At 37.7% G+C, this 72,089-nt stretch overlaps 3 protein-coding genes and 1 long non-coding RNA gene across 6 annotated transcripts in view; 2 read left to right on the top strand and 2 right to left on the bottom strand.

The window, feature by feature from the left end:
• The window catches only part of LOC135767121 (uncharacterized), a 53,487-nt gene extending 39,767 nt beyond the window's left edge, over positions 1-13,720 (bottom strand). Inside the window, exons 1-13 of the mRNA XM_065276754.2 lie at positions 12,596-13,720; positions 8,859-8,982; positions 7,302-7,865; positions 5,401-5,566; positions 3,795-4,020; positions 2,821-2,994; positions 2,650-2,727; positions 2,390-2,401; positions 2,206-2,289; positions 918-971; positions 783-836; positions 640-693; positions 172-225 (exon numbers count right to left, since the gene is read on the bottom strand). Of these exons, the coding sequence (XP_065132826.1) occupies positions 172-225; positions 640-693; positions 783-836; positions 918-971; positions 2,206-2,289; positions 2,390-2,401; positions 2,650-2,727; positions 2,821-2,994; positions 3,795-4,020; positions 5,401-5,566; positions 7,302-7,865; positions 8,859-8,943 (1,605 nt within the window). The 5' untranslated portion in view covers positions 8,944-8,982; positions 12,596-13,720. The remainder of the gene's footprint in view (positions 1-171; positions 226-639; positions 694-782; positions 837-917; positions 972-2,205; positions 2,290-2,389; positions 2,402-2,649; positions 2,728-2,820; positions 2,995-3,794; positions 4,021-5,400; positions 5,567-7,301; positions 7,866-8,858; positions 8,983-12,595) is intronic.
• Positions 13,721-19,425: 5,705 nt separating this feature from the next.
• Positions 19,426-22,842, top strand: LOC141282335 (uncharacterized). The gene is made up of 2 exons (XR_012336935.1): positions 19,426-19,627; positions 21,892-22,842. It is a non-coding gene; the product is annotated as an uncharacterized lncRNA (long non-coding RNA).
• Positions 22,843-25,153: 2,311 nt separating this feature from the next.
• zcchc2 (zinc finger, CCHC domain containing 2) lies at positions 25,154-64,652 on the top strand. Of its 3 annotated transcripts, none has more exons than XR_010541894.2 (15): positions 25,154-25,961; positions 32,182-32,290; positions 32,382-32,452; positions 45,921-45,992; positions 46,533-46,633; positions 48,325-48,419; positions 51,539-51,622; positions 51,707-51,743; positions 51,825-51,909; positions 52,060-52,127; positions 54,335-54,376; positions 54,464-54,555; positions 54,645-54,737; positions 54,816-55,880; positions 63,227-64,652. XR_010541894.2 is itself a non-coding variant. In XM_065276698.2 (15 exons), exons 1-15 carry the CDS (start codon positions 25,386-25,388, stop codon positions 63,286-63,288), a joined length of 2,571 nt encoding a protein of 856 aa, XP_065132770.1. In that variant the 5' UTR covers positions 25,156-25,385; the 3' UTR covers positions 63,289-64,652. The 3 variants fall into 3 exon arrangements, 2 of the variants coding, with proteins under 2 accessions (XP_065132770.1, XP_065132771.1); XM_065276698.2 differs by having other exon boundaries at positions 25,156-25,961; positions 54,816-55,799; XM_065276699.2 differs by lacking the exon at positions 54,335-54,376 and having other exon boundaries at positions 25,158-25,961; positions 54,816-55,799.
• A 6,582-nt stretch (positions 64,653-71,234) lies between these two features.
• The window catches only part of exoc3 (exocyst complex component 3), a 27,203-nt gene continuing 26,348 nt past the window's right edge, over positions 71,235-72,089 (bottom strand). Inside the window, exon 13 of the mRNA XM_065276702.2 lies at positions 71,235-72,056. Coding sequence (XP_065132774.1) covers positions 71,852-72,056 — 205 coding nt within the window. The 3' untranslated portion in view covers positions 71,235-71,851. The remainder of the gene's footprint in view (positions 72,057-72,089) is intronic.

The raw sequence follows: 72,089 nt of genomic DNA, 5'->3' as shown, positions 1-72,089 counted from the left end.
ATTTGATTTTATGTAATGAAGTCCATGTTTTAGTGCATTTTACAACGCTAAAGAAAATATGATTTTTTTCTCTCTTGATCTCACTACTATATACTGTATAAGTCTATAAGTTATTAAAATAAATGAGAACTAAGGTTTTGCTCATGAAAATCTGATCTTATTGAGACTTACAGTGGGCTCTGATGGACCCATTGGCCCCGGTGGACCTGGCAGCCCCATTTCTCCCTGAAAAAAGATGAGAACAAAGTACATATTATATAGATCACCACTATAATGGAAAACAACCTTCAGGTTTGCACTAAGAACATTTATGACTTTGCATTCAAGATATATTTCTCACTATATGTATTTCCAAATCAACCCCATGCTGTGTGTAACGCCATGTCTTTCAGTTTAAGCTACACTCTAAAAAATGATGGGTTTTTTTTCTAACCCTATGCTGGCTTGTTTTAACCCATTATTGGGTCAAATATAAAAAATTTCTGGGTTAATTGAATCCAACTGATGTTTTTTGATCCAACGCTGGGTTGAAAATAACCCAGCATTTATAGAAAATTTCATGGGTTTCAGTAATGCACTTACATACATTTTCATAAACAAACCTACTTATTTCAATCATTTTCGACATTTGGGACTTACTCTGGCTCCATCCAGCCCCCGTTCCCCCTTTTGTCCCGGTTCTCCGGCTTCACCCTATAGTTGAAATGGGAAGAAAGTGGAGCAATGAATTTGGAACATAAAACTTTGAGGACATTAGATTACGCACTTGACGTTTTACTTACTTTTTGTCCATCTTGACCAGGCTGTCCAGATGCCCCCTTCTCCCCTGGCTTACCCTGGTAAACATTTAAAAAAGCATCAAAACCTTCATATCTCAGATGAAATCTTATATGTAAACACAATTCTGTAGTACTTACAGGTTTACCGTCAGGACCAGGCGGTCCTTCTCTGCCTTTCTCTCCTCTGAAGCCCTGAATTTATAAATAAGAAGGTGTTTACAATTTTTAAAGTAAAACAAATGCTCAGTTAGCAAAGCCTATGCAGAAAATTGTAGTTAGCATTGCATGAAGAAAAAAAATTAAATGTACATAGGACATCACTGTCAAAAAGATCACCCTTAGCATGTATCCGGGAAACCAACTAAAATTCTATATTAGGCAGTAGATGGCGCTCTTACTTTGTAAGGGGGCGTGCACACCAATGCATTTTACGTCGTCAAATAAAGCTGCCTGTCAGCTTCCGCCGGGTGTTTTCAGCCGCGTAAAAAAGCTTTGGTGGGCATGCCCCCTAAAGGCTCAGCGCCGTTCTAAAAAAATTGAACACATTGTTTTCTATGAGTGTATGCACACCGGCGGCGACAGGTGGTGCCTTTCCGCGGCGCCCAGCTATGACTCAGGAAGTTGCTTAAATCCCTGTTTTGCCACAGAGCACCACTCACATAGTTTAACATTAAATAACATCATATTTGTCCCAAATCATTAACAATTAACATTAGCTGCTAACGTATATTTTGCATTTTAAAGTATACGCTATCTGAATAAGCTCACGCTATTTAATGTGCACGATACCTCCGAGTTGTCCTAGACGCGAAGTGGCGCTGAGCTGCGCGTCCGGTGTGTGACCCCCTTAAGTGGGCTAAGGGAACACTACTATGCACCTATGTGCATACGCATTCTTCAAGTAGTGATAAATACAAACAATCAAGATGGATGATAAGGTAAGTTTATTACTACAAGTGACCCTGGACTATAAAGCGGCATAATTTTGTACATTTTGAAGCGTTAATAAACGTAGTAACATAAGCAGCACAAACACAGTCATATAGGCCGCCATTGTTGTTTCGATTATACTCGCGTATACCTACACATAAGCATGTCTTCACCACTATTAACAGGTTCAAATTTTTCGGAGTTCACATAGAAACAAAAAAATGTGCACTTTGAAAACCATCTACAAAAGTTTGCTTTTACAGGACCCCAAAACGCTATTGTTACAGTATGTAAACGAATACTGAACCATGCTTGTACAAGAGAAGTTAGTGTGTAGCCCAGGAGATGCACTGCATTTTGTGCAGTGCACATGTGTTGAACATCTGTCGAGTCAAAAAAAATTTGCTTCGCAAGGCTGTGCGTTTGACCATGTGCGTACGTTCACGTACATGTAAAAAAACAACAACCACACTTCAGCCTTTAGTCTGACTCTCACCATAGGTCCTGGTAATCCGGGCAAGCCTGGTTTACCACCAGGACAATCACATCCCTCTACAGAGAGAGAGCGATCCAAAGGACACTGGAGATAAAACACATCATGCATCAAAACACCAGATCCAGACAACAATCTCCACCAAAATAAATGAAACTGATAAAAACAGAAATAAATGGCAACTCACCCTGTCATCATCCTGTGACAAACAGAGAAAGAAACATCAACGTGAAAAACAATTAACAATTAATACCATATGTAATACCAAACAAGACATTTGATCAGCATCGTTGATGAACCCGGGGAAACATTCATATCAACAAATGATCATTTTGATTTTATTTGGGACAGGATTAAGGTTATAATATCTCCCATGGTTGCTGGATATGAATGTTGTCCCGGGATGTCCAACTTGGCTAAATCACATTATTTGAGTCAAAGTCTCACCACAGAAAAAATTTCACAAGCCGTCTCCCGTTCACTTTGCATTGGGTCACAGTAAACTCTTAACTTCTGGAGCACAATCTGAAAAAGACAGCACAAATTCCAACTGTTAGTCCTCTACAGTAAATTTATTTTACTGCTTGGTCATTTGAATTATTGCAGGTTAATACTCACAGGGACTGTTGTCTCTATATTGACTTTCTTGGCCACCTGAGTCTTCCCGTTAATATAGATGGGCACCACCGTATCCAGCAGCTGTTCCTCCACATATGCGCCGTCGATGAAGCACGTGATGCGTCTGGGTCTTACCAGGAACTTCAGCTGGTGCCAATTTGTGTCAAAGAGCCTCTATGGAGACGTAGAGCAAATTGTATATAGACGTGAAAGGTCATATGTGACCCTGCCTGTGAAAACCCAGATTAACAGTTTTCTACATAAAATCATCATACCGTAAAGAACATTTTGCAAAAATATAACCTTGATATTTTTAAAGGTGCCGTAGAATGGAAAACTGTATTAACCTAGGTGCACGTAAACCTCGTGCATGCAAAAGACAGCTGGTAAACAGGCCAATCTTAACATAACACCAACTGTGACATTACAGTCAAGATTTACTCCTCAACCTCTAAATTTTGTACAATGTTGTTATGTTACAATACTAAAAACAAAGTTGTTAGCGGTACATGCTAATTAGTGCTATAGCTAGCATTTAGGCTGAAGTTCTACTGTTGGCGTTACAGTTATGTTTGCAGGTCTATACTGAAAAAAAACCCCATTCAAACACAGAGCTACTGAAGGAGCTGCTTTGAGAAACAGCCAATCAGAGCAGAGCTCAACATTATTATTTATGACCCTTTCAAATAAGGTAATAATAGACCATTTCATTCTAAAGGCAAATCCTAGGGTTGTAAATGGACATGTAAAACTGACTCTGGATCATTTTTGCACTTAATAAAGTCACAAACCTTCTATGTAGATATCAGAGAACAATGTAACATATTATGTTACTGCATTCGTTGGCACCTTTAATATTGACTGGGCAAAGCCTGGATTTCACAGACGGGGTCACAAATATGGATAAGACAAATTGGGCTAGTACAGCCGATGTTTTTCTTTAAGATGAATAAAAAAAATGTGATTTTATGAACCTTTATCCCTCGGTCATTAAATACAGCAGTCTGCTCTTTGTTAAGGGTGCTGGTGCAGGTAAATGTGACTGATTTGTCCGCTCCATTCACAGTCACAGCCATCTGTTTGACTCCGTCCTGAGATAACACCCTCACGAGATCAAACTTCAGCCGGTGAGCTGGGCTCTTCAAGCGCAATGTGGCTACAAACACATAGGCCGGTGGGAGGCCTTTTGGAAATATCTTTCTGTAGAAAATATCAGTTTGTAAAAGTTAGTCACCATACGCTCAACTAACCATAGCAATTCAAAGCAACTCTTAGTTTACACCATACTTACATTAAAGGGGACATATCATGACAATCTGATTTTTTTCATGTTTAAGTGCTATAACTAATCAACCCAGTAACTAAATTTGGTAAATTATTCTATGCAAGCATGTGAAAAAATATGTCAAATTTGGCCTTGTGATGTCAGAAGGGGATAATACCGCCCCTTAATCTGCACTATCTATCCATGGCACTGCCATTTAGTGCAGATATCAACTCATTTGCATTTAAAAGGTCACAAAAAAACGGGCACACAACTTTTGCTCACACCTACAAAGTAGCAATTTTATCGATTTATTTGACATCTTAAAGAATTGTGAAATGTCCTCTTTAAAGGAATAGCTTACCAATAAATGGAAATTCAGTCTTCGCTGTTGTATCAAATGTTTGAATTTGCACACAAAAGATCAAAATGTAAAGCAAATTGGTTTAAATGTTGTCAAGCTCCAAAAAAACGCTTAGCATAATTACAATACATACAATACTAGATGCTATACTACATTACATTAGCTATGATAATTATGTTAGCACCATTAGCTACGTTAGGCTATATGTGAAAAGATCTGTTTTATGGTGACATTAAAAGTGATTATATAAATAAGCGTATGTTATTCATTATTATTACACGGCTCTCTGGAATGCTTGATTCTGATTGGTCAGTTGAGACATTTGCAGGTTCGTTCTTTTCAAATAATAACCGCTCCAAAATAATAACGCATAGCCGGACTACTTGCACGAGTAAAATCGCTCCGCGCCAATAAAGATCAATAAAGATTACTGTCTGTTTGGCGCCATCTTGTGACAAACACTCAACAACCAAGACAAGACACAGAGAGCTTACTGAGACTGAACTTGACAAAATAGAGCATGACAGCTATGAAGCCAACACACAAAAAAATACAGAATGGGCATTAAAACTTCTCAAAGACTGGCTAAAACAGAAAAAATGGAGACAGACAAGTATGAAGCAGAGGATCTTAATAAGGTATTACGATCATTTTATGCATCTGTGCAAAGTTTCGCGGAAGGATAAAAATGTTAATTTAAAACAAATATGCCAATAAAATGTTTCAAATTCATATTCATGTCCAGTTTTTTTTCTTATGTGGCAAGCAGCCGTGTAATAAGCGGGATAATGTAGAGGCAGCCGGTAGTTATCGGGAAATAAGCCCCTTCAGTGTGATACAAGACCCTCCGCTTCGTGTCGGGTCCTGATCACACTGTCGGGGCTTATTTCCCAATAACTACCGGCTGCCTCTACATTATCCCTTACATATCATCATGCTGTACTGAGATCACCTGGTGTCGTAAGTGATGTCCATACGAGTGCTGAGCATTGACGCCTTCTCCGATATCAGAGAACCCTGAACCGTCTGTGACATCAGCTCTATGTTCATCAGATTCATCAGATCAAAACCCCTCTGATCATTCACCGTCCCAGAGATTCGACTCGAACACACAGACTCTGATCAAGACAGATTCCACAGATATAAGACATCAAATCAGTTAGCCTAAATTAGCATGAAAATTTTCTTAAAGGTCCAGTGTGGGGTTTTTAGCGGCATCTAGCTGTGAGATTGCGAATTGCAACCAACCTCAATTTCGAAACGCAAAGAAAAGCTACAGTAGCTGACACAGGACAAACATGTCGTCGTCTGAGACAATGTAGTGACGAAATGCGCTCTGCAAAACAGTTTGTCCATTTAGGGCTACTGTAGAAACATGACGGCAACTTCCATGTGAGGGAACCCGCGGTTTATGTAGATAAAAACGGCTTATACTAAGGTAATGAAAACAACACAATTTATTAAGTAAGGTCTTTATACACCACTAATAATATAGTTATGTAGATTACATTGCATTTCTGTCAAGAGATCCTTCTAAAAGTCCCACATTGCACCTTTAAGGTTTCAAAAAAGAAAATGTAAATGAAATTTCTTTTTATATGTCAATGCATTCGTTCTAGACATCAATAAGATTAAATAGAGAACAAATTAAGAAGTCTCCTGCTTCTATTAAAAAAAAAAAGGATCCCAATGATCTCCAATATGTGTCTGCTCTCTATAGTTTCAAAAGAAATCTTAAAAAGTCCCCAGATTACTAAAAATATTGAAGTCTTAAAAAAGAAACAAAGGTCAGAAATCTCAAAATTAAAGGGATAGTTCACAAAAAAATGCAAATTCTGTCATCATTTACTTACCTTTGTTCTACTGATCTACAGAGGTAGATATTTTGAAAAATGATTGTAACCTAGCAGATCTGGGGCACCATGGACTTCCACAGTAGGAGAAGATAATGCTATGGATGTTAATGGTGGCCCAGAACTGCTTGGTTATTAACATTTTCAAAATATATTTTTTTATAAATTAATGCAGGTTTGGAACAACTTGAGTGTGAGGAAATGATTTAAATATTTTGGTGAACTATCCCTTATGACAAGGCCAAGCTTTCTAGTCTACAATATACACTGTAAAACCTAACAGTTAATTTAACTCAAACCATTTAAGTAAACTGATTGCATTAGACCATTTAAGTTTAAAAAAAACACATAAATTTAAGTACTGTGAACTTGAGTCATGTGCAATTATGAACTTATATTTAAGTAGTGTGAACTTAAATATAAGTGCATAACTGCATATGACTCAATTTGTTTAAGTTCACAGTACTCAAATGTATGTGTTTTAAAACTAATGCAACTGGTTTACTTAAATGGTTTGGTTTGAGTTGAGTTAACTTTTAGGTTTTACAGTGATATTCACAATAAAGGTTTTATCTCTTTTAATTATTAAATTTTAATTATCAATTCTGTAGCAAACATACAGTTTATAGACAGTTTCAGCAGTCACAACATAAACAAGGGGCTTTCGTGGTCAACACGTAACTTCCGATAAACTCAGCTAAGAATAAATAACAAAGTACTTTAAACGTAGTTTATTTATATAACAAGCAAAATAAACAACACATAGATTACCTAGGAAACCAAAACGTGTTATTTTCGACGAGGTTCAGTTTAGCAACTAGTCAAACCATTAAAAAAACTGAAACCGGAAGTAAAGTTCGAACCAGACGCGTATTGCGTCACCGCACGTGCGTTCGATGAAACGGTCTATACATATGGCCACAAAAATGCATAAAACAAATGCCGGCGTGACCCCAACATGCAACCCACAAATTTACTGTTCAAGTCAAGCGTGACTCACCCTCGCAGATTTTCTGCTCCATCAGGTCCCATATGCTTGAGATGGAGTTGTAGTCCTCCACATGCAGCACATAGGTAGAGGACGGCTTGTTAGCCATGGACACCAGCTCAGTGTTGGTGATTTCATTTCCCACGCCAACTGCAAACAAAACTATGTTCTGAGCTCTGGCCTCCATGGCAGCATCCTCAACATCATCCTGTGAACGCCCATCTGTGAGAACCACGGCAATGCGGTTTCTGGCAAACGGGGAGGTGTGGTTAGGCATCCCGAAGACGTGGTCCGTGGCGAACCTGATGGCGCGACCCGTCCGCGTGTTGCCCCCCAGGTACGAGATGGAGGAGATGGCCTGAATGAGTTCCTGGTTGTTCTGATGCTTTCCCAGAGGAATCTCCAGACGAGGCGTGTCGCTGTACTGGACGACCGCCACCTGAGTGTGCATGCTGCTCACGTCAAAGCCGCTGGTGATGTTGATGAGCCAATGTTTGGCCGTTTCAAAATTGGGGACCCCCAAGCTCGAGGAGCCATCGATGATGTACGCAAGGTCATTTGGTGTTGTGCTACAACCTGGAAAGCCAGAAAGATGCTTGTCAGAAATGGTCTTTGCCTGGTTGTATACAGAACCTTACCATCTACAGAACCTTACTTCTTTTCTGCATTAAAGGTTCAGTGGAAAAAAGAAAGAAATGGGAAAAAATGGCTATTTTGAGAACCTTTAACTTGGTTTTTATAGCATTGCTGTGAAAAAAAAAATGTTTTTAAGAGTGAAGTCAACAAGTGTGATTAAAGATGCAGTGTGTGCAATCTAATGAAAGAAATGCAATATAATAAACATAACTATATTATTAGTGGTGTATAAAGACCTTACATAATAAACTATTATGTGTTTATTACCTCAAAATGAGCTATTTTTATCTACATACACTGTGGGTCCCCTTACATGGAAGTCGGCATTTTGCGCCGCCATGTTTCTACAGTAGCCCTAAAAGGACAAACTGCTCTACAGGGCTAAAATCTACACACTGCACCTTTAAGTTTAATTACCTTAAAGGGATAGTTCAAAAATGAAAATTGTAACATCATTTGCTTACTGTCAAGTTGTTACAAACGTGAATAGATTTCGTGTTCTGCTGAACGCAATGGACGATTTTGACTTCCACAGTGGGAAAAAATACGATGAAAGTCAATGGTGCTCAAAAACAGTTCTTAAAAATATCCTCCTTTGTGTTCAGAAGAACAAAGACATTTATACAGGTTTATAACAACAATTTTTTTTTCCTTTGATGCCTCAAGTCAAAATCTATGAATATGAATAAGCAGTGGTTATCTGATTAAAATGAGAGATAGTATAAAAGAATGTTAAAGGCGGGGTGCATGATTTCTGAAAAACACTTTGGAAAATGTCTGGAATGTTGAGAGTTGGGATCTATCAAAAGAAGGTCCAGATTCTATTGGGGTAGGGGCGTGTTTGTTTAGGTGATTTCAAATATCAACACTGGCTTTCAGAGATCATGCACCCCGCCTTTAATAAATATAAAAGGATGGTAAAACATAACAAACCGGCTTGATTTTCCTCTTGCTGGAATCCCCGGATGTGCAGCAGGAAAACACAAGCCATCAGTAATCCACACCTCCATGTCTTCATGGTAACAGCACACCAAGGCAAGCAGCGAGTGCAAAAATCCTGCAAGAAATGATACAAACAGCATATCATGATCAGACACTGTAAAAAGTGAAAGCTGCTATACTTAAAAAGATTAATTCAATTGATACCACTTAAAATTACAGAGCCTATTGGAGTAAAAAAATAAAAAGTTTAGTTTCATGTGCAGAATTTTTTTTAAAGTTTAGATTTTCGTGCTCACATGAAACTATCGTGTGCTCATGTGAAATGTGCGCACGCGATAGTTTCACGTGAGCACATGATAGTTTCACGTGTGCATGCGAAACTAAACTTTATAAAATTTTTGTCCATGTCCCCTTAGGGGCTCCGTATAAAATATTGAAACATTTTCACATAAAGTGAGAAAAAAAACGTATGGCGTTAGTTGTAGTATTTTTTTTTTTTTTTTAAGTTAATTGAACTTTTACTTTTTACCATTTAGTGTGAGAGGCAACAACCTGATCAATTCTACAGGACTGACTGATATGAATGTCTGAATGTCTAAATATCATATTTTACACTGTATTTAATCAATGTAGTGTTGATAATGGTAAAAACAGTTGTCTCAAAAACTATTTAGACAATCAGACGACACTTAAAAATACATACATGTTATCATATCAAATGTTAAAACAAAATGGCATTCATTCATATTTAAAGGGGACATATCATGAAAATCTGACTTTTTCATGTTTAAGTGCTATAAATGGGTCCCCAGTGCTTCTATCAACCTAGAAAATGTGAAAAAAATCAACCCAGTAACTTTGTTTCAGTAAACCATTCTCTGCAAGCATGTGAAAAAATAGGTCATTAAAATTCGGCTCCCCTTGTGATGTCAGAAGGGTATAATACCGCCCCTTAATCTGCACTATCCAACCACAGCACTGGAATTTAGCGCAGAGATCAGCTCATTTGCATTTTTAGGACACACCCAAAAACTGCAAATTTTTGCTCACACCAACAAAGTGTTACATTTAACATCCTATAATAAATTATCTAAATGAGATTTTGAGCTAAAACTTCACATATGTACTCTGGGGACACCAAAGATTTATTTAACAACTTAAAAAAGTCTTGTGAAATGTCCTATTTCAAGAGGAGGAACAGTGAGTATACACTGTCATGGTCAAAAAATGATCCCTAGCACACCAAGAAGTTCATATTAGTACATCTGAGGTAGATATTAGTACCAAATATATACAAGTGTGGACAAAAATATTGGCACCTTTTGTTAATATGAGCAAAGAAATCTATCAAAATAAATCTACAGTGTTTCTCCTTTTGAGCTTTAATTAAAAAAAAAATCACAAAATTGAATGTTTTATTAAAGTAAATTGAAATTGGGGAAATTTACATTAATAAATAAATGTTTTTCTCTACACATTGGACACAACTATTGGCACCCTTTGAAATTTTTTATGAGTTAAATATCTTTAAAGCCCTATTTGGACGGGATTAGTTTTACAGGGGGATCTCTGAAAAAATCTTGCTTTTTAGAGGTCCTCTATGTTTTTAATCCCGTACGAATCGTACATTAACAGGGTACTCTGCGTGGTCTTTCTCCACACAGAAAGATCACCTGACCTAGCCGGAGTAAATCCATGCTGACTTACCCGGAGTAAACTCATGCTGACACAGGGATGTTCTCCCTGTGTGAACATCCCTGTGTCAGTGTTGGTTTACTCTGGGTACTCTGGTTTCTTCCCACAACCCAAAAACATGCTAGTTAGGCAAATTGGAGAATGGAGATGCCAAATTGTCCTTCCCCCAACATGTGTCTGGATTAACTTGTCTGAATAAAACTTGTGTATGAATTAACCGGTTCTTGACATAAATATATATATATATATATATATATATATATATATATATATATATATATATATATATATATATATATATATATATGTAATAGTGTAAAGAATAAAGAAAGAAAGAAAGAAAGAAAAAGAAATACTAAAGTTCTGATGTGCAGCAAAAGATTAAAAAGCAGAAAATGGCATTATGGAAATAGTTAATACATAGAAACATCAATTTCCACAATCAGGGCAATAAAGAAGACGTTTAAATCGACTGCTAATCTGCCTGAAAGAGGAAATGTGTCTATATAATCTTAATGCTCAGAAAGGAGAATAATTGGATGAAGACTTTTCAAGATCACAGATGGAGATCTTCAGAAATCAGCTGAATCTTTGGGTCAGAAAGCTTTAAAAAAAAAATCAGGAAAGTTGTTTGGGGCACAGTTTAAGAAACAAATCCTCTGCTCTCATGCAAAACAAACTCCAGCATATTCAACAGGACTGAGTTCTGTGGTCATATGAAACAAAAAAGTTTTTTGGCAGCAGAAACACAAGATGACTTTTGTGCACACAGGAATTAAAAAGTGCTCCATGTCCAAAGTTAAATATACCTCCAGATCTTGTTGTGAACATAATTTTATACCAGAGGTCCTGGACATCTTATTCACATACATGGCTTCATGGATTATATCAAATATCAACAGATTAAAAGTCAAAACCTGACTCGCTCTGCTAGAAATCTTATAATGGGTCGTGGTTAAATCTTTCCTCAAGACATTGGTTCAAAACAAACATTAAGGTTCTGCCAAAGCCATCCCAGTTCCCTGACCTGAACCATACAGAAAATGACTGAAGAGGAGAGAGTAGCAACATATGAAAGGTCTAGAGAAATTCTGCATGGAGGAATAATCTAAGATCACCTGCAACCTCATCAGATATTACAATACAAGACTATGCGAGCTGTTATTCTTGCAAATGAAGGTATATAGAGGATTACATGAAGGGGGGCAATAATTGTGGCCATCATTATATTGAGAAAAACATGTTTTAAGATATGATCCCCCACACATTTAAATATTTTTTATCAGTGAAACTTTTTTGCTTTATGTGAATTTTTAAGGAGAAACGCAGATTTATTTTCACAGCTTGCTTTGCTCATATTTACCAAAGGTGCAAATATTTTTGTCCACAACTGCACATTTCTGTACCTATATAGTACATATGTACATATAAATATACCTATATGGTATATTTAGATCTTTTTAAAGGGTACTGCCCCAGTCTTAGATTTTTTGACAGTGTAGCACTGTTGCAGTTTCCTCCCACATCTAAAAACATCCAGGTTAAGTGACTTGGAGATGCCAAATTGTCCTTTCCCAACTTGTGCATACATTAACAAATGTAAACTAACTGTGTTAACCGTTCTCGCCATGAATATAGCCATAGATGCTGGAATGGCATTAAGAAATAATAAGTAATAAATAAAGAATAATAAAATAAACAACTCAAATACATTTTTTTAAAAATCCTTATAATCAACTCGGCAGCAGTTCATTCCCAAAATTCATTGCCAAAATGGTTACAAAATGTGCATTTATTTAAAAGAAAAGGTCCAGCTGAAATGAAAGTCATTTTCAGACCACATTCTGGAGCTGCACTTGCAAAACACATCTTATTCAGTAATGCTATGGTATATTATAGCCTATACCACCTTCAAGTAGTGTGGTCCTTAAATGGCACTGTGGTACTTCAAAGAACACCATTGTATCTCCGGTAACATCATTTTGTAAGATTGTAATTAACTGAACCTTAAAACAAATAAAAAAGTAACTCACCAACAGTACGGCTTCTGGATCTCGACAGAGTTAGTCAGTCTTCACGAGGAATTTTGCAAACTTAAAATGAGCCTGAAACGCTCTCATCACCAACACAAATTACAGTGCAGCGCTGCGACATCAGTGTACAGACGGCTGGATGCAGCCAAAGACAATTTTATATGCGCACCCACAGTGACGTACAATCTTCCTCCAGCAGAATGAGAGACGGGCATCGGAGCGAGGGAGGAGTTTGAAACCATCTTCAAAGAACAGCCAAGTGGCCCCATGCCTCCAATCCCAGTGCCGTTCCATAGACTTCCACAAATAACACAGACGAAGAAGTCTTTATTTTCACTCCTGTCATGCATTGAGTTATTTAGAAGAGTCAATTGACTTTACATTAACATGATGTCTGTGCAATATCCTTATAGTGTTAGAGTAAAAAAAACCTAAAACTATCTTTATTCTTTCCATCAGTTTAGGCCAGGTGCTTAAACACAGATGTTGTCACCCATCCATTCGGTCTTAAAACTGTAAAATATCTTTTAAAGACCACCGTCACTTTCCATGGTTTTTGCATAAAACGTTGTTTGGAAAGAAAGCTAGATTTTAACCACATTAGTACTTGGGAAACGAAAAGGTACCTGTGAGCTGCTTGGGTAAAGACCCTGTGTATATATTTATATACCACAGACCTGCACACAATCTGCTGTTCAAACAAATTCATATATTAGCACTGCTATTTTGGATCAAATGTGGGCCAGTCCAGGTACCAGAGGCGACACCTTAGATGAAAATAGAAGAGACATAAACAGAGTAAAGTACAACAAATGAACTGAAGCATGGAAGTTTAGTTTAATGGCGTGTGGAGTTTTAATATGATGTAATGTGCTAAATTGCAATGCATTTGCTGTAAGGGCTAAAATGTGTTTTCTTTAAATAATTTATATATATATATTTAAAGCAATGGGTGCTGTTGGTGGAAGTAGCATTGATATTTTATTAACTTGACACAGTGGATATCTTTGTAAAGGTTTTGTTGTACTGTGACTGTAATGGCTGTACAATGACGCCCCCCAGTGGAAAGAATGGACTTAAGTCTTGGGCTTGATTTTACTAGGACTAGGCCTAGTTAACCCCATACCTGGAACAACCCCTTTACCTGTTAGTGTCTGGACGTGAAAATTTTATAGTTATAAAATGTTATATATACAATAAAAAAATTGTTATAGCACTTTAACATTTCCTTTTACATTTACAAATAATGCAATAAAGTATATATTGTATACATGAAATTATAAAAATGTAAATGTTTCACGCCAGGAATGCTAAAAAAATTAAAGACATAAGTCTAAACTAGCTGTGATCCCAATTTCAATTTAAAATCACAAAAAAATTGTTTTCTGTCACTGTGCGTTCACACCAGACGCGGAAGAGGCGGCAAGCACGATTGATTTACATGTTAAGTCAATGCAAAGAAGCGAATAGGCATCCTGCGGTACATGCTAATAGCGTGGCACGGATATTAGCACCGCGTTAACCAATCAGGAGTTTGCTCTAGTAGTGACGTGATTACAGGAAGCGAGTAGAGTCACAGAAGCCCCTCCCATGATGCGAATTTCTGCGTGAATGTCTCGAATGATTAATGCTGTACACACCAAATGTGGGGCATCGCGTTAAGCCCGATTTATAGTCGTGTGAAGGTTCTACGCCGTAGTTACGGCGTAGGCTATTCATAGCTACGGCGTAGGCTATCCGTAGCCTGTGCGTAGCTCTGCGTAGCCTGACGCGCGCCTCGCAAAAATTTTAACAGCGCGTCAGATCTACGCGGACCGCAAGCGCTGTGATTGGTCCACCAGAACCCCTCCCATCAGGTAAAAAAACTGTGTCATAGGTATTTCCATTTGTGACGGTGAAAACAAAGATGAGCCAAGTTGAGGAGTGATTTAACTCAAACTGCATCAAAAGTCGCTGTTTATTTACTTCCATCATTGCTGGTCTTCTCAAATTATACACAACAAGTTGCTGTTTCTTCTTCGTTTGTGGGTTAACTTACTAAGCTTCCTCTTCTTTGACGTTTGCGCTGCTACTGTGGTTACACACGTGGTTACTACCTACCAGCGGTCTGCGCGTGTGTTTGCACGTCGACGCGGACGACGACGCAAAAGTATAACTGAAAACCGACGCGGAACGTACGCCGACGTGGCTACGCCGTAGGACCTACTCACATAACAAGCTATTTACTCGCTCTAGATAACTGGTGGGATTTAACTTCATGTCATGTGAATTTTTCGCTCAGGTTGAATATTTTCAACTTGGGAGAAGACGCGTTCGAGGCTAATTGCGCTTGTTTTCGCGGCAAACGCGCCGACCATATCGCATCATCTACATCGCCCGACGTGAGGACGTATCGGATCACGTCTTTGCATTGACTTTGTATGTAATCTACTAGCGCTAATCTTTGAACTCGCATCTGGTGTGAACCCCTACGGTAAAATATCATGCGCAGCTTTCACGCGCGAATGAAGCGAGTAAACTCAAAATTTTCAAGCGTCCAACTACAAGCGAATAGTGCGTTTCTGACATCTTTACCGCGTCTCGTGTGAATGCATAGTCACACTTGTTTTACCAACAATGGCCACTAGGTGTCAACATTTATTTATAATAAAACTGCCCCAAGCCCCTCCACAGTCTTGTCATGACTCAACACATGTCTTCTGGAAATAAAGGCATGGATGAAAAGAAACTTCCTCCAACTAAACTCTGAGGCATTACTTGTTGGAACCCCGCATCAGATCCACTCCTCTCTAGTATCTCTTTGGACGGCCAAGCCATCACATTCTCCTCCTCAGTTACAAACCTAGGGTTAAGTTTGACCCGCAGCTGACCTTCAATGAACACATTTAATATATTTGCAAAACTTCCTTCCACCATCTTCGGAACATCTCTAAACTACGTCCTCTTCTAACTCTTTTGGATGCAGAGAAACGTGTACATGCCTTTATTTCCACCAGGTTAGACTCTTCACTGGGATTTCTGCCAGAAACATGCAAAAGCTACAAACATCAAAAATAGCGTTGCCAGAGTCCTCATGAGAGTCCGAAAATATGATCTTATAACTGTTTCATTCCGGATCGACTACAAAATTCTGTTGCTCTCACTCGACCTGCACCACCTTATCTACAAAAACTCATCACTTTGAAATCCTCGCCCCGCACTGTCAGATCATCAGGCCACCTACTTCTTCAGGTCCCAACCACCAGTTTTTGGACTATGGGGGACCGAGCTTTCTGTTCAGTTGCACCGCGGCTTTGGAATCATCTCCCATCTGAGTTGAGAGAAATACAGACCTTGAACACTTTCAAGGCTAAACTGAAGACCTTTTTATTCAGAAAGGCTTTGTGCTGATTATTTTATTGTTTCTATGGTTTTACTTATTTTTGTATTTACTATTGTTGCTGTTCTTTGTAGCACTTTGAGATTCTTCGGAATGAAAAGTAGGTTATAAATAAAATGTATTATTATTTCGCTGCGTACTCTTACCACATTAATACTATTGCTAAAAGGTTTTGAAATACATTCTTAGATCTTTCCAATAACAAATAGGCTATCCCATAGGCTATTAGGCTATAGGATATAGTGTTATGAATATTTAAACCACGGGTCTGTTGAATGCTGTATTCTGATTGGCTGAGAAATGTTCTGTGAGTATGCATTAATTTCTGATAACCGCACACCTAACTTGTCAAATGTCTTAAAAATAGGCACCAGAGCAATGTTTGTGGTAACCGTGGTATAAGAGGAATAATTGACTCCGGTCCTTTGAATTATTTGAAAATAATGCACACCCACGGTGTAACGGCATTATTTTCTTATATTTCAATGGCCCGTCGTCAATTATTCCTTACATATAATAATTATTATGCAGGGACGTGCACAGGATTTTTTAGGGGCAGTTGCTCTGACCTATATAAAGGGCACCCCCCCCCCCAAATTTTTTTTATTTAAACTCACGGCCTATATGAAGGACTGGGAATAACAGGGTCTTTATTAAAATCAGCAAACATGTTTGCCTAATGCCTACCAAAAAAATTGTAGCCTAGGCTGCTTGTCTGCAAGCTGTAGCTAGCTGCTATCTGTCTGATTATTTAGGCTTAAACGTGGCAAACTCAGCCTAGATTCATGAAGATTTTAACAGAGGTGGAAAGAGTAGCCAAAAACTTTACTCAAGTAAAAGTACAAGTAACTAAATAAATAATTACTCAAGTAGAAGTAAAAAGTATGCAATGAAAATAATACTCAAGTAGCGAGTTACTAGTTACTCATGAAAAAATAAATCTAGATATACACGCGCAAACACACACACACACACACACACACACACACACACACACACACACACACACACACACACACACACACACACACACACACACACACACAATACAGTGCCCTCCATAAGTATCAGAACTGTAAAGACAAGATTTTTCTGTTTGCTGTGGAGACCAGAAATTGGTAAGATAAATATCAGTATGTCAGAAGTTTAGAATGTCACATTTTATTAACCTTTGTTTATGTTTCAACACATACATGCTTTAACAACAAAGAACAACAGCATTAAATGCTGACTTATGTATGTTGTACACAAATGCACATAAGTGAATCAAACTGATCCAACACAATTTATGCTTTTTATGTGTAAACAATCAGGACACAGCTAAGTGACCATAAAAAAAAATAATGTGACAGATTCTGTAGTTTTGTCTCATGTTCATCTTTTAATGTTTAGACATTTCTTGACTCCACAACAAACAGAAGAATAACGTTACTTATGAAGGGCACTTCTACAGTATGTGTAAAACTGCAACGTACACAAACAGTACAGAAAAAAGAATACAAACACAGAATAGACAAGCATTTCAAATTAACTCTAGTCTCAATGTTGATGTAGCTTATAGCTGAAATATCAGACAAGTAAGCTGACAACAGTTTTGCATATGTATAAAGTTAGAAATCTCCTCAGATGGTCTGAGGACATTGACAGTTTACACTTACATAAAAATGATTTTATACAAAACTCATGTTTTCTTACGTTGTCATGTCACGTGTGTTTTGTGAGAATCACTTACATCATACAGCACAGTATACAGCGAATCAGATGTCAATCATCGATGGATTTTCTTCAATCTGTGCTACAATGCTTCTGGAGGTTGCACGCGTTTAACTGTGTCTGACGATGGACGAACAGGTCGCGTGTATGTAATGGCGGGTACATGTGTGAAGTTTTGCTTTTAGTTAAAAGATTGGTAAATTAATTTCCACGTCACCCAAAACTGGTTATATTCTGCGTGTTTCTACATAGGTTACGAGTAAAACAGCTTCGGACGATTCCGTTTTTGCAGCGATCTGAACAATTCATTCAAACTGATTCGCGAACCATTTTAAAACGCTTGGCCCATTCGCTTTGTAAAGAACCGACTCAAAAGACTCATTTATTTTCAACACTCATCTCAAACGAGTCATTAATTCGCGAATGCGCCAGAAACAGGAGATAGCAATTTAAAAATAAAATACAAATTTCGTAATTAATTAAAATACACAGTAACGAAGGAACGCTGCATAGTGTAAACGAAGTAAAAGTACAATTTATTTTTTTCCACCTCGGAAGGGCAACTTGAGTCGAGAAGGGCATATGGGCAGTTGCCCGGGCAACCTGAGCAACCCCCCTGTGCACGTCCCTGTTAATATGCATTCCTTTGGGGTCAGTGACATGTATCAAAATGACTGTCACTGCTATCATTTCTGTTATCAATGGTGATGAAATATGAAAACTACACTTCAAAAGCTATCCAACAATATATAGTTTGTCAGGGATTTTTAGGTTAAGAATAGAGTATTAGTGTTACAAATCAGGGCTCAACATAAAGGACTGCCCGGTGGCCAGGGGCAAGCGTGAGAGACGTTCAGGCTATAAAAAGTATTGTCACTTGCCCGATCGGGCCAGCGCATCACCCTCAGTAACTAAAATATATTTTCATCAATATATATAATTTAACATCTTGGAAGCAGACATTTACTTGGGTAAAACACAACAAAAGAAACGATGCAATATTTTGCAAAGATTGTTTTCAGTTTACAGGAAAAGCAGAAAAGTTGGTAGCCTTTTTCATTGGAACATGTCTGTTGTATATGTATACAATTATATTTGACTTTTGAATTATTATTATTAAATATGTGACACACACAGAATTTTTTTATTTGGGCCAGTGAAACGTTTGGCAGGGCAAGTAAAAACCTGAACCAGCTGGCCCAAAAAATATTTGCGTTGAGCCCTGCAAATATAAAATAACATGTGGGCATATAGAAATGACTCTCACTATGTTATTCCTTTACTAACATGGTGATGAAAAATAAAAACCAAATTTCTTAGAGATTTCAAACAATATATAATCATGATTAGATAAGAATTCACAGCACAACTCTGAAATAAAGCGTACCGTTTGAGGCACACTCAAAATTCCGTAATTGAATCGATTACTCTCCTAACAACATAATTTATTTTATAAACCACATATGATTTCTAGACCCTTTCCAGTGATATATATCATGTCATGATTGAATAAAAATGTAGGCTACATGATAAATATTGAAGTTTCAGTGTCTCGCTTAGAGCACGGCGTCAAGTAATAGGGCCGTTCACATTATGACGATAACTTTTAAAAATATAGTTTTGAAAATCGTTTTGTATTAAAGAGAATAGCGGCGTTCACACCACAACTATTCACCTTATTTTCCACGACAACAAGGGCGGCGCCATTGCGCTGATTTTGTCAACGTACTTCCGGCTGCATATGATGAGCAACTGAGGCAGTGGCTGAAGGCGACGCGTTAAACTTAAAAAGTTCACTCAAGCGCTTTTATTTTTGTTTCTTACCAATTTTAACGGACGGGGAGCCGACTGAGGAACACCCTAATCCCAAGTAATGGTTCGACTACGATGTTCCGTTAACTTTAATCCACGCCAGGTGTTGAAAAGGTGGTCAGTTTCAGGTAAGCTATCTTAGCCAAATGTGCTCTTTCGCCTAACGTTAGATTTGTGATGTCCGTTCTACGAATAAACTTAAGATCAGTAACGTTAGTTTATAAAATGCAATTATTTTGAATGATTTTCATTGCCCACCTATATATTTATATTTAAGATAAGATAATATTACATTCTTACCAGGGACGTGCACAGGATTTTTTAGGGGCAGTTGCTCTGACCTATATAAAGGGCACCCCCCCCCCCAAATTTTTTTTATTTAAACTCACGGCCTATATGAAGGACTGGGAATAACAGGGTCTTTATTAAAATCAGCAAACATGTTTGCCTAATGCCTACCAAAAAAATTGTAGCCTAGGCTGCTTGTCTGCAAGCTGTAGCTAGCTGCTATCTGTCTGATTATTTAGGCTTAAACGTGGCAAACTCAGCCTAGATTCATGAAGATTTTAACAGAGGTGGAAAGAGTAGCCAAAAACTTTACTCAAGTAAAAGTACAAGTAACTAAATAAATAATTACTCAAGTAGAAGTAAAAAGTATGCAATGAAAATAATACTCAAGTAGCGAGTTACTAGTTACTCATGAAAAAATAAATCTAGATATACACGCGCAAACACACACACACACACACACACACACACACACACACACACACACACACACACACACACACACACACACACACACACACAATACAGTGCCCTCCATAAGTATCAGAACTGTAAAGACAAGATTTTTCTGTTTGCTGTGGAGACCAGAAATTGGTAAGATAAATATCAGTATGTCAGAAGTTTAGAATGTCACATTTTATTAACCTTTGTTTATGTTTCAACACATACATGCTTTAACAACAAAGAACAACAGCATTAAATGCTGACTTATGTATGTTGTACACAAATGCACATAAGTGAATCAAACTGATCCAACACAATTTATGCTTTTTATGTGTAAACAATCAGGACACAGCTAAGTGACCATAAAAAAAAATAATGTGACAGATTCTGTAGTTTTGTCTCATGTTCATCTTTTAATGTTTAGACATTTCTTGACTCCACAACAAACAGAAGAATAACGTTACTTATGAAGGGCACTTCTACAGTATGTGTAAAACTGCAACGTACACAAACAGTACAGAAAAAAGAATACAAACACAGAATAGACAAGCATTTCAAATTAACTCTAGTCTCAATGTTGATGTAGCTTATAGCTGAAATATCAGACAAGTAAGCTGACAACAGTTTTGCATATGTATAAAGTTAGAAATCTCCTCAGATGGTCTGAGGACATTGACAGTTTACACTTACATAAAAATGATTTTATACAAAACTCATGTTTTCTTACGTTGTCATGTCACGTGTGTTTTGTGAGAATCACTTACATCATACAGCACAGTATACAGCGAATCAGATGTCAATCATCGATGGATTTTCTTCAATCTGTGCTACAATGCTTCTGGAGGTTGCACGCGTTTAACTGTGTCTGACGATGGACGAACAGGTCGCGTGTATGTAATGGCGGGTACATGTGTGAAGTTTTGCTTTTAGTTAAAAGATTGGTAAATTAATTTCCACGTCACCCAAAACTGGTTATATTCTGCGTGTTTCTACATAGGTTACGAGTAAAACAGCTTCGGACGATTCCGTTTTTGCAGCGATCTGAACAATTCATTCAAACTGATTCGCGAACCATTTTAAAACGCTTGGCCCATTCGCTTTGTAAAGAACCGACTCAAAAGACTCATTTATTTTCAACACTCATCTCAAACGAGTCATTAATTCGCGAATGCGCCAGAAACAGGAGATAGCAATTTAAAAATAAAATACAAATTTCGTAATTAATTAAAATACACAGTAACGAAGGAACGCTGCATAGTGTAAACGAAGTAAAAGTACAATTTATTTTTTTCCACCTCGGAAGGGCAACTTGAGTCGAGAAGGGCATATGGGCAGTTGCCCGGGCAACCTGAGCAACCCCCCTGTGCACGTCCCTGATTCTTACAGTAGCTCACGTGTTTCATACAAGTTACAGAGATTTCAGATGCTAGAAGGTCAGCTCATTTCTCATTCAGATATTGATGATAATGACCTATTAAACAACATATTATTTAACACTGAAGTTAAAGGTTGTGTGTATAATGTTACTGTCTCTTTTTAATGCATCTCTCTCTCACACACTGTTCTGTTTGTATGGATGTCATTTATAAATTAATTCTCATGATGCAAGTTTCTTTTAAATACTAACATAAAAATGTTTATGGTTATATTATTTTCACAGATGCATTGATGTTTAGTGATGCAATGGACAACTGTGAGGATGATACAATCAACGTGTTCCTAAACTGTGATGCAGAAACACAATGAGAGGATCCATCCGTCTCTGAACACAACTACACTTTAAAATCACAACTCAACATGAAGCAACCTACATCTGATATGGGAAAACAACCTTGCAGTTTCCCGGACAGGGCTTATGCTGGTCCCAGGCTAAAATGCTTATTTGAGCTACGATAATTTAAATACACCTTGTACTGACATACCTCAACATATATGAGTGTCATTGTTTTGTCACAAGATGTGGTTTGTTTGTAAAAACTAAAATGTCCTAATATAATTAAGGCCTAGTCCTGTAAACCCTGTCTGAGAAACTGCTTCAATGCTTCTGCTTCATGTGTTGAGCTGGCACAAATGTACATATCTCTGCTGAGAAACAACCATATTTGTCAGCTTTACACAGGGTTGATATTGCATGCATTACACAGTCGCTAAGCACGTCACCATTACATACACCAACAGCTTCCAGATAAACACTTGGGATCAGCTCCTGATGACTCTGATAAAGTTGCGTCTTAATTCATTGCAGGGTGGTCTTGCTGAAAAGTTAGTTGTTTCTTAGTCCATAGTTATTTTTATAAACCTTTACAATGTGACCTGATTTTACCTGTTGTAAAGTTACATTAAACCTTCATAAAGTATGTGATCATATGTCATGCAGTGATATTAAACATTTACAATGTGATCTGCCATGCAGTTATATTAAACCTTTACAATGTGATCAGTATTGTGCAGTTATATTAAACATTTACAATGTGATCAGATGTTACCTGTCATGCATTTATATTAAACCTTTACAATGTGATCAGATGTTGTGCAGTTATATTAAACATTTACAGTGTGATCAGATGTTACCTGTCATGCATTTACATTAAACCTTTACAATGTGATCAGATATTGTGCAGTTATATTAAATCTTTACAGTGTGATCAGATGTTACCTGTCATGCAGTTATATAAACCTTTACAGTGTGATCAGATATTATCTGTAAGTAATTTCTTAAACCATATGTGAGCTTTGTAGATTCCACTTAAAAGGATTTAAGTCTCCTGATTTGAGGGAATAAGTCTTGGCAAGTTTGCAAATGAATTCTATCATGGTACATTACCACATAAAAACGAAATAGTTATTGGACTGGCTAAGGTGCACATTTGCTTTAAAAAAGACGAAATCACTGTGTAAATATTTGTAGGCATAAGTACTTTAATAATTTTCAATGCTGCTCCTTCTGACAGGACGAGGTAATAAAATATGTCCAATAGGTTACTTGCCGCAGCTGCTTCATATCGTCTTACCACGAGACGATGGATGGGTCATTATAAGACTATCCGAGCGTCGTATCAAGTTTTCTCCGTGCTCCTAATTTAAAACATTTACAGCAGTTGCGATATTTGTCATTTCGCTAAAGTTATAGTGAACTACAAACAATCTTCTAACCACCAAACTAGCTACCGAATGCACTGTGCCATATTAGCAGCGGAAGTCGGTTGACAAAATGCGGAAGAGCGAAGAATTGAAAAGGGGCGTGGCGGAATAAGGTGATACAATATACAATGAACGATATCGTTGGGGTCACTTTCTCAGCGATAAACCAATGACAGCCAATCAAATCTATTTGAACTTCAAGTGACATATGAGATGACGCTGTGGAGAAGGTCATTGCTGAGGTTAATAGCATAAAATTACCTCAGGTGTCCAGCGCTGATGCAGTTGCTGTAAAATTCACTACATAATCTTATTTCATGACTACGCCAAAAGGTAAAATATTAGATTATTTAAACTACTAGATTTACCTTAGTACCGCGAAACGCAGCGTGTTGAGGACATCTGCTAGTTAACTTACCTGCTATGTAAATGCAACAACAGCATATTTACATATTCAGTGGCACAAGTTTTTACAAGAAATATCCAATATTAGTTAATGCCATTAAAGGCAAGTTCTTTGCGCCAGTGAATTAGCACAAAGTTATCGTTATGATGTGGACGCTAATATAGTTATCGTTATAGTTAGTTAGCAGTATAGTTAGTAATGTGAGCGGCCCTTTAAAGTGCGATCCTGAGCGGTTCAAGATGGAACTGCAGGTGGTTCAGGGGATTGTGTTAAAAATGCCATTGTGTGTTTTTAAAATTTTAAATAACTAATAAATAGCAACAAGACAGATACTATGATACTAAAATAACATAGAAACTGAGAAACAACATAAAATCTTTTTTGGAGGGGGGGAGTAATGGGAGTTGTAGCCTATTTGTTTTTGGTCTTTGTATGGTAGTGTGCTGACATCTATTGGCGGGATTTTGCCTGGTGCATGGGAACCAATAAAACATGAAATCCTACTTGATCCAAACATAATAAAAAGGTTGTAGTGGTTTTGTTATAATACAGAAGAAAGTTTATCATACTGTGTGTAATGGAAATAGATTCTATCCTACCGAATGATGTTTCTGTTTTAGTCATCTTCTATTGCCTTCAGAAGTTTTACGTTGAAGTTCATTGTTGAATTCCTTCAGGGCAGCTTTTACAACATCCGGAAACCGTTTGAGACGCAAGATGCCGCCAAACAATAACCGTGTAATACAAGAAACATAGTACAGAATATCAATTGCTCTGATTAATAATGAATTATACAGCAAACTTTTCTTGAAAATCTGCCATTTTGCATTTGAGGTTTTGTTTTCTATAACTAGCAGTAAATTATAAACTTTTTTAGTGTTTTTAGTATTCAAGTTTATAAATACCAACCAGTGTGTGTGCATATTTTTTACAGTCTATGGTGAACATCAGATATTTGTATACATTTATTTAATGGTATGAATATTTGTTTATTTTGTCAAAATATTTATTTAGCTTATATGGGGTTTGAATCATTAAAAATGACTAATGAATAAATGTAAAAATAAATAAATAAATAAATTGTCAAATAAATAAATGTACAAATATATTAATAAATAAAAAAATATATAAATACACACATATATAAATATAAAACATATATTAATAAATACATTTGAAAATGCAATAATAATAATAATTTACTAAATGTAGGAATCAATTAAAAACAGTTACTTAATTATGTCCTTTTTCGTGACTAAAATGTATGTAATTAAATATGTATTTATTGATGTGTTTCTACACGTATTAAATGTTTCAGCATTTATTCACTTATTTATTTGATATTTTATATTTACCGAGGGTGAATTTAGGACCCGGGGCCTCAGCGGACGAGGGGGCGGAGTTACGTATGATTGACAGAATATTCTGGAGGCACGGCAGGCGAGTAATCTGGCAAGCTGACCGCAGCCACACCGCGAGACAACCGACGAATTTTAGCGAAATTCTGACCCGAACCGGGATTAACATCGCGTTTTGATGCCAAAACATCAGTGGGAAAGTGCCACCAATGGACTTCAATCATTGACGATCTCATTTGAGAGCTGATAATGATGAAGATGAAGCTGCGTACGGCGGGAGGCGAAAATCACCGATGCGACTTGAGTTTGGTTAACGGAACCGATCGCTCGGCTTGTCGCGAGGGCGGCACCGGAGCGCCTCCGCTCGATAAGGAGACTGTGTTCGAGTGGTTCGGCTTACGGCTGAGCCCTGCCGGACGCATCGAGCTGCTCTGCGGGCTACTGCATATGTGTCAGCCGCTGGAGCTGCGTTTCCTCGGCGCCTGTCTTGAGGATCTGGCCCGAAAAGACTTCACCTTCCTGCGGGACTTCGAGACCCGGGCCAACTTCCCCGCGGATCTAGAGGGGCTGGTGGACGTGGGCGACCCCGTGGTGCTGTCCAAGCTGCTCGTTTATTTGTCCCTCCTCGGATCCAAGAGCAGAGAATGTGCGGGGATATTATTCAGGACGCTGAGCCGAATAAACGCGGGGATGTGCGGGGCTCTACCGGAGCCGGATACGGTTGACCAGCTGCGGCTGCTCTACACGATGGGCTCGTTACACCCGGCGTTCAGCTTTCATCAGCGGGAAGAGCTACGAGCGCAGCTGGAAAGACTCCAGGGATGGGTGTGTAATATGAAACTTAACATCACTCACAAAAGTACCGCGATCTTACCACGGTTTTCATGGCATTATGGTAATACAATGAGTTGTTGTACATGTACCATGGTATTGTTCGGATTAAATACATACATATAGGTCACTGACATTACTACAATCCTACAATGGTTTTCAAAAGAGATCTCATTCATTATCATGGTACTTTAGCTACAGTATAGTAATACAGTGGTTTTTGTATCTATACCATGGTATATACACTTGGTATTCACTTGGAGTACCATTAAAATAGTATCGTGGTACATGAGTATGGTAATCACAGTACATTTAACAAATGAAACTTAAAGGCACTGTAGAGTCATGTATTGGCTAAAGGTGCTTTTAAAGAAATGAAACAACCCATAATCAAAATTGAAAGTGTACAGTTTTGACAATGCAATTCATATTGACATCACACATACTTCAGTATGTGTTTCCAAAACAGTACACAATAAACAGATTTAAAAATTGATACTTTTTTATCCCATCTGATGTCCTTTAGGGAAAGCCTACAAATCTCCCACCTACAAGATCAATGTGCTAATAGTAAATGATTGACAGCTGTCAGTGTGTTTGCACACATGTAAATGGTCACCTTTAAACTCCATTCAAATACAGTGACAAATTTGACCCAATATACCAGCCAACAAGGTATTTACTAAAGCCTCTTAAAATTTAGACACGTACCAATAGCTCAATTGTATCTATAATAGGAGAACATTCAGTGTTTGGCACATATAAACATTATTATATTTTTTATATGATGGAAAGGTAGAATAAGGCCGTGTGCTGATATTGGGCACACTATTTATTTATAGTGTTTATGAGATGTCCACACTCATTAAACTGGATCAAGTCTCCTAAATAACACACACGGGCTGTTTCCCAGACAGTGATTAGACTAGTCCTAGATAAAATAAATAGTCCAACTGAAAACAACTTGTAGGGACATTTCTTAAAATACTTCAGTGCCCTTTGTTTTGCCTTAAAATGCCCACAAGTGATGTTTTAGTAAGGCATGTTTGTTAAAACCAGTTATATTTCCTATTTAAACTAAGGCCTAGTCCTGGCTTAAGGCGCACTTACACTATCCAAACCAAACCATGCCCCAGCGCGATTGTCCCCCCTCCTTACTCCCCCAGACACATGCACTCTGTACTTTTATCGATTCTGGCCCCGGCGTGCTTTAATCATTACTGTGCGATCACACCAGATGCGGGAGAGGTGGTAAAAACGCCGTATTCGCGTGTAGTTGGATGCTTGAACATTTTGAGTATACTCGCTTTATTCGCTTGTGAAAGCCTAGTCATTCGAGACATTCACGCAGAAATTCGCGTCATGGGAGGGGCTTCTTCTGTCTCCGCCTGTTTCCTGTAATCACATCACTACTAGAACAAGCTCCTGATTGGTTAACGCGGCGCAAGTATCCACGAAAGTTCATATTTTTCAACTTGCGCGGATCACACGGCAAAACACAATTCGCGCGGAACGTGCCGCAGAATGCCTATTCGCGTCTTTGCATTGACTTAACTAGGGTGACCATTTCGGTGCGTCTTCCGGAAGTCCTATTTGTTGACCGCATACGCCATTCAGTTAAAAACATAAGACATAAAATCGTAGTTTCATTCTTACCTTAAAATGTAACAATTGCTTTTCTGTAATAATAATAATAATCCTCTATGACGTATGCGGTCGACAAATATGACTTCTCGAAGACACACCCGAAATCCTGGCCAGGAAGCGTCCTGGAAGAATGGCACGTATGGTCACCCTAACTTAACATGTAAATCACTCGCGCTGCTGCCTCTTCCGCGGCTGATGTGAACGGTACATTAGCATGCGATTGTTTTGAAGAAAGCAGGAAGTAAAGAGCTGTCTAAACACTGGAGCCCATCGTAATGTTAAGTCTGTGTTTTTATTCGGAGTCGCTTGGGCACGATGACACGCTGCCCTCTCACATGCCATCATATTGCTTTGGTCTGTCACGTGTGCAGCTCAGACATTCATGTAACCCTGCTACGTGCAGGTTTTTACGAAGGCAGATGAAAGTGAGTGGTCGCGCAATTTATGTCTCTCCTTTTGAAACGTGCTCTGACGTGATTTGAGATCACATTGCCCGTTCCGTGCCTGAGCCCAATTGAACCGTGATCCAGCCCACCTCGGCAAGCCAGCCAGGGTGCGATTAACTATATTTTATTTTTTTTCTCTCATTATTTTGCCAATTTTCTCACCATTGTTACATTTTTAGAATGTCCTTTAACTATATTTATTTTGCATTATTTAACAATAAAATAATTTTCACATTCCAGCAGTCATTATAGGGTCTTTTTACACCGGGTCACTCAAAATTCAAGTAACCTGTTTCTTGCAGTGAACGTGCGCCTGCATTTACGGTAAAGCACGATCAAAGAGAGCGACTGCGGCAAGATTGGCAGGAGCATGACCAAAGTGCCCAACAAAGCGGTCTAACAAAAAGCTCATTGTTAATAAACATTTTAGTTCTCGTTTAATGTAAGCGTGTTTGTCATTGTAAGACTTTACTGGTTTTAGGAAGTTTTTATTACATACTGCTGACGCATTTCAAACACCGAAAATGTTTTTTTGCTATTTTCGGCCAAATAATTTCAGTTGCTGAACATTCGGTGTATCCCTATTACCAGTGCACAATGTTTTTACATCAGGTCCTGACTTCTAGCGCGAACCGACACTGTTCGGCACAGTTTTGAGGCTTTTATTCATAAAACGAAAGCTCTGTGTATTTAATCTTTCAGTACATGTCAACTTAAAGCCGTTATTTCTTCCACTCGTGTGTTTTAATAAAAGCACATGGGCCATCCCTCAAAGTAATCAGGACAACAGCAGTCAAATGTGGACAAAACAGGTGGATTAAAACACCAGGTGTGAACGGTAATGCGTCTCTCGCGTCCACTTGTAACCAGTGCCTGTCGACCAAAACGCCTCTTAATTTTAGGTGTTAACAGGGCCTGAGATGAGATCTTATGCTGAATTGCTTTTAAAATGAGTAAAAGTTCAATTAATGAATGACCTGGTATGTTTTGAATGGCTAAATGTAATGGCTTCGGTTTGCGATCCTCTGATTGGATATCTGATGCACATCTGTACGGCAAATTTTCCAACAACTGTTCCTTAGCTGAATGTTCGGTTTGTTGACCGTTGTTTTCTTTTTTGACACCACTTAAAACATATAGGCCCGGTTTCACAGTCAAAGCTAAAGCGTAATCCCGGACTAATGCATGTTTGAGCTGTCTTCACTGGAAACAATGTACACTGACATATCTTAAAATATATCAGTGCTATTATTTTGTTTTTTAAAATGCACACTTGGAATGTTTTTCTTAGGCACACTTATAAAAGTTATGTCCCAATTAGGGGTGGCACGGTTCACAAAACCCTCGGTTCGGTTCGTATCACGGTTCTATGGTCACGGTTCTCGGTTCAGTACGGTTCTTGTTGTTATTTTTTCTTTACATTTTTAACACTTCAGAAATGTATTATCTTATTAATGTATTAGTTATCCATAATTTAGGATACAGTATTAAAAAAAAGTTATATCATGTAATCATGCACAAACTGAATTTGATTATTGGGACCATCCCTGAGGAAAGCCAGATGAGATTTTGATACAGCAAGAGGGAAGACATTGATGATTTCAACATGCTTTTAATTTATTTGGCAAAAAAGAGAATGTGTATTGCCATCTACATGAACTTTATGAGCATTTTTAGCACACATAGATAACTTGCATTTATTAAAATGCCAACTTCAGTGTAGCTCTTAGATTTATCACTGAGAGGCTGCTTTAATACTGCAGAGAGTATATGTGGACGAGAGAGAAACATAACCTTTGCACCTGTAATATTAAAATCTCTTTAAGTCTCTTTTGTCCACTTTTGACCACTTCTGTCCTGATTACTTTGAGGGGCAATTTCTGAAATAAGATCGCGCAACTTTCACACGCTAGCAAAATGAAACTACGCGGAAATCAGCCGCTGTAATTTTATCAATGAAAGGCTAAAAATAGCGCTAAAGACGTAAAACAGTACCTCAGATTAGATAAATGGTCGGAGAGAAGGCGATCTCCTGCGGCTGTTTGAGCACATTCAACCCATAGACTGCAGTTCAATCTATTGTTTTATTTCCGCTGTCATCATAGGTAACATGAAATAAAAATATGTTTCCACACACCAAACTTATACGACGCTGACGCATCCTCCAACTGCGGGCAGACTTCCTTTTCTCTCCCACTTGCCATTTCTACACGTAACATAACCTGCAGTACTTATACTCCAAACCAGTCACCTCTTCTTTCGCGCGAAAGGGAAACACGCTATCTGAGGTCACATACAGGGCATGAGACTACATTGCGCATGCCATGAACCGTTGAACCGTGCGGTACACACGCGCTCCGGACCGAGACAAGCGGACCGAACGGTTCGGATTTTTTTCATGGACCGTGCCACCCCTAGTCCCAATTGAACGAAGGCTTTGTCCTGGCTTAATCCCTGTCTGTGAAAGCAGGCCATAAACATCATGATGAAATATATCATACCGAAATAAGCAAGCAACAAACTGAGCGATCAATAGATATATTGGCCGTTTTGAGATTCGTGTCATCAGGTGATACTTTGTCGATTAAGTCTGAGCTGTAAACATCTGGTGGATTGGGTTATGGGAATAAAACACTGGAGCTCATTGTCTGCCAGCTGAATCAGATGAATACTATGGACGAGTTATTAGGTGTGTTCGACTTCATGCGTCGCTGAGCAAAGCGATTGGCATTCCACTAATAAACATTATAAATTCATGTTTTTATAACAAAAAAAAAGGTTAATATGCATAAATATTTTATATTGTGTCGTGTAATAAAATAAAAATGAAAATACCAAACTTTATTGGTATTTTAATAATGTAGGCTTGTTTCCTGTTATTTTTAGGCATACAGTATAAGCAGCATTTAAAATATTTGATATAAAATGTTTCTGGTTGCAACTTTTTATTAAAAGTTTTTTTTTAATCAAATTCACCATCTAATTCACTTCATTCAGGATAAAAAATGAATCACGGCACACACGTCACTAGAGACAGAGTGCAGCGCGTCATAACCTGAAAACCACGCCCACCGGGGGGAAAACAATCCATCCGTCTTCATTGACTTTGTATTGTGAGAGGCCGCCTCCTTGTCATTTTTGGCTTATAACAAGAAAATAGAATAATGCCTAAGAGCTGCTGTGTGACAGTATGTACAGCTAACAAGCCAAAAAACCCAGAAATAAGTTTTTATAAGCTGTCGACCCCACAAAACGAGCGTTTAAAGCAACACTAAAGAGTTTTTGCTCTTTGCTCCCCCTACAGGTTGGAAGCGGAATTGTCCAGCTTAAACTTATTTCTGGGTTTTTTGGCTTGTTAGCTGTACACCTTGTCACACAGCAGCTTTTAAGTATTATTCTGTTTTTAAGTTTTATCTGTAAATACGTTTTTATAAGCTGTCGACCCCCAAAAAACGAGCGTTTAAAGACACAAAAGTGGAAACTGGCAACTTTACATAGTACTCATATTAGTAGAACTGCACCCCCTAGGGGGAAACGTAATCGGCGATCCACTTTTTCTCCTTTAAGGCTAAGTTTTATGGCTCGACAGCTTATAAAAACTTATTTCTGGGTTCTTTGGCTTGTTAGCTGATCATCCTGTCACACAGCAGCTTTTAGGCATTATTCTTCTTTTTGTTATAAGCCAGAAATTACAAGGAGGTGGCCTCTTGCAATAAAAATTCAATGCAGACGCTTGGATTGTTCTCCCCCGGTGGGCGTGGTTTTCAAATTAGCATAACTGCGCTCTGTCTCTACGGCAAGCAGCAGGTGTCCGGCTTGACGGCTCCATCTTCCGGTCCTCCCTCGACTGCAAGCAGCAAACTTCGCCGATGGGTCTGCGCAGCGCCGGATGATCTCGAACACACCTTTCATCTGACATTGACCTCTTGCATTAAAATATTTAGTCTATCGCCCTTGGGTCCAAAATGCCACTTTACATTACTCTGTAATTTTATCGCTTTGTACAACAATTTTTTTTTATTGAGGACAGTAAAATGACTTTGTTAGGACACAGTGTTCAAATGCATGTTAAAAATGATGGTTGACCTGTCTAATGATTTGATCATCTTTGACCATCACAGATTCAGTTTTCCAGTCCCGGGTTCCTCTGTCCACACCAGGAGAATGAAGTGGACTGGACTCTGTGCAGCGATCCGAATCCACACCTCAGCAGCAGGTCACAGAGAGAAGGTATCTCACCTCTACATGCCGAAAATCCTTTGAGCAAAAAACAGGCACGGTTACAACATGCTATAGCTAACGTTGTCTACTGATGTTTCAGTGGTGCACATTGAGAAGATCATTCTGAAGGAGATTTGTGTGGCAGGAGACAGCAGGCAGTACACTTTTGAGGTAACTTCTAAAACATTTCTGACACTGTGGAGTGGATATTTCTCTGACATCACCAAGCTCTTTAATTTTTCAACTTCAAGGCTTTAGTTGGTATGCAATGATCATGCTTTATGGTCCAGTTGCTCGCCAGTGGATAAAATCCTGTCCTGATCCAGTAACCATAATGTGATGGTACTGAGTGAGGCACAATTCTTAGAAAAAATTTAGCATTTCATTTGATTTTATTCATCAGGATTATAAAATTGAATTGGAGAGCTAAAAGGAAAGCCTTTTATTTGATTCTTTTTGGGAGTAGCTTGCACAGAGAATGACGTTATGACAATCTAGAACAGGGCTAGTCAGCTGGTGGGCCAAGTGCGGCCCTCCAATCATTTTTATCCGGCCCGCCGGTCATCTTTGTCTGATTTAAAATCAGTGCGTTACTTTACCTATACATGACAAATGATGGCCAAAAAAAAGAAAGAAAGAGAGTTGCGTGGGGTGCCAACCATCTGTGGGTGCGTAATTATCTGATTCATTTCGAGCTTTGGATGCATAAAAATAAACTTGTGCGACTACACTGCATGTAGTGATGTATTTCATCGAGTGGAAGTGATGTATTTCAGTGCGTTCCAGTCAAAACACTGTGTGCAAGGTGAATTATTAATCCTTTTTTGTTTAACTTAATCAGTAACACTTGAATCCTTTAAAGTAAATTATTCAATTTAAATATATTGGTGTGAAATAAGTTAAAAGATCCCAATGTTTAGATCCAAAACATATTTACAGAAATTCAAAATATGAATGTAGCTTGAAATGGATTTGTAAAAACAAATTTCATGTGTTTTGCCATTCACACAGTGTGAACAAGGTCAAAGTGGCTCAAATCCGAACCGAAAAGATCAGAATCCATGTTGTTTGTGCTGTTCATACTGTCATGGAAGATTTGAGACGGATCTGGGTCACATATGTGATGGGTTTTGGGAATGCTCATTGGATGTCGCACAGGAACATTTTCAGGAAAAAGGCAATTTTTTGTCCAATTTGTTTTCATTAAAGGGGACATATCATAAAGCTGCAGTCCGGAACTTATTTGAATTTACACATATCCAAAAATTTCTTTTTGACAAAATACGTAACATGCCAGTGTTCAAAACTATCTGCTTGCCTTAGCTCATTTCAAAACGGTAAGCTTTTAATAATGATTTTAATTCCAGTGGTACTGGTGGATTTCCGCGATATTGTTCTCACTGCAGAACACAACATCCAGGGGGCGGGGTTGGATCTAGATCCAACTCCTCCAACTTTATATACTTTGTTCCGCCAAATGAACCAGTAAATTTGTGTTGTTGCAGCCCGCAATTAGTTGCAACCTGTGGTCGCCAACGTTTGCTCTTATCAATTTAAGTGTACGTTTGATTAATAATATAGTCAAGAAAGATTCATAATTTAGAAAGTATCACAGTTAAGGGGAGGTTACACGTTCCCGACAGTGTGATTACTCGTAGTAGGCTTACCCGAAATGTTTTACTCCAAAACATTGATAGTAAGGATGCACTGTAGTGCATCCTTACTATCAAGATAACATAATAGCGAATGTAATACTGTGTCTACCGCACGACATGTAGAGAAATACACGCCGCGTGAGTAACACGTCCTCGTTTGTAAACAATACATACGCGGACACGTGTAACTTACTCACGTGACGTGTACTAAGAATATTACATGACAGCAAATATAAATGAAAATAAATGACTACTATCATCTTCCTCCAGTCGATCTTCCATTGATCTGTAAAGTTTCCCACTGAGATAAATAAAGTATCAAACTAAGATGAACGCTTCTTTACTTTTTCTCACTGTCCAGACATAACTTAAGATCTTACTCACGTGTGTATATAAAGTTTATCATTGAAATACGCAGTGTTTAGTCTTTAAATTGGAATAAAAATCTGATAATGAAGTTAGCCAGGATGACAGTATCCACAGGGACGCGGTGATTGACAGATTCTCCTCAATACATTGTGTTCATCCGCGCTGTTTTGTGCCGATGTACAACCCAAGTAAAGTTAATTATTCCGGGAATAGCTGCAATTGCAGATTTCGAACAGAGATGGTGACAAAGAGGAAAAAGGCTGGGGTCCCCAGTGCTTCTATCTACCTAGAAAATGTGAAAAAGATCAACCCATTAACTTAGTTTTAGTAAACCATTCTCTGCAAGAGTGTAAAAAAAGGTCATTGAAATTTAGCTCCCCTTGTGATGTCAGAAGGGGATAATACCGCCCCTTAATCTGCACTATCCAACCACAGCACTGCCATTTAGTGCAGAGATCAGCTCATTTGCATTTAAGAGGACACACCCCAAAACAGAACAGTTTTGCTTGCACCTACAAAGTGGTCATTTTAACATGCTATAATAAATGATCTATATGATATTTTGAGCTAAAACTTTACATATGTACTCTGGGGACACCAAAGATTTATTTCACATCTTAAAAAAATCTTGTGAAATGTCCCCTTTAAATTATTATTCTATAACATCTTATCTATCATCTCTGGGTGGTTTCCCAGACAGGACATATCCTGGTCGCAGACTAAAATGCATGTTAGAGAGCTGCCTAAATTTGAAAACACTTTGTACTGGCATATCTTAACATATATCAGTACCATTGTTTTGTCTCAAGATGCAAACCAGTATTGTTGTTTGTAAAGTTTGTTTGTAAAAACTACTTAAATGTCCTAAAATAACTAAGGCCTAGTCCTGGATTAATCTGAACCCTAGCTGGGAAACAACCCCATAGTGACGAGCTGAAAATACTGCGTCTTTAAAGCAATCTGCCCGGACCGGTGTGGGGGCGTCACAGGCTCTCATTGCTTTTCCTCTCTTTAACACTACAAAGACAATATACCTGTAAAATAAACTGATGACGGGGCTGCTGAATTATTCAATAAAAAAATGCACACCCAAGGTTCACATAATTCAAAGGACCGGAGTCAATTATTTCGCTTGCCACGGTTAACACTGACATTGCTCTGGTGGTTATTTTAAGACATTTGACAGGTCAGGTGTGCGTTTTACAGAAAAAAATAATCGACACCCGTGGATAAAACAGTCTAGTAGTATAAATCTAAATAAACCACATAACATGTAGATGGAAGGTGTTTCAATGCACAACTCCCACCAGTCCTGTGTAGAGTATGGCATGCAAAGATTATTTTATACAAAGTTATCAAAAGATCGCCGAGCACAAGTCTAAACGAGTAGCTGCTTTCTTCAATGAAAAACATGATCGCGTCAATCTGCTCAATCCTGGTGATGTCAGTGCCCTATTTATGTTATAATGGACTATTTCACATGCAAAGATGATGGATGAGATGATAGAGATGTTTCTGAAGAGGAGGAGTCCTAATGAAGGTACTTTCAAAAGTTCATAGACTATGCCCATGATAAACAACCTAAAGCTTCACTAAAAGTAACAGTTAGCCCAAACATGTATATTGTAACATGTACAGTGACTAAACCACAGTAAAGTGACTTTTACTTGTAATTCTTGCCTGTTGTGCTTTTATTTTCATTGCCTCTCTTAAAAATTCCATTCCTGAAAATCATAGCATCAGCTGACTTCAGATAGTCATAACTTTTGTTTCAGAAAAGATATGAAAGAAAAAATCAGCTTTTTTATATTGTATCAAAACCTAAAACATCTTAAATTTCGCCAGGTTTTCCCAGATCACATCACATATAAGTAAAAAAAAAACGGATTTTCACTGCAGTGTGAACGTAATCCACTTTTCACTATCCAGTCACTTTCTAATAGTTAAAATCCAGTGTTTATATTGACTGTAAAAATAACTGCCAAAAATCTATGTTTCCAAAAAACTAAAATGTATGTTCCTGCTTTGTATACGTATGGTTTTAGTTAAATTTAGTGTAAAGTGAGGTGTTAATTAATTTACAGTTAATAAGCATGTCCTACTAGAAGCTTAGATTTGCGTACTGCATTATTCATGGTGTTAAATGATCCTGCCTCCGTGGCTCCAGACGTGCACTGAGGTCTGGGCTCGGCTCTCGGCTGTGTACACGAGACTTCTGTCTCTCTGGGACCAGTGAGGAAACATGCGAAGCCTGAGCTGTAAACATCCGGTTGTTGATACAGAGTTGACAGCCTCAGTAAAGAGGCTTTGGCTCGGCTCACAGCGAGTGTATGGACTCGTGCCAAAACTGGTGGAGAGAGAGAAAAGCATTTCTTTTCCTTTGCGTAATGCATCACATCTTTCTAAGAGACAGATTTTGCAATACAGTACTATCATAATAGGTGCTTTACTGTACTGTACGATAAATAAATATTTATTTTTAAATGCATTTTAACGTACCAAGCAAAATTCAGTTCAGTTTTATTTCTATAGCGCTTAACACAGTTTTGTATTGTTGCAAAGCAGATTTACAAAAAAAAAACATTTAAGCAGGAATAAGATTAACAAAAAAGACAGAAAAGAAACAAAACAATTTGGAAAATATGCTTGAGAAAGCACATTTTGGCAGAAATGATATACACTTTAAAAAACTGGAACATAGAAACAAGCCAATTAATTCTATAAGAAATTAGGAAAATACATTTAACAGAAAACACATTTTAGCAGAAAAAAGTTTTACAAAAATAAACTCACACAAAAAAACATAGACTAGACAAAATTGGTAAATATGTTTTACAGAAACACACATTTTTGCAGTAAAAAGCTTTACACATAATATACTTTAAAAAAGGAAGTAGAAAAAGAATCATCATAGACATGAAAAATCGGAGATATATGCTTTACAGAAAACACATTTTTGCAGAAAAAAGCTTTACAAAAATACACTTTTTCAAAAAAAGAATAGAAAAAAGAAGCATTAGAGATGTTTACAAAAAATATACTTATAAAATAAAACATAGACATAATAAATCTGAGAAATATGCTTTACGGAAAAAACGGTTAAGGAGAAATCAGTTTTACAAATATATACTTTATCAAAAAAAATTATAGCATAAAAATCGGAGAAATGCTTTACTAAAACACGTTTTAGCCGAAATAAGCTTTACAAAAATATACAGAAGCATTAAAGAGATAAACAATCGGAGAAATATGTTTACAAAAATATAATTATAAAAATAAAGATATAATAAATCTGAGAAATATTCTTCACAGAAACAAGGTTTAGCAGAAATAAGCTTTACAAAATATACTTTATCAAAAAGTAAAAAGAAACATTAGACATTAAAAATTTGAGAAATATGCTTTATAGAAAACATGTTTTAACAGAAATAAGCTTTACAAAAATACACTTTCACACACACACACATATTATTGACATTTAAAAAAGTGGTAAATGAAAAAAGAAAAGGACATTAGAGACATAAGCAATTGGAGAAATATGTTTACAAAAATATACTTGATCAAATAAATTATAGACATAAAAATCTGAGAAATATGCTTTACAGAAAACACGCTTAAGCAGAAATAAGCTTTATAAAAATATACTTTATCAAAATAATTATAGACATAAAAATCTGAGAAATGCTTTACAGAAAGCACGCTTAAGCAGAAATGAGCTTTATATTAAATACTTTATCAAAATAATTATAGACATAAAAAAGTCGGAGAAATGCTTTACAGAAAACACGCTTAAGCAGAAATGAGCTTTATATTAAATACTTTATCAAAATAATTATAGACATAAAAAATCTGAGAAATGTTTTACAGAAAACACGCTTAAGCAGAAATGAGCTTTATAAAAATATACTTTATCCAAATAATTATAGACATAAAAAATCTGAGAAATGCTTTATAGAAAACACGCTTAAGCAGAAATGAGCTTTATATTAAATACTTTATCAAAATAATTATAGACATAAAAAAGTCGGAGAAATGCTTTACAGAAAACACGCTTAAGCAGAAATGAGCTTTATATTAAATACTTTATCAAATAAATTATAGACATAAAAATCTGAGAAATATGCTTTACAGAAACACGCTTAAGCAGAAATAAGCTTTATAAAAATATACTTCATCAAAACAATTATAGAAATAAAAAAGTCGGAGAAAAGCTTTACAGAAAACACGCTTAAGCAGAAATGAGCTTTATATTAAATACTTTATCAAATAAATTATAGACATAAAAATCTGAGAAATATGCTTTACAGAAACACGCTTAAGCAGAAATAAGCTTTATAAAAATACACTTTATCAAAAAAAATTATAGACAAAAAAAATCTGAGAAATATGCTTTACAGAAAACACGCTTAAGCAGAAATGAGCTTTATAAAAATATACTTCATCAAAACAATTATAGAAATAAAAAAGTCGGAGAAATGCTTTACAGAAAACACGCTTAAGCAGAAATGAGCTTTATATTAAATACTTTATCAAAATAATTATAGACATAAAAATCTGAGAAATGTTTTACAGAAAACACGCTGAAGCAGAAATGAGCTTTATAAAAATATACTTCATCAAAATAATTATAGACATAAAAAAGTCGGAGAAATGCTTTACAGAAAACACGTTTTAGCAGAAAGAAGCTTTACAAAATATACTTTACTGAAAAGAAACATTATAGACATAAAACATTAGGGAAATATGCTTTACAGAAAACTAGTGATGCACTGATACCACTTTTTTTCAGAACGAGTCTGATATACATCATTTTTAGTACTCGCTGATACCGCCTCTAACACAATCGCGATCATTCATTCAGGTTGTAGAGGTATTTGAATGTTCAAAGAGACAGCAGCTTTCCCGCAAGTGGGTGTGGTTTCATCACAGACAGCAGACACGCCCCCAGCATTTGAGAGCAGTGAAAGCTGCTTATTTTTCCCAGACTTTCATCACTTATTTTACATACTTTGCAGTTTTAATCATACAAATTTGGATGGGCGGTTAAAAACAAACACATTTAATATCACTTTAGATTTTAAGTGTCTTAGTATGTGTCGGCATTCCCCCAAGCCAAAAAACAAAACTCCAGTTGTGTTTAAGTCGAGACAAAACAGACTTGACCGAGACTTGAAACAGTCCTTTTGAAACTGTGTTTGCAACCCAATTTAATACTATAATGTGATTATCTGAGTGAAACACAATTCAAAATCTAGCTATGAAAGTCTTTCTAAAATAGAGCGGTTAGAGAATTGGAGCGCTTGATGATATCAGCCATAAAGGAAAATCATTCGTTTTATTTCTTTTGAATAGCATATGCAGATAGATAAGAAACCATTTTCTCTTCTCCCTTGGATTTAAACATTCACTCCGTGTAGCTTAAAGACTTAACGTTAAAGTTTCTGTGTGAGTTGCATCCAAATGAGAAATCTCTATATTTTACTGGCAGACGAATTCCCCACCCTTTCCCAGGGTCACCGCCGACCCCTGACCACCTGTGTTTGGCTGGTGTAACCCTTTAGTGATTGGGAAATCAGTATTCACTGGAGAAGCAAGCGAAACGAAATGCCAGCCCTTGTTAAGGCTAAAATATTTACCCTGTGTGATGGGCTGCCGGGGTGTTGAAAGAGCTCTTTTGGATATACAGATAAACACTTCAACACTTTCTTTGTCTGGGACAGATGAATTGCTGCAATGACAAAAAAAATCATCTTATCGACTCCGAGTGAATATCTGCCAGACTTTTCACAACCGCTCCCATTTATTTTGGACTGTAATGTGTAAATCTACCAAGACAGCGCAAGCTTCCTGAATTAATTTAATCTCTTCTGTAAAATGCCATATAAAGTGACTTTGTTTATCATTTGGATTTACTTTGACACTTAGACACGTCAACTGTTGAGTCAGAATTTTTTTTAAATAAAATCGATAAAACAGTGTTATTCATTCAGCAGGATATTGGATTAACTCATGTAGATGTACTAAAACTCTTCGTTGTATTCATTGGTAAACTGAGATTTGTTGACATCTAAACTGATTTTGGGATATAAGGTTAGGTGTTAGGTTAAAATTAGGGTATTGTTGGGGAGAAGTGGTGGTCGTTGACTTCTTTTTCGAGGGTGCGCGATGCAAAGCTCATTACAACATTTATTTAACCCTTTATTTGCTTATCATGTCAAAATATGTGTTCAGCACGTCATCATGTAAACGTATGTGCATCACGCTTCATGTCAAAATATGAGCTTGCTGCAGAGGCTTTAAAGGGGTTTATGATAAAAGAGAAGCTCACATTTTCCTGATACTCGCTTTATCTCATGTGTAATCAGAGTTTATTGTTAAGTTTCCTTTATCATAAACCCTTTCATGCAGCATGAAACGTGGTTCACACGATACATCAAACACATATTGACATGACGTGCAACACACATAACACTGAACAAATATTTTGAATTTGCGCCCTTCGGAAAAAAAGTAACTGGCCGCCACTGTTGGGCAGTGAATACACTAATGGTGTGTGCAAACTAAAAGCGAAGCAAATATTTGCGTTAATCACTCTAAATTACTGACTGGATTACTTATTTTTCACGTCACTCGTGTGATTAACAATCTTTGAGGTTTTGGAGCCCTGGGGAAGTTTTGACCTGCATTGACATCTGTGCTTTTTTCAGTAAAGAGGCACAAATAATGGCAAAAGTCTCACAACACTGTGTTCATAACAAATGTATGAGAGAATGTTTATGCATGGCTTTTGAAAACGCAAAATGTTTAAGTCACTGATATAAAGCCACAAAACCTATACTAAACATGTGTTTATATGGCTTTTAAGAACTTTGAAGAATCTTGTAGTCTAACATAGGGCTGGACGATATGGCCAAAAATTTTATCGCCGAATACTTCTAAATATCAGTCGATGCTGTATAAATCCGATAGTGGAATGAATGTTAAATAAGCCTTGGGATAAACTGCAAAGAATGCCCAAAATGATTGTCTGTACATACAAACTTCTAAACAAATTAATTTACCAAGTCTATGAAGCCTCCTCCTATAAAACTATAAACTATAATTTTACTATAATACAAATTAAAAATGGCAAAAATAAATTGATTTTAATTTTTTATTTGTATTTAGTCTTCATACAAAATGAAATGTAAACTCACTGTCAAATAATCAGACTTTAGGGCTCACCTATAATATTAATAAGGTTCAGTCAGTGATAAATGCTGTAATGCAGGGCTCTAAAACTAATGGATCATTTTAAAGCAACACTAAAGAGTTTTTGCTCTTTGCTCCCCCTACAGGTTAGAAGCGTAATTGTTCATTAGCACTGTCGTAAATACTGCAGCATAGCTGGCTCTGATTGGATTGTAGGTCTGCCGTAAAGCAATTTTTTGTAGTTTTCACTCGAACTGCAGGACCACTTACCGACGGTTGGAAACTTCTTTAGTGCGGTTTTGGCTGATAGAGGGCTGCAAAGCGAATCTGAAAGTGCCATTCACCCTGTTTTGAGTGGATGAACCACTGAAACTTTTTTGGAAACGTTATTTTAAGGTTGAAAAAACTCTTTGGTGTTGCTTTAATAACAAATTCTTCAGTCACAGTATTAACTTTCATAGTGCCATAATTTTGATCAATTTACTATTCTAGTAATATGTGGAAAAATATTATTAAATAGCCTGAGTCTAAGTGACCCCACAATTTTTGAATGGTAGTAGGCTATTTAATGATACATAAGAGAGTTAGACAGAAACATTTATATCAAAGCTCTATTTGTAATTGCATAGCAAGCTGCATAATCATATATTGGATACTAGCATACTACTTCATATTCATATACTCATAACGAGAACAATAGCTGCCTACATACTTTTTACTATTGCACGTTTCTTTCCCCCTTTTTAACACGTGAACCTGATTTTTCTCATTCGTAGTTCAGTTTGTGTTGCATTACATCTCCTGTTCTCCCTCCCTGGTGTCACCATTGGAAGCTGTGACTTGACATGAACTTACCCCACACCTCCTTCTCATATTCTGAGTAATAGATCTTCTCTGGGCGAACAGCAGATTAATTGATCGCATAATAACAATGATATGATTTGACGCGAGGCACAGATGAGCGATTTAAATCCGATCAGGCATTACGTTTTACGGAATGCGCGGCTCATGGTTGCTTAGTTGCGAAAGACGGCATTATTTTGGTCAAGCTATGATTGATAAGCACCCGAGACGGCAGAATCTTGCTATGGTTATCTCTGTGTCAATCATCATCACATTTTTGGGAGTGAGTCTTGTTCCGTACAGACATGAAACGAACATTTAGGGGATTCACTCTCGCATTTAAATGCGTTTGTCACTCCCGAAAGTTTGCAGTGTGTATGAGGCCATTTTAACAAAGGTCAAGTAAAACTGTTATAGTTGAAATAATAGCGTGTTTGAAGATAATGAAAAGTCCTCATGACATGGTACCTCAGAACAACGTCAAAGTCCACCTTGCCTCCCGTAGCTTTACCATGCAACTGGTGAGTTTAACACACACACAAAAGCTAAACGTCTTCTCATTGGATAAGAACACACTATCTCATGAATAAAAGTGCTAGCGCCAGACCCGGAGATCAGCTGAATGGATTCCAAAACAGTAAGATTCAAAGGTTTAACTCTTGGGGAGCTGGAAAATGAGCACATTTTCAAAAAAAGTGGAATGTCCCTTAGATTTTATGAAAAATAAAGTTAAAGTTTTTTAAAGGTGCCCTTCCTCTGTCGTTTTTATTGTTTTATACTGTTGTCTGAGGTCTACTCATGACGTTTGCATGGTTTTTACATCCAAAAACATCAAAAGCAATAAGTAATAGGCCATTTTGTACCCTGGTTTTGAGGCTGGTTAGAGAAATGATCCGTTTTAATGGGCGGGCTGCATTGACGACTTGGAAGTAAACACCCACTGCTATGATTGGATACGTTTTTCATAGTCAAACTAACTTTCAAGACTTATTTAATCTCATGTGTAATCAGTTTAATGTTAAGTGAGTGTCTTAAGACACAGTGTCTTTCTTACACACACACATTTTATCATAAACCCTTTCGGCACACAGGCGGGTGTCTTTTATCTTAAACCCACGCACAAAAACACATACACGCACGTGTCTTTTATCGTAAACCCTTTCGATGCGCGTATAGCAGCGTGCACGCACACACACACACACACACACACACACACACAAACCCTTTCAACGGGCGTGTAGAATCGCACGCACAAACACACGCATGTGTCTTTTATCATAAACCCTTTGCGTTTGCAGCATGAATTCACGTGAATCGCGTCCCTCTGAAGAGAAGTCCCGGCCGCCACTGATAGTGACACATAGTACTAAAGTGTTTTGCTCACACACACACACACACACACGCGTGTCTTTTGATCATAAACTCTTTCAACTAGAGATGCACCGAATATTCGGCCACCGAAAATTTTCGGCCGAAAATGGCCGAAAGACTTTTATCACAGAAACAATACGGCCGAAATGTTGTGATGACGCAAACAGAAACCGCGACCTGCACGTGCTTGTCTGAAGCAACATAATAATAATTTATTTCAGGGTTTTCGGTTTCGCTACTGATAGTGACACATAATACTAAAGTGTTTTAGTGTCATAAGCTGCGCCATTCTGTCCGGATCCAATATTGATGGAGGAGCATTGCTTTTTAATCGCAGTCTCTCTTCAAATCCAGCGTTCTTCTGAACATCCAAACATGTAGCAACTGTTATGATTCCCTCGTTTAATAGGAATGATGTCTCTCGACAAAAACATGGCCCGAATACGGTATGGTTGACATTTAGCCATCCTTGCTGTAACTTGTTATGAAAACTAACTCAACTACATGTAATATGTGGGCCCGGTCTCAAGTTGAAGAGCTCATGAATATTAATGAGCTCGATCAGTTCCACGTCACACTGATAAGCTTTTCAAACTGACCTGATTTCTCCGCTTATTTCTTTTCAGTGGCTAGAGCTGACAGAGGAGGTGGAAGTTCATTTTCACATTCACGACACAACTCAAACATATATGGACCTAACACATATCAAAAAATACAAGTCAAAACAGTTTTATGCGGAAGGGCCTCTTTAAGGTTAAAAACAAAATCACTGTATTCATATCCTAAAATCGCTGATGAAACTAATAGATTTTGCACACATTTTGTAATGCAAGGATGTAATATACTGTTACACATCATATATTTTTCCTCAACAGTTAACCAAACATCCACTTAAGACATAACAGATGATATCTGCATGAATTCTTGCCAAAACAGACATTTTTAAAACTGCAATTCTGTCTATGTGTGCGTATATCAGGGTCACGCATCTGCATGCATGCTTCATTGTCACGCCTCAAAAGTCATCTTAAATCGATCGAGTGCGTGTTGTAAAGCTGCGAGAGCAGAGAGGTTGTGCTATTTCAGAACCAGCTGCCATAAAATAATATGCGGCCCAGATATTATTGCTTATGGGCCAGTTTTGGCCCGTGAGCTGCCTGTTCCGACCCCTTGCCTTATAGAAACCATGGTTTTACTACAGAAAATTTATATCAAACATGTTTTTGGCTAAATGCAATTTGTATTACCATATGTTTCATAGAAATATCACAATTAAACTGTACTGAGACGCATCATTTAAAAGTAGACATTGCAAGCATTATGTAGACTTTTATCTTTTATTTTTCTGGCAAGTATTCGATAAGTTCGCGTTTTTGACAAGACTTCACTGAGGAAGAGAGAACAGAACGTGCATCATGTTAATTTTTTTACATTTGCGAAAAGCACAACATTTTGTTTTTATTGGGAGTGGACATAATAAAACTAGACACTTTTGAATGATGTATGAATAATATCTGTATGTTCAAAATTAACTTCGTTTTTAAAGTCTCTTTTGCACTGATAAGAAGAAAAGTGTGACGTCACCGCCCGCAATAACGTCGAATACTTTGTGTTAAAAAAAACATTGCACAATGAATTGTCTTTACGCACAACAACAGTAGTCCAACTTCCTCCTAAAATGTCATGTACAACCGCTTTCGCAGCTGGTGTTAGCATGACAAATTATTGCACCAGGTGAATAGTTATCAAATTTGGATAACAGTTTGTTTAACTGGATTTAAATAAGACTCCGGTTTTACTGTGAAATGTGCACATAAATAGTTTTTGACTTTAATATTGGAAGTCATTAAAATGAAGGATATGTAAAGTGAATGCTGCTAGTTGAAATTGTGAAGCGTTATGAAATTTATTCTTGGCAAACTGATGTCAGTGTTTTTATTTAGTCTGGTTATAATATTTTAGTTATGCTCGGATTTCAGTTATTTACCCAACACACTGTAAACTGTTAAAATGAAGTTTTCAAACAACTTTTCTTGTGAGTACAAAAACTGTTTGCATATTTTAGAGAAAATCTAAAGAATTTTATCTTGAAAAATCTAAATGTGTTTGTAAAATATAATCTTCAGTGTTACAGGGGATATCAGCAGAAGACAGGACAGATTTATTTAATATTTTATATTGTTGTAACCTGAGTTTCTCTGCTTTTGCAGGTAAAATGGTCAGACGCTTCATCCACCACTGTCAGCAAAAGTCATTGTGAATTAGAGGACTTTCTGTTAAAGGTGAGCACAGATATATGTGTGAGATATACATCACTTTGTTTGTTTTTGTTGTTCAGTCACGTAAATCTGTGGCACATGCACGTGTGCCAACTGGCAAGGCATCATGCCATCAAAATAAAGCAGCAGGGCACATTTCCTTCTGGCTGTGTTTGCAATAAAATATTGGTGTGCTGTTTCATGCGTATGTAGTGTTTATACAACAGTTCTTTCTGGTTCTCGAATCTGATTGGCTGAGAGCCTTTTACATCCGTGCGAAATATTCCACCAGTATCATCACTGGAACCGGAATTATTATGGGAGGCTTGTTTTACCTCTTGAGCCGTACGGTCAAATATTATTGTGACTCCCACCAGAGTGGGAAAGAATGATATGTCTGATATTAGGTGACAGTGAGAAACGTGCAACTGATATAGCAAAGGTTTGATTCCCAGTGAATGCTTGTACTGATAAAATATACATCAAATGCAAGTCAGTGTCTGTCAGATGCATAAACGTAAAGAAACATAAAGTCTCTCTCTCTCTTGCTCGCTCTCTCTCTAGCTTCCTAAGGAGCAGAGCCCTGATGGCTTTGAGAAAAGCATTGTCAGGATATTAAGTCGAGCAGATCAATGTGAGTCCAGAGAACTGGAGAGAAATCTCAGGTGAGTCTCATCTCATTGGTTAACTAGTTTTGGGGGAACTTTTGTTGCACTTTTGCACTACAAACACATCCACAAAAAGGCAGACAATGTGTCACAGGCATGTATAGGTTATGAGCAGGGTGTGATTTGTGTGTGGGGGGGGGGTATGGGGGGTATTATCCCCCCCTGGTTTTCATATTCCTGCCTCTGATTAATTCTTTTTTAGACACACATGTATCCCCCCATGATGAATAGTCATCAAATGGCCGAATCTCGCTCGGCGTGGGTGGGGGTAGGACAGGTTACATTTCTATACATATTTTATTTCAACAGTTACAAGAAATAGCCTAATACCCTGAATAATCAATATAAGCTTGTGGTTAATAATTTATTTTCATAAATAAAAATTTCCCTCCTTCTGATTTATTTTACAAATTACACCCTAGTTATGAGGGAGAAAAAAGTTTTACTTTTATTTGCTAGTACAGTAAATAAATGACATAAATAACATGTGAAACGTAACTTCAGTGATGTAAGTTTCAAAGTAAAATTAATTAATAACTGTAAATATTAAAAAATGTAATTGGTAACTCCTAAGAAACACGTACAGTTAAAGTCGCTTTAGATTAAAGGCACAATATGTAAGATTTTCGCCACTAGAGGTCGCTAATTCATAACAACAAAGGCGAAGCTTAATGACTTCGATAGATGTATCGAATTCACAAATCATGTTTACGGATGAGGTAATAAAATAATGTGATCAAACGTACAGGTGATAAAGCCTTAAAGGTGCAGTGTGTAATTTTTAGAAGAATCTCTTGACAGAAATGCAAAATAATATACAAAACTATATTATCAAGGGTGTATAAAGACCTTTCATAATGAACAGTTATGTTTTTATTATCTTAGAATGAGACGTTTTTATCTACATACACAGAGGGTCCCCTTAAATGGAAGTCGCCATTTTGTGCCGCCAGAAGCCCTTAACGGGCAAACTTTTTTTACTAAGTTGTCTCCGTCAATTACATGTTTTTCCGGTGGCGGCTACCATAGCTTCTCAATGCTTTTCAAAAGCGAGGGGTGAGCAGTGGACTTAGCCGTTGGTTGCAATTCACAACCTCACCAATGGATGCCGCTAAAATTTACACACTGCACCTTTAATACAAGCTTTGTGTATAACCACCATGTCAGCATTTGTCTATTCGTGTTGCCATAGTTTATACAACCAGAAACTGAGGATAGTGTGGATATTAAGTCAATAAAAGGGAGACAAGGGACGACCATTATTTAAAATAAAAATGTCTCTGGATTTACAAATCCTTGGGAACTTTTGGGATAATGTAAATACACAACTGCATTAAATACATCACACTGTGCAAATGGTTTTTGGAGATTGTATTACAAAAATCTTACATATTGTAGCTTTGAAGCATCTGGCGAATGCATAAATGTAAACTTGGAAAATTAATCTGATTATAAATATTATCCCAAATGTTGTTCTAACAGTAAACTATCAAAGATTAAAAAAAATATATAAATAAGCAGAACATTTCATTTTTAGATCTCACAACAACACACAGAGCTGTATTTAGGTCAGTAACACAGATGTCACTTTCACAGGGAATTCAGCTTCCTGTGAAGATGAACCAAACACCCGTGACTGTATCTGTTTTTAACTTTAATGTTTCTTTCTCTCTCTTGTTTCTGTACAGGGAGAAGTTTTTGTCTTTATCACAGGAGGTTCTCCAGAGGTGTGACGTCTCCACGTTCTTCATGTCTGATCCATCTTTACGGCCCTGCAGCCACTGTGAGAAACCACAACATGATTTTAGTCTTGTCTGATGTGATGTTTATTCCACAAACCAAAATCTGTGGGATAAGCAAGTCCCTATATTTGAAGTCTGGGGCCTTAACGTATCATAATCTACTGAAAAGATAAATCACAAAAGAAATGACTTTAGCTGGGTTTTCACAGGCAGGGTCAGTAGGCAGCCACCTACTTTTTAGGAGTGTATTTTATGCACAAGAGTGGCATTAGGTGACGAGAGAGAGTTAGTTGGCGATAATGCATCGTAATATTGGTGCTTCCCACCATTAACTCTTTCCCTGCCAGTGTTAAAAAAAAATGCCAGCCAGTACCAGCATGTTTTATGATTTTCACAAAAGTTGAATGCCTTCCAGAAAAGGTTCTTCTTAAAATATATAAACATACAGAGCCTCTGCTTTAAAAAAAACACATTTCATTCTACCTTCATTAGTTCTCTTTTTATCACCTCTCAAATATGGTTTCTCCAAAAATACTAAATTTTGAGGAAAAGCTAAGATAATGACATTTTTTGAGTGATTCTCAAAACATACATGGAGTTTTACCCTTATGTGTTGTTGGGGCCATTTTTGAGTCTTTATTTGGCCACAACTTTCCCTGTGTTTGAGCAAATTTAATGATTTTTGGTGACAAATCTTATATTGACACATATTGTAAGAAAATGCTTTGAAATTTTTCAAAAACCCAACAATACACAGTGGGCAAATTTACTACCCTTTTGTGTTGTTAGTGGACCAAAAAGGCCACTAAATTAAACGGCTGTAAAAATGTATCACATTAATATTTTTTTTATTTGTTTTTTCATAAATCTATTAATCAACCTTATAACAGATCAAACTACAAAATTCTATGATTTTAACTCTTTAATTGCTAAATAAGTGGTGTCACTGATTTGGGGGAAAACACACAAAATGACTAGTTTTCAATATAAATAATGAATCTGGACTGGATTTTTTTTACTCTTGGGCATGTGAAAGATTAGTAAAAACAGTGTTTGTGTAGCATCAGATTTTTTTTCCCCCTCTTTTTATTGTTCGTGGCTGTTTTTGCCCCATTTACTTCCATTATGACATTTTTAATTGCAGAGCCATGACACCTTATTATCATGCATTCTTAATTGTTGATGGTTTTTCCTTTTGCAAAAACGTAAAATTTGTCATTTTTACTGTTGATCACCATGTGGCACCATTAACCCTTTAGTAGGCCTGTGCAAAAACAGAGCTTAATTTCTGGCTTGTACCTTGAGTTACAAACTGTTTGCCCTAAGGGGTCGCTTCTGGGTTTTATAAGTTGGGTAAGACCGCCACCTGGTGGATAATAGCAGAAATACGGATTGCTGGAAAAACTCGTCATTGGCAGGGAAGCGTTTTCTCTTGATTGACGAGTTAACTCATCAATGGCGTGGAAAGAGATAAACGAAGAAGCAACTCCATGAATGCGCCTTGGCCCATGAAGAAAGTTATTACTTATAGTTTAAAACATTTTAAATATTGATATTTTTCTTACAAAATCGCATCGATTACACTCAAAAGGCCTTTAATAACCCACTGGTGCCATGTGGATTACTCCTGTGTAGTATGGATTAGGGCTGCACGATGTGAGGAAAAGTTGCGATGTGCTGTGACATTGTTTAATGTTGCGATGACGATGTGAGTCTGACGATGTGAATATTTTATATTTTTTCATGTTTTAGGGACCATTCACATGTCGCGCCTAAAAACGCGTGGAAAACGCTAGACACGTAGGTTATTGTCACATGATCTGCACGCTGCGCTTGTGTCATTATGAAAAGTTAAAATGTTTTTGAAAAGCCTGGAGTCGCGACGCTTCCAGAGCGCATATACTGCGCGCCTACATTTGAAATAATGAACTTGAACGCGCAATAGACGCAATATGTGAATCACCGCTTCCACAGTACCTGTGTTTGCGGCGTCATCTCTCCTTAATCCAAAATAATTCCAGCTGAAGTGCTGTTCCTTTTCACCACAAGGTCTTCGTCTGACAACACATATTCCTCACTCTTCTCTCTTTTCTGCCATCGTTTTTTGCTAACAAGCACAGCGTCGCAACTGACACCTCACAAATCATGAGCGTAGCTGACTTGGGGGTTCCCCTGATTGGCCTAATAGCATGAACGCGCAAACCATCCGTGCGTCCCAAACTGCCTACTTCTATACTATATAGCATGCAAAAAGTACGAGAAGTAGTGCTTTTCGCCTACTATATAGTATGGAAGTATGCGGTTTGGGACGCAGGGACTAAACGTGATAGGTCAAACGTTTATTACATGCGTTTAGCGTTTTCCCTTCATTCATCGCGTCAAGGCTGTCTGTTGCGATGTGTTCATCGCGTGAGTTCATATCGCGATGACGATGAAAATTCGATGTATCGTTCAGCCCTAGTATGGGTTCAGTTTTCAAGTTGTTTCCTGGCCCGTCTTTATTACCGTTATAAAGCTTAGAAGAGCAGGGACATTTTCTAAAATAACTTTGATTGTGTTTGTTCATCTGAGAAAAGATAATCATGTACATCGAGGTAAATCATGGGGAAATTTGAATTATTCAGTGAAGTATCCCTTTAACAGCCCCATGATATAAATAGTTTATGTAGTGCATCAATGTAGTCAGATTAGGGATGGGCATGAGTACTACTGTATATTACTCAAGTATTAGAACGTGGCATCGATGATTGATCACAAAAACGATGATCGTGTTGGTTTTTTATTAATTCAATTAACCGAGTACTCGTTTTTCAGACCTATGGATTAATCAAAATAAAAAAATGACATACATGCACATCCCTAGGTTTGATGAACATTGGTGCATGTGGAGTCCTCTACAATCTTCAAGAAACAACTAAAAACACACCTCAATAAACCCCTATGGTCAAAAAAAATCTGTTCATTTTACTAGCTACAGCCCCTAGTCCAACTTGTAAACAAAATTTTGTAAGTAGCTAAATAAATAAATGTAAACATAGCCACACATTTTATTTTATTTTATTTTTTTAAAATAAATCCCATGAAGTATATAATAAGACATTTCTATGTTTAAATGAAAGGGGAAAAAATCTTTGGATGCCCATCTGCTGTCTCTCTGCAGGTACCAGAGCACCTGTATCCAGAATCCATCAGCCTGCACGTGGTTTCTCTGAAGACTGTTCGGAGACCTCCAGTCTGGAAGAAGGTAAGACAGATGCACTTCCCTAAAAATAAACGCTGATGTTCTAGTGACTAACATAGACTCACCGTCACGTTTTCTCTCTTTCAGACGTGGAGGGTTACAGAGTCAGAGCCACGGGTCCGAGGTACGGCTCTCTATCTCATCCTCTATAGCATCTGTCATGTAAGAATCAATGTTGTAAATGTCTTTTTTTCTCAACTTGTAGTCATCAGCATTCAGAAAGCCAGAGAAGAGGAAACTGTGAGCAGAACGGGGAGAGAGTTTGGATGAAAGAAAGCGAACTAGAACCGGTGAGCTCATAAATATCTTGATATGTGCTGAATTTAACAGGTATTGTTTGAATAAAATATTTAAATAGTAGTCTGATTTCTGTCTTTAAAGATTTGAGGACTTAATGTTTCACAAGATGCTTTAACACGTGATGTTTTTGTCTTTGCTAGAGCTGCACAAATGACAGAAGAATCCCGACGCCCGGACAGAAGAGCAAAGTGAGAGCTGCTAACAAAAGGTACAAGCGCACACATCTGAATTTAATACTCTGTGTTCGGTTTCATTCTGTATTTGGGATCAAGTTAAAATGCTGACTAAGACATCTGAGTATCGGATTTGTTTCGATTGCGTTCCATGGGATGAGATGTTATTGATCGTTGAGATTTGGATACATAATGTTTTTAGGGTGGTTATGTGTAAAAAAAATGGCCTATATTAGGGTTGCAAGATATATCGAAATTGTCGCAAATGCACATTTTACGATGGTTAGCAATAGTTGAAAGATTTTAATATTTTAAAATGTAAAGCAGAGGGACTGGTAAGTCTATACTTCCATAAAGACATTTTTTCTGAAAAAAAAGTTTGAAATAATAAACCATATGTCCAACTCAAATCCCTACAACAAACACACGGATTGTAGGCAACCGTTTACTTCCTGGGATTGGTGATGTATACAAGAACGACATTATCATAATTCCTCCCGCTTTGACTCACAGCCTTGCATTTTAAGCGAATCTTTCAAACGTGGTAAGGAGCGTTACATTTCCTGCTGACGTCAGAGGTATTCAGGCCAATCACAACGTACCATCCTACAAGTTCCCCTCAATTAAACGGTAATTTCAGATTTCTAAATGGTAATATTTCTTGGATTTCTTTTGTGACGGTCCTGTAAAATACGATGATATGCTGTGGTTGGCGACATTTTGAAAATCCAGGCATGGATAATGGATCATGATATAACCTAGACGGGTGATTCTCACGAAATCCAGACTTAGAAGGTATCCAGATTTTTTTTTTAAGCTTTTGTACATATAAGATTAAAGTCTGAACTTACTATAATCATTATTTTTAGAGGATTTAAAAATATTTCCTATAGAATTATTTAAATTTTTTAGATTATCATTATCAAAAATTATCATTACCGCAACATGATATTACATTAAATATATGCATTTACAAACTTTTACAATGTTACGGTAATGAGAACTAAAAAGTTATCTAGGTACTACGACAAACAAAATTTCAACTTTTATGTGGAGAGAAAAAATAAGAACTGCTTACCTGGCAGCCATCTCGAGTGTCACAGTCAGTTATGTCCCTTACAACAATTTTTTTTAATGTTAGTTCCTTGAGGGCTTAAACAATGAGTGAAAATTGTTGCGGAGGATGAGAAAAATGTTCTTGGACACATTTATATTTCTTATTATTGTCTCTACATTTACCAATGATCACCAAATACCACATGTTTCTTTACTGTAAATGTTTATAGTATAACATGCACTGAAGCTTTAGATTTTTTAGATTATTTAATTATAAATATTTCCGTGTCAAACAACCCAAATCCAGTCATGGACAAGTTGCGGTAATGAAAATTTTCCCTTAAATGTGAAAAAAAAAATTGGTTACAAAATAGTACATGAAGAGATGTTTGTAACTGTATGCTTCTTATTTTGATACTCTTTACTTTTTTATCAAAATGTTTCATGACACCTCATAAGTCTAATTTCGCGAGAATCACCCACACACGCTGTCGCCTACTGTCACAGGAGAGGAAGCGCTGACAGTAATAATCCATATCTGATTTTACTGTTGTTTGCACTATTGTGTGGCAGCGGTTAAACTTCTATTAAATTATCTTTATTTTAGTCTGTTTATATGGGCGTTTGATGATCATTAATTATGGGGGTTAAACAATAATTAATCAGAGACAGGGATATAAAGACCGTTTGTTGGTTAACTTGCTTAGCTTCTTCTTCTGTGACGACTTCTGCTGCTACTGTGGTTAGACGCGTGATTATTGCCAACCAGCGGTTTCACGTGTGTTTGCACGTCGACGCGGACGTCGACGCAAAAGTATAAATGAAAACCGATGCAGAACCTACGCCGTCGCGGCTACGCCGTAGGACCTACTCACAACTATAAATCGCCCTTAAGTGCGAGAGTGTTGTTACAGTAGATGATCAGAAGTAGTCAGATCATGTCGACATTAGAAGTTAGACAGTAAAAAATGCAAATACTTCTGTAGTATAACGGTTGAAGGTTTATGATCGTGAAATATTTGAAGAAATCGCTTTTCCCGTAAAACGCCAAAGGAGATCAAGTTACAGTAGCTACTGTAGTTTGAGTGACTGACAGCTCCAGTCACCATTCACTATCATTGCATCAGTTTACAATGAAAGTAAATGGCATCTGAAGCTGTCTAACATCTCCTTTGGTGTTCTACAGAAATAAGAAAGTCATTCAGGTTTGGAACAGCAAGTTTAACAGGTGAGTAAATGACTTTGGGGAAAACTGTCGCTTTAAAGGCCCACAAAGGTATGGCAGCTGTATGCAAACACTGTGGTTTGTTTTCAGGGAGCGAGGCCGAAGGGTGACCAGCGCAAAGAGTTGTGCTGGGATCCAGAAACCTTCTGCAACACTCGTCATCAACCAGACGGCTTGCAAAGGTGTGTACGCATCTTCATGCTAAAGAGTAATGTTTGTGTGTGTGTGTGTGTGTGTATATGTCACAAAGCAAGTTACGTTTTGTTCGTAGACACTGGAAGGGTCAGATATGGAGACACATCCTCGGATAGCTCCAACTCCGTGCCATCAAGCCCTGTTCACCACAAGAGCCTGGAGGAGCAAGGTGCATTTTCCGAATTTGCTTTTGAAGTGTTTATAAGCAGTACGAGTATGTAAATGTTATTTATCTGTCTCTCGGCAGACACAGAGAGTCAGTCCGACAACTCTGCTCAGGAACCGTCTGAAAAAACTCACCTCGCCAAAAGCATTGGCGGGAAAGCGGTTGCCATGGTGAATCCGTTAGTCGCTGAACCTAAGAGCGTCCCGCAGCCTCCTTCGATGGTAGAGTTGACCGCTCGCTTCCCCTGCGGCCTGCAGTACAACCCGACCCAGAGAGACGCCAGCGAGGGCAAGATAACCATAACCATCCCGCTGGTCAGAGACGCAGTAACGTCTGCCAGCACACAGACACAGCAGCAACCCCCGCCGGGTCATCTGCAGCCAGGAAACAGCACTGCCAGCAATCCGATCAAAACAAATGCCAAGGCTTCCAACAATGCCACCGCTTCCAGCGCAAGCTCATGCCCTCTCTCCACTAGCCAAATCCCGGGACCTTGTCCCACGAGCGTGCACGCCCCGGGGCCAGCACCCCTGCCGCCCCCCGCCGTCACGCACAGCACGGCTCAGAGCGATTCCTTGTCTTACATCAACACCTCAAACCCGCCGGTCACGGCGCAGACGCAGGCCAGCGGGACGGGCTGCAACGCATGCGGCTGCCGCGGTAGTTGCAGCGGAAACGTCGCCCATCAAACGCTAGGCTACTTCCTGCCTCCCCAACATGCTCGTCAGATGTTTGTTCCCCCGCCTACGTTCTTCAACCTCCCGCCTTCAAGTTTTCCCGCTCAGGGCCACCAGAGTAACGGGACGCCTTTGACGTTTTACTCTCCCGGGGCTTTTCTCCACCCTCATTCGGACCACATGTTGGCCACGCAAGCGGGATACAACCTGCCTCAAATGCAGCATTTTCGACGCTTCTACCAACCTCAACCCATCTTTTCGCCGGTCGGCCTGCTGTCGGGTGGAAACAACGTTAAGAAGGTCACCAACGCTTCCTGTTACAACTGCGGAATGACCGGACATTACGCCCCGGATTGCAAGCAGCCGTCCATCGATGCCGGACTGACAGGTAACATCAGGGTCTGGAGATGATGATGATGATGATGTTTTAGGTCAGAAACATATTCTACCTAAGGAAACAAACACCGATGTGAGTGCTTACAAAGCATTGCATGAAAACATTAGGGGAGGGAACCGAAAGGGAATGACAATATTAAATGAATTAGATCCATATCTTATAATAATGTGTATTCAAAATTTTAATATTCCAATAACTAAACCCAGCAAGCAATTTTGCATTTAAAGGTGCAGTGTGTAAGTTTTAAAAGGATCTCTTGACAGAAATTAAAGATAATCTAATATAAACTATATTATCAGTGCTATATAAAGACTTTACATAATGAATCTGTATTGTTTTTATTACCCTAAAAAGAGCTTTTATTTACATACACCGCAGATCACCTTACATCAGGGGTGTCAAACTCAAGGCCAAATCCTGCCCGCTCCCTTATTTTACACTGCAAAAAATGACTTTCTTACTTAGTATTTTTGTCTTGTTTTCAGTAGAAATATCTAAAAATTCTTAAATTAAGATGCTTTTTCTTGATGAGAAAAATGACCTAAGTAAATAAGTCTAGTTTTAAGACAAATAATATACAATTTAAGTGAAATTGTCCTTAAAACAAGCAAAATTATCTGCCAATGGGGTGAGAAAAAAATAAGTAAAATTTTCTCATCCCATTGGCAGATATTTTTGCTTGTTTTAAGCACAAATTCCGCAACTTTTTAAACCCGGAAGTATTGCCCTATGGCAAGCGGCTGCATGTCCGTGTCTGTTTTAAAGATCGCTCTGAATGGGATCTCTATGAAAAGTCCGTCACAAAAATGGAATTATCTCTGCTTTTTGCTCAAAATGTGGTGTTTTTGCAGAAACCTACTCATATTCAAAACCTGATTGCAAAAGAACCACTGAAGGTAGGCTGAAACGGTTTTTTGTTTGTTTGAAAGCAGAGGGTCTGTTCTTTCATTTGGTATATTGTATGTTTATATATTTAAAGATGAAAATTTTCTGGAAGGCATTAAACTTTAGTGAAAATCATGATAAACGCTGGCGCTGGCTGGCAACTTTTTTTAAAAACGCTGGCGGTGAAAGAGTTAAAAAGGCCAAAAAATAGACTAGACTTTTTTTCCTAGGTCGTTTTGCTATTAGAAATACACCTTATTTTAAAAATTTTTAGATATTTTTACTGAAAACAAGACAAAAATACTAAGTAAGTAAGGCATTTTTTTGCAGTGCGACTAGCTCGACTAAAGTGACAGCAGTGGCAGTTCAACCGTCACTCAAGCGGCCACGCCCTTAATTATGCAGAACTTTAAAGCTTAATATAATTGAAACGGATGAGTTACAAAACAATTCACCCCCTCACAGTTGTCATGAAGGGCAAAATTAGCTATATAGACCAAAAACACTTTTTGTACCAGGCTGTAAACATATTATTTTCTACTGTAAAGTTGGGCATTTTAACATGGAGGTCTATGGGAATTGACTCCATTTTGGAGCCAGCCTCAAGTGGCCAGTCCATGAATTGCAGTTTAAGTCACTTCCGTATTGGCTTCATCAGAGAGATCGGAAGGGTGTCCCTCAGTCCAAACACAGCCCAGACGTCTAGCTAAAACGAGGCAAAATTTGGTCTGTCAGTGAAAATTGAATAGATGTCTAAGCATGGGCCGGTTACCGGTTTCAATGTTTTAAACAGTCAAGGTTTTAAAGCACTAAAATGATCTGTGATACTAGCCTGACGTTGCCATACTCAATTCTAGTCAGAATTTGAGTCTGATACCGCTCCATTGAGCTATAATTATGAGGCGTGTCTCAACCGAAAAATGCCTCTGCACTCAATTGGATAGACCTACGACCAATCAGAGCAACGGAGTGTGACGTATGTTGAAATTACGTCTTTGCAGCCTGACCGAACTGCTAGTTATTTCGCTACAATGACACTACATTGTGATTATACTGAGTTACCGAATGTACATCAACACCTATTATGTTTACAACATTTCGTTTATATCACAACATGAAGTATTTACTAAGTCAAGGAGTAAGACTATCTCTTACCATTTGTACGTTAGGTGCACTTCATCCACGACGATACCCATTACGTTGGCTTGAAAATATTAGAGCCTAGCATGTCCCTCCACTTATTCAGCAACTACGATTCCGAGCTTCTGAAAAGAAGCTGGCAACGATCGCTAATAATATCCATCTCGTCGTGCACGCTGAGTTGCATTGCCGTGATAACGTTACCCATTTCAGTTGCGACCAACTTTTGTAGAATAGGAAGGACGGCAAAAAACATCAACAAATGCCCTGCTCGCGTTTCTCTGTTCCTTTTTTAAAATCAATGCTCTGTCGATATCTTTTAGAACAGACTCAATGTCAGAATCCACACATCTGAACTCTACAGCGGCAGCCATTCAACACACGCGCTCTTTGGTGACGTGGTTCATTACGTTACTGTTGATTATCTGTCCATCATCGTATAAAGCCCGCCCTGACAATTTGATTGGTTCGAACAACATTTGGTCTAGCATAGTAGCTCCTCAACGGAAAAACGCCAGACCGATCTTCCCGTTTTCAAAATCTTGTGGGCGGGGCTAAGATCGGCTGGCACCCAGGCTACTGTGATACCGTCTCCAAGGTATGAGCTGTGTTTATACAAAATTCATTAAATCATGAAGTCATGTGATTGATTTGATGTTTACATTTAATATACATTTTAAAAATATTATTTTAAAAGCATATTAATATGTAAAGGCTTTATTTTTACCTGCCATTTGAAAATAACACATTTTAGTGTTGCAATGACAATACCACAAACACCCTGAAACTGTGGTATTTTTGCTAAAGGTTATCATATCACCAGAATCTGCGCATGTCTAGTCTAACCATAGCTCAAAAATAAATGAAATAAAATAAATAAATTAAAAAACCAAACACCTTGTGATCACTATTGACTTTGCTTACATGATGCAAGTTATTTTGACATGTAACTAAATGTAAAGTTATTTTGGCTAGAAGTGGGTTACTCGTAGTCGAACTACATCGGGTCTATAGTTAATCTAGACGGTGAAATGACGCCTATTGCTTGCTGGGTAATAACATAATAGTGTCTCAATTAGGGATGTCCCGATCAGGTTTTTTTGCCCTCGAGTCTGAGTCCGAGTCATTTGATGTTGAGTATCTGCCGATACCGAGTCCCGATCCGATACTTCTATAATACATAAAAAAAAGAATAAAGAAGAGCGAAAAAACAGAACCAGTCCAGGATGTTCCTTATGTCATGCCGCACGCATTGCTGTTTCTGTGTGGAGTCAAAAGAGTCTAACTCTGTGCCAGCGCATAACTACAGATGTGTTAAAAAATAATGAATATATACTATATATGTTCAGGGGTTAAATTGGGGTTTGTTTTGTGGGGAGGCTCTGTTGGGAGGGAGGGTTCGATGGGTAACATGTTTAATCCTGATGACAGCAAAGCACTGGGTGTGTTTCAATGACATTTTGTATCTCTGATAGGATTTTATAAGTTTCAGTTTTAAAGCTGTGCCACATGTTGACCCAAACTTTAAAACCTGAACTTTAAATTATGCAAATCTATGAGTCTTGACACCCTATATGCATTTGGTGCACATGTCATTATGCACAATTGATCAAACTTTGAATGAAGTTATAAGACTCAACCTCCTTGACTAATTCTAGGCATAAGATAGACTACCCAAAAAGACTCAATTAACAAGAAAAACAACATACTGATTCAGCAATATGTCTTATAAATTAGCCATAGATTCCCTAAGCTGGTCAGCAGATAGTTATAAAATACCTATAGTTAGGTCGTGATTCATTTGTATAATCAAAATACATTATTTTATTAAACTATACAATCAGTTGTATCCAGTTATCTAGTTAACATTTTGTAATGAGATGAGTGACATGGCTATACATTCTTTAATACTTTGTTTCTAGACTTCTATTAAGTTTTTTCGACATGGGCACCATTCTTACCTCTCTTTCTCTCTCTCTCGCTCATCTCTACAGTAATTTCAAATGATCCTGCGCGAATGCGCGTTCTTGAGGTTCTGAGTGAGACGCGGAACTGCGTCTGAGCACATGTTAACAATAACGATCAACGCGTCGTTTAAATGAGCGGTAAAAACGCGGTTTTGTCGTGGGTTCCTTGCACGCACGAGTGTGAAGCCTATGAATGAAAGCACGTCAATAGGCTTGTTCGACTTCATGCGGTGCCGCAACAATCGACAGCCGGGTGACGTCAAACTACCGCGAGAGTGATCCGCGAAATCATACGGAGGAGTTTGCTTTTAAATCGTTCTCGCGGAACTTTGACGTCATGCAGCACCACAAGAACCGGCAGCCGGATGAAGTCGAACAAGCCTATTCTCTTCAGTTCACACGCACCAGCGCAGCGCGTACACTGGCGCGGAGCAGAGCAAGAACTTAATGGATTTTAAACCCTGCATATGTATCCGAGTCCTGATCGGGAGGTAACGTCCGATTCCGATCGAGTCTGAAACCACGTGATCGGGGCCGATTTCCGATCACGTGATCGGATCGGGACATCCCTAGTCTCAATACATTTTCACAGTATTGATTTTTGAAAAAATGATTATTGAGAATAAAAATATGAAAAACATTGAAAGTAAGTATAATTCTGCGTTTACACCAACCGCGATTAAGGCGTCAAAATCGCGCCTACCGCGCCTAGTTTGCCGCTTGAACAGTTTGAATGCATTCGCCCGTGTGTAGAGCAAGCATTTGACGCGCGTCAGAGGCAAACTCCGCTTCTTGTGGGAGGGGTAAGTGCTATGCGGTTGTCTGTTTGCAGATCGCTGATGTTGATTGTGCATTTATCGAGAGAGTTACCAGTTTGTATTTGTTACCCTTACTATAGGGGGAAAATAAACGGCGCGGGTCGATAAACGTCACATGACTCAAAAGTGAAATGTGTATTTACAACTTATCAGGTTGCCCAATGTCCTCACTAACACTCCGAGGTCCTTTTTATTCCTGTCTCTTCTATAGAAATAAGAACTTGTGTCGTATAGCTCCGGGTGACTGCTTACAGACAATTTCAAGCGTTGGTTGAATGAGTGACTCCGGACGGGGCTGCCACTAGGGCTGAACGATACATCGAATTTTCATCGTCATCGCGATATGAACTCACGCGATGAACACATTGCAACAGACAGCCTTGACGCGATGAATGAAGGGAAAACGGTAAGCGCATGTAATTAACGTTTCACCTATCACGTTTAGTCCTGAAGACATGCCCTGCGTCCCAAACCGCATACTTCCATACTATATAGTAGGCGAAAAGCACTACTTCTCGTACTCTTTGCATACTATATAGTTTGGAAGTAGGCAGTTTGGGACGCACGGATGGTTTGCGCGTTCATGCTATTAGGCCAATCAGGGGAACCCCCAAGTCAGCTACGCTCAGATTGATTTGTGAGGTGTCAGTTGGACGCTGTGCCCGTTAGCAAAAAACGATGGCGGAGAAAGGAGAGAAGAGTGAGGAAAATGTGTTGTCAAAAAAGACCTTGTGGTGAAAAGGAACAGCACTTCAGCTGGAATTATTTTGGATTTAGGAGAGATGACGCCGCAAACACAGGTACTGTGGAAGCGGTGATTCACATATTGCGTCTATTGCGCACTCAAGTCAAATTTCAAGTCACTATTTCAAATTTATGTGCGCTCTGGAAGCGCCGTGGTCACGACTCGCACGCGTTGTGACGCACTCGTTTTTCCAGGCTTTTCAAAAACATTTTAACTTTTCAAAATGACACAAGCGCAGCGTGCAGGTCATGTGACAATAACCTTTTATAATATAAAATATTTATCGCAACTCACATCGTCATCGCAACATTAAACAATGTCACGGCACATCGCAATTTTTCCTCACATCGTGCAGCCCTAGCTGCCGCCACAGCAGCAAGCAGGCTCCTGATTGGTTAACGCGGCGCGAAATTCCGCCAAAGTTAAAATTTTTCAACTCGGATGTCAGCCGTAAATTCGCGTAAACTGCACCAGAAAGAAAGCATCATTAGAAGCGCGAATGAGCTAGCCTGACGTTGTCATACTCAATTCTAGTCAGAATTTGAGTCTGATACCGCTCCATTGAGCTATAATTATGAGGCGTGTCTCAACCGAAAAATGCCTCTGCACTCAATTGGATAGACCTACGACCAATCAGAGCAACGGGGTGTGAGACGTATGTTGAAATGACGTATTTGCAGCTTGACCGAACTGCTAGTTATTTCGCTACGACACACACTACAAGTCTGAGTTTGCGAACGTACATCAACACCTACTATGTTTACAACATTTCATTTATATCACATTAAGTCATACAGTAAGACTATCTCTTACCATTTGTACATTAGTTGAACTTCATCCACGACGATACCCATTACGTTTGCTTGTTATATCCATCTCGTCGTGCACACCGAGTTGCATCGCCGTGATACCCATTTTAGTTGCTTCTTTAACTTGATCTTTCATAAGTGCGACAACTTTTGTCGAATCCCGTAGGACGGCAAAAACATCAACAAATGCCTTGATCGCGTTTCTCTGTTCCTCTTTTAAAATCAATGCTCTGTCGATATCTTTTAGAACAGACTCAATGTCAGAGTCCACACATCTGATTTCTACCGCGGCAGCCATTTCGTTGTAAACAACAGATTCAACACACGCGCTCTTTGGTGACGTGGTTGATTTACGTTACTGATCATCTGTCCATCATCATATAAAGCCCGCCCTGACAATTTGATTGGTTCGACCAGCTTTGGGTCGAGCATAGTAGCAACTCAACGGTGAAACTCCAGACCGATCTTCCCGTTCCTCAAAATGTTGTGGGCGGGGCTAAGATCGGCTGGCACCCAGGCTACGAATGAGCGGAAACGCGTCTACTGTGCAGCGCTACACGCCTCATCCACGCTGCAGGACCTCCAGACGCGCGTCAAGGCATCTTCACATTGCCTTAACATTGAAATCACTCGCGCTTGCCGCCTCTACCGCGGTTGGTGTAAACGCAGCATAAGAATATCAGTACAGTACAATTTTGTGAGGTAAAATATAACGATTGTTCTTGGGGGTAGCAAACCTCAGTATTGAAAGTGAAAGTTACATTCAAATATTTATTCACAAATGTTGATTTTGAGAAACTAGCCATAAAAGACAACAATTTACTCTAACGTCAAGCTTGGAGTATATTTGATGTGACCCTGCCTGTGAAAACCCATAAAATCATCCTACATAATGTAAATAATATTTTATATCTATAATATTGGCTGAGTAAGGTCATGTCAAGGATTGAAATCAAACTTTAATGCTCCTAAACTCATCGTTAGATTATCAGAACTTGAATTTCAGAGACAGGGTCACACATTTTGTCACCAGCCTGTGTGTTTTGTGTTTCAGGTGGGTTCCGGCTAAAGTACGTGGGGCCGAACTCCTCAGATGCGGTAGACAAAAATGATTGACAGCAAGCAGAGGACCGATTTCCAGTGATGCATACATTCATGCTCGCATTAGCATCCTAAAAGAAAAGAGCCAAGAGGAAGAGTTTTGGACACACACTGATAAAACGACAAGTCGACAGTGTTTACTTTAAGACTTCTCTTAAACGGCGGCTGGCTAATAGTTGATTTGTTTTAGGTTAAGTATAAATACTTTTTTATGCAAACCGATATCGTCAGCGGCGCCTGATGGACACGAATAGGAAAAATGAAACTTGAGTCCTTTAGTGCAGTATTTGGTTATTTTATTGAGAAAGAGAAGATAAAATACTGTAATATTTTGTAAGTTGTTATTTAGTTACAGCTTTGTAGGTGCCGGTTTGCTTCGTTCTCGTTCTGAACACGATGCACTACAGCCTTCGTTCTCTGAATAATGTGAGTGAGGTATTTGAAATGCACTGAAACAGCCAGGTTTGTCACAAACTCTGACCACTAGAGGGCGCAAGAGTTCCCCCTGCACCTTTAGGCCATAAGAACTCAAACCCAGTGCTTTCTGGGATGTATGCTTACTCGGGTTAGATTCAAACAATATACATATTCAATCTAAACCTAAAGCACTGTTCCAGAATTGTATTTCGAGAGTCGCAAGACGCTCTCTAACCAACAGGGAAGGGAAAAGGAAAATATTGTCTTGATTTCACATAATTCTAGAACAACGAGCATTTACGTTGCTTGTGTGTGGTGAAATAGTTTTCTGCTAGTTGTAAAGAGGGGTTTGACATTTGTGCCTATTGTCATGCGAACACTTACGTGTGCGTGTTGAAAATAATTTAGCAAGGTCTTAATTCTGTGTTATAAATATATATATATTTCAAATATCAAAGTTATAATTTCGAAATGGCCAAAGCTTCTCTTTTTATATGAAGATTTGGCATGTTTGTATTGAGAAAAGCAAGTATTTTATTTTGATATTTTCGAGGACAGTTCGAGACCTTGGCCTGGTTTATTTAAGCACATTTTATCACTACCTGCGTTGTGTAAAGGCAAACTTGCTTTCTATCCATTACAGTGGATTGTGTTGCAGGTTTTTAAATGTGCTTGGTTTAGTTTGGTTAAATGAGGACTGTAAATTGACACTAATGGGGGGTTTAATGCTCAAAGCTAAACCCCCAAAAAACTTGAGCGTATTCGTTACACTTTTTTTTATAGATTTATGAAGCTGTACTGTATGGATGAGGTTTTCCTCAGAGTTTACGTTTACTGTATTTCATATTTCAAATGTTTAATAATCTGTACTGAAAGTCAAATTAATCGGATCACATTTGTATTTTTTTGGCAAAGTGTCCCATTTATGTCAAAATATTAGCAATAAATGAAAAACAAACCCATGGCAGTGTTGTGGTGTTTTTTCTGAATCTTTCAAGTAAAAGGATGAAACTGTGGATATCACAGGCCCTTATTAACTTTTAAGGGGGTGCACAGCATATTTTTGTTGTCTCCCTCATCTAATGCACCTGATGGGTCTTTAGCACTAGAATAAAGGACTTATATTGGGTGGGTCCAATAAGGGAGACATCCAAAATATTCAGTGCTGGGAAATGATCAAGAATCAATTATGCGGAATGGCAAAATATTGATATTTTACTTTAGTGCTTTGAGAAATAAATATAATCTCAAAGATGTTTATGAAGAAAATTAGTCCTTTTGTGACCAAATATTTGAAACTATAACTCAAGGCAATGTGTGGCCACCAATATTTATGCTTGTAGTTCTTTAGATTTCTTATTAACGTTTTTATTTAGGCCAAATTTAATGTCACTGTTAATTGCCAGTACAAATTCCCAGTAAAAAATACTCAGTATTACATGGTCTTCAGGATTACAGAGCAGAGATTTTTTTTATTACAGCATTTCCAGAAATGTGGCATTAGCTGATCATATGGAGGACGATAAATGAGCAATAGTTCACCCAAAAATAAAAATTAACCCATGATTTACTCGCCCTCAAGCCATTCGAGATACATATATCCATCATCTTTCAGATTAACACATTAATTTTTGTAAATCTGTCCTTGGTCTTCCAAGCTTTATAAAGGTCGAATATGGGGTCTACTTCCTTTAAGACCAAAGAATCTGCATCCATTCTTTGCATAGTAATACACCAGGCTCCAGGGGGATAACTAACTAGGCCTTCTGAGGGTAATTGATTTAATTTTGTAAGAGAAATATCCATATTTATAATTTTACAAAAAAATAATTTAACTAATGACTTGTGTATTTATTCAGTTATTTATTTTTGTTGTTCTACATTTATTTATTTGTGCATTTATGTATTTATTTATTTAGACTTTAGTCATTTTTCATCCTCCATAGAATCAAAAAAATCTATAAATTCTTAAATGAAGATGCTTTTTCTTGATGAGCAAAACGACCCAAGAACATGAGTCTAGTTTTTAGGCCGAAAATATCAAATTAAAGGGTCAATTGTGCTGTGCATAAAACAAGCAAAAAAATCTAATTAAAAAGTCAAAAATGCAATTTTTTCTTAAATTTGGTGTTTAAGAAAAATGTTCAAGATTCTTTTGCTTACCCCATTGACAGATTTTTTTTGCTTGTTTTATGCACAAAATCACTTAAATTTGATATGTTTGGTCTAAAAACTAGACTTATTTTCTTGGGTCGTTTTGCTCATCAAGAAAAAGCATCTTCATTTGTAGATATTTTTACTGAAAACAAGACAAAAATACTAAGAATTTTTTTTCTTAAATCTTTTTTTTGCAGTGTAGTTATTGAAGTGGTGATTTTAAGATTAGGAGGGAACCTCTTTACAGAACAATTAACTTGGATGTTCACAGAGGTGGACATCACATTTTTTTGTTGTTTGCACCATAATACTTAATTCTGTGTAACTGGAACCTGTTGTACACAAACGTGGACAATTAAACTGCTTCATGTTTAAAGAAAACAAATGATAATCATATTTATTGGTTCTTCCTAACCCCAAATAGCTGGAAGAAATCTGAAAAAAAAGACAAACCAAAGATCGGGTCTTAGGAGGTTAAAGGGACACTTAACTTTAAAAAAAATATATATGGTCATTTTCCAGCTCCTAGAGTTAACAATTAGATTTTTACCGTTTTGGAATTTATTCAGCCGATTTCCGGGTCTGGCGGTATCACTTTTAGCATAGCTTAGAGAAAAATATCAAAACTCTTTAGATCAGGGGTGTCAAACTCAAGGCCCGCGGGCCAAATCCGGCCCGCCCCCTCATTTCATCTGGCCCGCGAGAGTTTACAAATTATGTTAATTTTGTGGCCCGCGAGAGTTTACAGATTATTTTATTGTTATTATAAGTTTTATTTTTGCAGTTTATTTCCTATATAGATTTTTTTAGCAGCCACCAAAACTAAAACTAATCTTTTTTTAATGTAATTATAGTGATAATGTTGATGATTGCATGAGAGAGAACGAGCAGTGCCCCGCACGCACGCACTACTAGAGTGGGCGTGTCTGAATGCGGATGCTGCAGCCTTCGGAGATCGCATTTCCAGGCTGCATACGTCATCAAGACTCAGAATATTAACAATTATGAAGTTAAATATTATTCTTTGTTTATAGTAAATAGTTGTTATATGCGTATGACTTGCGAATGTAATGGTCATTTAACTTAAATAAACCAGGCTTGATGACGCTGCCTATGCGACCTCCGCATATGGAAACGGACAGTATCTGCTCGTTCTTTCTCTCCCTCTCTCGCGCCCGCTCACGCGCATCCAGCGAGAAAATGTTTTCCGGTGTGTGTACAGAAATGTTTCGCGATGTCCAGCTGGGATTAGTTTACAACGCGTCTATTCCCGCTAAATAGGCGAACTAATGACTCATCTGAACTGATTACTTTTAATAAACGATTGAAACTATTGATCTGTAGCCTACAACACTGAACTCACGAGACGTCAGTCAATCAGACACTCAAAGCCAGGTAAAAAAATCACAGCTTTTTTGTAAAGAGGGCAAGAAATGACAAGCGAGGGTAGATGTGTTTAATAAATGCATAATTGTGTTGTGGAGATTGTAAAACTCTTTATTAGTATCTAAAATGCCTCTCATTTTCTGACCTGCACAATGAAGGATAACAGAATATTTTGAGTGTACTGTACTCACATACAACATGTGTTTTTGTCACCAAAATTATTTAAAAAATAATCTGTAGAATAGTTGTACTCTATACACTTTGTCATTATTTGCCTGGGCTTCTACTTTCAATGCTAGGTATTAATTGAGTTATTAACAAAACCAATAGTAAGCAAATGCAGGGAAAATTATGCAATGTACAGTAATAAAAGAGTTGATACATTCATACAGTCGTTCAAATACAACCGGCCCTTTGAGATTAACCGTAATGCTGATGTGGCCCGGGATGAAATTGAGTTTGACACCCCTGCTTTAGATTATAATATTTAAACTTGACTCTTCTGTAGTTACATCGTGTACTAAGGCTGACAGAAAATTAAAAGTTGCAATTTTCTAGGCAGATATGGCTGAAATCTTAAATTACTTTATTAAATAAACAATATTGCATAAAACTACTCAAACCTCCAGCCTTTGATGATTTTAAAACCTAGAAACGCCCCTAGTAAGTACTGTAGGATACTTTGATATTCACTATGGTAAGGTTAAAAAAACTAATATCTAGTACAGGGGTCTCCGACCTTTTTGTGAGCAAGGGCTACCACACTGGATAAAACCATTTGGAGGGCTAATTTTTAAATATAGTCTAGGCCAGTGGTTCCCAAACTTTTTCAGCGTGCGGCCCCCCTTGTGTACAGTGCATTTTTTCGTGGCCCCCCGAAAGAAAAAATGTAATATTTTAATTAAACAAAACATATAAAATTATACCTAGTAGTACTGTTGGTTAGTTGGCTTATTATTTTTTAGGTTTAATTACACAGAATTCATAATAAATGAATGTATTTTATAAAATGTCATAAAACTGGGGCCCCCCACTGGTCTAGGCTACTCAAACTTTTTTGTTTCATTTGTTGATTTTATTATTTACTTATGTTTTATCATTGTTTATTACACGGCTCTCTGGAATGCTTGATTCTGATTGGTCAGTTGAGACATTTGCAGGTTCGTTCTTTTCAAATAATAACCGCTCCAAAGTAATAACGGATAGCCGGTACTACTTGTACGATTAAAATCGCTCCGCGCCAATAAAGATTACTAGCTGTTTGGCGCCATCTTGTGACAAACACTCGACAACCATAATTTTAACATGTACGGAAAAAACAAAACATTTAAACAGTGGATAGAAGAACGAACAACGACAAGACACAGAGAGCTTACTGAGACTGAACTTGACAAAATAGAGCATGACAGCTACGAAGCCAACACACAAAAAAATACAGAATGGGCATTAAAACTTCTCAAAGACTGGCTAAAAGAGAAAAAAATGGAGACAGTCAAGTATGAAGCAGAGGATCTTAATAAGGTATTACCATCATTTTATGCATCTGTGCAAAGTTTCGCGGAAGGATAAAAATGTTAATTTAAAACAAATATGCCGATAACATGTTTCAAATTCATATTCATGTCCAGTTTTTTTTTCTTCTGTGGCAAGTAGCCGTGTAATAAGCGGGATAACGTAGAGGCAGCCGGTAGTTATCGGGAAATAAGCCCCTTCAGTGTGATACAAGACCCTCCGCTTCCCGTCGATCACACTGTCGGGGCTTATTTCCCGATAACTACCGGCTGCCTCTACATTATCCCTTACTTAAAATGTTCACATAAATAAAAGAAGCCAAGCCAATATAAAAATATGTAATAAATATTAAACTTGAGGCTATTAATAGAATGTGCTTTGGCGGGCAACATGTTGGAGACCTCGGATCTAGGAATTTTACTACTTTTGTTTGTTATAGTAAGAATACTACAGTATTTTTTATGTGGGTATCCTAAGCGACTTACAAAAAGAAAGCATTTAACATTTTGTAGACTGTAAATAATTGGCAACAACCTGAATTAAACATCTGAAACATTAATGCAAGACATTTATTAGCTTTTGTGTTGAACAATGGGTGTGTATAGGATAGCACAGTAAGTACAGGTATGTACATTTTTTTACACATACACTGCAAAAAATGACTTTCATAGTATTTTTGTCTTCTTTTCGATACAATTAATATGCTTTTCCTGATGAGCAAAATTATGTCTATAAGTCAAAAAAAAAAAAAAAAAAAAACTTAAGTGATTGTGTGCTTGAAACAAGTAAAAATATCTGCCAATGGGGTGAGAATTTTTTTTTTATTAAGTGGTTATAAAAAAAGTAAACGTATTTCAGGATTTTTTTCTCACTCAATTGGCAGATATTTCAAATTTTCCCCTTAATTGTATATTTTTAATCTAAAAACTAGACTTATTTTCTTAGGTCATTTTGCTCAAGAAAATACGTCTTGATTCATGAATTTTTTAGATATTTCTACTGAAAAAAGACAAAAATACAAAGAAAGTAATTTTTGTAGTGTATAAAGCCTAAAACATACTGTGCTTCATAATGTGTCCCACAATGCAATGTGCTTAATTCTTAGAAACTATACATACAATGACTTTAAACGTCATAAATCCTTATTTACACATTCAATATTTTTTTTGAAATCCTTATTTACACATTCAATATTTTTTTGAAAATTTAAAGGAATCGTTCATACAAAAAATAAATGTATCCATCCCCACAGATACAGATCCTTCCTTTCTTCAGCAAAACACAATTATCTATATATATATTTTGGTGGATTTGTGATCTTTCTTGGGGTTCATATTGTCTCACGTACAGGGACATATATAACGACAGCATTTTAATTTAAAATGATTTGTGTTCAGCAAAAAAATAAAGTCATACTCACTGATCTATATAAATGACTGGATTGCGCATGACGTCACACTTGTGAAGCCACCGCGCCGCCATGTTGGTTTACCCAAACGTTCTATTAAATCAGTGGACGTTATCAGATTTTAATGATAAAACATCACTTTACTCGTCTTCGTTTTTATATGTGAAGTTACCCTGTACATTATTACAACACAAACGTCCAAAGCATGTAAATAGTTATTTACTGAAAGTTGTACATATTGCGTTTTGATCAGTTATTATACATTCATCTTTATTACATATCAGATCAGCAGACAGACCGCAGCATATTTAATATTAATGACAATAAACGTGCTCATTCAGAAATCTACATAAATAATCATGCTTTGTACCGTATGTGCATGCAATAATTTGCTAGTTTTGTAATTATGTTATCTAAACTTACAAGTTACCTAAACTTATTTAGAGATATAACGCTGACCGTCACAGTGTTGCTGAATGTCAAAAAAAACTTTATTTATACCCGTGTCATTAACAAATGCAACAGACACACTCATCTTAACGGTTTTTTATAAATCCATTATCCTGCCCGATTAAAACATAAACATTGCAAATAACACCAGAATTAACAAATAATTATCGTAAACATATCCTAAAAATTAACCTTGTGTAACTGATACGCTGTAAAGGGGGTACATTTTGATCATGATTTTGAATGGAAGTCAATGACGCTCTCTGCCGGTTGGGTATACCAAGATGGCGGCTCGAACTCTGCGCTGGCTTCACCTCACGCAGTTACGTCAAGCGTTCTATGCGCAATCCAGTCATTTATATAGATCAGTGGTCATATTGTACAACTGGGATGGCATAACGGTGAGAAATTGTTTAAGAATTTTGAACACTTCCTATAATATGCAAAACTACTTCTGATATCTGAATGGCTTCATCTTCCACACAACAAATACAGCTGCATACAGGACATCAGCAGCTCCATTGACATGAACAGAGAGCAGATATACAATAATGAAGGGTCATGCAAGCTGTTTGTACGTGTAGGGTTGCAGATGCTGAAAGTCATGGGCCATATAACACCCAGACATCCATCAACATCAGATGTTTATTGAAATGAAATGTGAAGCACATTTAGTGGAAGTGACTGTACATTATTCACGTGAAAGAACTACACAAAAGCATTAGAAAGCTATTTCTTATCTTTGGGTGAACCTTTTCTTTAAGAAACCAGGTGATTTCAAGTTAACGTTCACGCAGTCATTCATCAATGTGTCATTCCAATCATTATAACCAACTCCAGAGATCCCTTTCCTATTATTTGTATCGTATCACACCAGGATTGAGATCAATGATGAAACCACCGATGATATTTGACTGCTTCAGAAGACTTTATGATCCTTTTCATTTCAATTTCAATTTGGAAAATGACAGAAATATTGCTTTGCGTCCTACAGAAGAGAGTTATGTTTGGAATGACACAAGGGTGAAGAAACAAATTCAATTTTAAGTCCCTTTAATGAATGTTTTAGACAGGTCAGGCAACAATGCTTGCAAAGTCTTTTGTACGTCAAGTCATCATAAATCAAACTCTCTATCAACGTCTACGCAGACCTCAGCCGGAAGTATAATGCCAATTTGTTTTTTAAAGTGCATTATGGGAAGCAACGCTCCCTCTGTGGCCTGTTAGTGTCTTGATGAAGGTTCTAGATTATTTAAGCAGTTTAGGTACATTCATAGAGGTCATGGCTGTCATGGTCGTCATGGTCATGGTCGGCACTGTGATGTCTCTGAAGACGGGCTGATAATTGGAGGATGTGGATGGTTTGTTTTGGTTTAGAGTTTCAATGATCATCTGCCTCATCTCGCGACTGGCATCACCACGGACAGCCAACAAGGCCACAATGTGCTCCTCTCTAATAAAGGGAAAGAAAGAAGTCGTCTTCATG

This window comes from Paramisgurnus dabryanus, chromosome 6 (genome assembly GCF_030506205.2).
Source record: "Paramisgurnus dabryanus chromosome 6, PD_genome_1.1, whole genome shotgun sequence".
Classification (NCBI taxonomy): domain Eukaryota; kingdom Metazoa; phylum Chordata; class Actinopteri; order Cypriniformes; family Cobitidae; genus Paramisgurnus; species Paramisgurnus dabryanus.
Note: the sequence above shows the minus strand (reverse complement) of the source record. Positions and strands in the feature narration are given on the sequence as shown.

Excerpts from the sequence above, each read along its gene's own strand:
- zcchc2 (XM_065276698.2), top strand. The coding sequence starts at position 25,386 with ATGATGAAGATGAAGCTGCGTACGGCGGGAGGCGAAAATCACCGATGC. Across the intron at positions 54,556-54,644 it reads CAACCAGACGGCTTGCAAAG|ACACTGGAAGGGTCAGATAT; the intron begins GTGTGTACGCAT and ends TTTTGTTCGTAG. Across the intron at positions 54,738-54,815 it reads CAAGAGCCTGGAGGAGCAAG|ACACAGAGAGTCAGTCCGAC; the intron begins GTGCATTTTCCG and ends GTCTCTCGGCAG.